General features: G+C 44.5%; 1 protein-coding gene across 3 annotated transcripts; it reads left to right on the top strand.

The window, feature by feature from the left end:
* Positions 1-56,621: 56,621 nt before the first annotated feature.
* On the top strand, positions 56,622-62,116 carry LOC130393704 (uncharacterized). Of its 3 annotated transcripts, none has more exons than XM_056604419.1 (3): positions 56,622-57,694; positions 60,787-60,993; positions 61,142-62,116. In XM_056604419.1, the coding sequence occupies exons 2-3, from the start codon at positions 60,789-60,791 to the stop codon at positions 62,113-62,115; spliced, it is 1,179 nt and encodes a 392-aa protein (XP_056460394.1). In that variant the 5' UTR covers positions 56,622-57,694; positions 60,787-60,788; the 3' UTR covers position 62,116. The 3 variants fall into 3 exon arrangements, 2 of the variants coding, with proteins under 2 accessions (XP_056460394.1, XP_056460393.1); XM_056604418.1 differs by having other exon boundaries at positions 59,549-60,993; XR_008897125.1 differs by having other exon boundaries at positions 56,622-60,993.
* The last annotated feature ends 9,973 nt before the right edge of the window (positions 62,117-72,089 follow it).

The raw sequence follows: 72,089 nt of genomic DNA, 5'->3' as shown, positions 1-72,089 counted from the left end.
TAACAAATCATTTTTAGTTAATGATTTTATTACCACTTCTAAACTGGATTTTATGTTTTTAACTGAAACATGGCTGGAACAAATTAACAGTGCAACCGTTCTGATAGAGACAGCTCCTCCCAACTATAACTTTTTTGATGCATGTAGATCTGGAAAAAGAGGTGGAGGGGTTGCTGCTATATTTAAAAATGTGTTTCAGGGGAAACAGATGTTATTTGGTGATTTTCCATCGTTTGAATACCTTAGTGCTGTATTGAAATGCTCCCCCAGAGTTCTCCTATTAATTATTTACAGGCCACCCTCATTTTTTCGATGACTTCACAGAATTATTGTCTAGCATCTCCACAGAATTTGACTGTCTAGTTATAACTGGTGATTTCAATTTTCATACTGATGATTTGAATGACAATTGTGCAAAAAACCTTTTTGCGATTTTGGACACATTTGAACTGTCTCAACATGTGAAAGAGGCTACTCATTGTAAGGGGCACACTCTAGACCTGGTTATCACAAAGGGCCTCAATGTTTCGGATCTCTCTGTGACTGATCCTTCCTTGTCAGACAAATGCAGACAAAATCAAACACTGTCAAAAAACGGTATATCAATGAAGATTCTAATGTACTTTTTAAAAAGGCCATCTCCTTGCTACCACCTCTAAACCCATGTTCTCCTGATGATCTTGTAGAAAACTTTAATTTGAAAATTTTGAAAGTCATAGATGTCATTGCACCTTATAAGGTTAAAACGATTTCTGGAAAGCAAAAGGCACCCTGGAGAAAAGCTGCTTCTGTAACAGCACAGAAAAAGGAATGCAGAAAGGTTGAACGCATCTGGTGTAAAACAAAACTTCATATTCACCATGATATCTATAAAGAGAGCCTCCGTGCCTACAATTTAGACTTAAAAAATGCTAGAGAAACATTTTTCTCCAATATCATTAAAACCAACACTAATAAGGCAAAACCCCTATTTGCAACTGTTGACAGACTGACCAACCCCCCAACAGAAATTCCACCTGATCTCCATTCCACGCAGAAATGCAATGAGTTTGCAGCTTTTTATATTGATAAAATTGAAGGTATCAGACGCGCCATCAATATCTCCACTTCAAACAAAAATGTTGGACTACCACCCTGTTCAGGCAAAAATTACGTGGCAAGGATGGCATGCTTTAATGTTATAGACTCTCAAAATCTTGTGGAAACTGTGACACAACTAAAGCCATCCACCTGTTGCCTTGATACTATACCTACCAACCTCTTTAAGAATGTTTTCAACTGCCTAGCAGTAGACATATTGCAGATAGTTAACAACTCTCTCCAGTCAGGCAATTTCCCAAAAGCTTTGAAAACTGCAGTTATTAAACCCCTTTTAAAAAAGCGGAGCCTAGATGCCTCTATTATTAACAACTACAGACCAATATCGAATCTACCCTTCATAAGTAAAATCATTGAGAAAGTTGTCCTCCAGCAACTAAATCACTTCCTGGCATCAACTGGTTGCTATGACACCTTCCAATCAGGATTTCGACCCCTGCACAGCACTGAGACCGCCCTTATTAAAGTTGTAAACGACATCCGTCTTAACACAGACTCTGGCAAAACCTCAATACTAATGCTACTTGACCTCAGTGCTGCATTCGACACTGTAGACCATACATTACTTCTGGAAAGGTTAGAAAACTGGGTGGGGCTTTCAGGCACTGTCTTAAATTGGTTCAGATCCTACCTACAAAATAGGAACTACTTTGTTTCCATCGGCGACTTTGTATCAGAATCAACCAACGTGATGTGTGGAGTCCCACAAGGTTCGATCTTAGGACCCTCTTTATTCAACATCTACATGCTCCCACTAGAGCAAATCATGCATAATAACAATATTGACCATCATTGCTATGCTGATGACACGCAAATCTATGTATCGCTATCACCAAATGACTATCGGCCCATAGATCTGCTGTGCCAGTGCATTGAGCAAGTGAAAGACTGGATGTGCCGAAATTTCCTTCAGCTAAATGAGGATAAAACAGAGATGATTGTATTTGGTGCTAAAACAGAAAGGCTTAAAGTAACCCAACACCTTCACTCTCTGTCCCTGAAAACCTCAATCAAAGCCAGAAACCTAGGGGTTATCATGGATTCTGATTTACATTTCGAAAGTCACATCAAATCAGTTACAAAATCTGCATATTATCACCTTAAAAATGTAGCAAGACAAGGCTCATGTCCACAGAAGACTTACAAAAACTTGTACATGCCTTTATCACTAGTAAGCTTGATTACTGCAATGGTCTCCTTACAGGTCTCCCAAAACAAACTCTAAGGAAGCTTCAGCTTGTTCAGAATGCTGCTGCTAGAGTTTTAACAAAGACCAAAAAATTTGAACATATTACACCAATTCTTAAATCGTTACATTGGCTTCCTGTAGGTCAGAGAATTGATTTTAAAATCATGTTGCTAACCTATAGATCCCTACATGGTTTAGGCCCAAAATATATAACTGATATGCTTCCACTACATAAGCCTTCTAGAACACTAAGATCTTCTGAGACCAATCTGTTAATTATCCCCAGAGTAAACACGAAACATGGGAAAGCAGGATTTAGTTTCTATGCAACAAATAGCTGGAATAAACTCCCTGAGGATTTAAGACTTGCCCCAACTCTGAGCACCTTCAAAACAAGATTGAAGACTTTTATGTTTGCTTTAGCTTTCTGCTAAATCTTAAATACTTTACCTTTATTTTACTAAAATGCCTTTTTAACTTTCCCTTTATTTTCTATTTTTACCAGAAAAATACATGATCTGATACCAGAGAGAAAGGTTGCTGGGCTAGAGTCCTAGAAGCTTGGTTAGAGTCCTAGAATATTGTCCTTTAGGTCGGGTTGTAGTCCCGACTTGGGTTCCAGAGAGACTGTTGATCTGATCTTAAATAACTTTCAATTTAATTTTCTCACTTTCTTAAATACATTGCACTTTCAATTTTACTTACTAAAAATACTTTAACTTTCTATTTTACTCATTTCTTTGCATATGTTTTCTTTTACTTATCTATTATTTTATTTTATTGTATAACAATGTTTATATGTGAAGCACTTTGAGTCTGCCTTGTGTATGAAAAGTGCTATATAAATAAAGTTGCCTTTCCTTGCCTTGCCTAGATGCTAAATAACATGTCATTTGTCACAAATTTCTATCGGGAAGCAAATCAATAGCTGCTCATTATTGATTAAGGCTGCCAATTTCAACAGCTAATTACTACAATTAAACATGTTCGAATATGCTCATGTGTGGCACCGTTGCAATCGCCTGGAAGCGTAGATGTTGAAGGACACCTTGGTCGCCCTCTTACGCCACCGGGAAGATATTTATATACTTCTGATTGACTAATGAATTGATTCAGCTATTCCCTCAGAAGTCTGGGGTCAAAAGGTCAAAAGGAGCCAGCACCACGCCGCTTATGAGACAACAAAAGTATATGTGTATTTCTCTCATAACTTTTTGTCATTATTAAAGCGAGGCCTGATTCTCAGATATGCAGGTTGGATGGCTACGGTGTAGGTCTGGGAAGAACTTCAGGCCAAAATCTTGCAAGCGAGCTGCTGGGTGAGATGCAAAGAGATGGAGCACTTGCTGAGTCATTTCCTGTATGGCAGAAAATAAAAACATCCAAGCTGCCTTTTAAGGATACCTTGGAATATCTGTCTATTTTTTAACCATCAGACCCTAGTTTACGACAAAAACAACACAATTGACGGCAGCTCCTTTGCCGTGTGGTTTTTAGAACCATGTAAGGATTAGAGGGGGCGGTCGATAGCAACCACCATAGCAACCATGACGGTCAAATGACTGGATGCAGCCCTGTTGAAAAAAATAGAATACCAGTCTTTATTTGCATGGGTTTACATTTCGTTCTGTGTAGCATGGAAAAATCGGAGTAACACTCCCATTCAGAATGCATTGGTTTACATTTCGTTCTTTGGAGCACAGATATTTTAATTTATTTATTTATTTTCAGTTTTTGAGGAGGTGCTTCAAAGATGCTAATTTTTCTGCAATAATCCAAAATCCAATGGAAAAACCCGTTGGCTTTTAGTCAAGGGAAACCAGGGCGACGCTCACTTCCGGGTTGGCCAACATACGTCATCCTTCCACCACGCTATACTGTAAAAACACATGTTCAAGTTGAATGATAATGCATGAATTTATTCTTTATTCTGCCATAGTATTTATTTAAGGGGGGGGGGGGGGCATACAAGTCTTTTGGCCATAGTGGATCCAGATCTGTTCCGGAGCATTTCAGCACCTCGGGCAACAGCGCAGGGTTGCCAGGTCCTGCAAAAAACGTCCTACCCACATACCGTTCAAAATCCACCCAAAATGTCCTAGAAGCAGCCCAAATAAAAAAGATATTCCACCTTGGCCAACGTTTTGAAAGTAATAATAATTGAGGGAATATCTGTTGTTGTTTTAGCAGCGAAGTGTGTGTGTGTGTGTGTGTGTGTGTGCAGGGCTCTAAAGTGCGACCAATTTGGTCGCACGTGCGACCTAATTTCTCAATGGTGCGACTAAAAAAAATCGGAGGTCGCACCGGTGCAACCAGCCGTTCAAAAAGAAAAAAACTCTGCGACTCTGAAAGGCCCATATCATGGTCCAATCCAATCAGAGATAATGAATAGCGGGACCCCCCTCTGATTGGCCGTGGTCCAGATATTCCTGTTTATTCTACTTCATTTAAGAATGCTCGTCAGAATTTTGCGATTTTCACTGGCTACAATATTGCATCTGTCAGTTGTCAAATTTGCTGAACAAAATGTTAAACTTCAATAATTGTTCAGTCAACTTATATCGTGCATTTATTTAAGCTCTCAACAGCATAACCATACAGCTTCGCCACATCGGCGGGAAAACACGGCACACGCAAAGTAGGCTACATCCATGGAATCAGCCGTTGAAAACCAGTCTGCATGAATCGTATGACAACTGGATGGCAGGGGATGCGGACAAGGTATACACCGCAGGGGAGAACATGAGAGCCCCAGCTCGCCGCATAGTAGCCTGGGTGCTTTAAGCATGGAATAAGCTGGATACGGAGTGGATGAAAAACGATGTGTGTGTTTGTGTGTCACTCTGTTCGAGCCTGCATGAGAGTTCAATGTTGTCATTAGCTGTTACGTCTTTCTGACCAATCGCAGTTCAAGGCCGACCTGGGCTGTTCCACTTCGGGAGGGGGCGCTCAGTTACTCCCCTCTAGACAAAACGGAATTGGTTGCGACGTTGACCCGGCGCCGCCTGAAACGTTAACGGGCCACCGGGAATTCTCCCAACTCTCCCGATTACCACTCTGCGTGTTCGTGCGTGCGTGCGTGCGTGCCTGTGTGTGTGTGCAGGCGTTATTAAATTGCCTGGTAAACATATAGGCCTACGGTAATATTCATACTGGTTTAAATAATGCATTTGATAGTAGGCTATTTCCCATCGTTGCTGAGCAAGAGTTTTGTTCGAAAGTTCAGTGATAGAAAACAAATAATAGCCCGGGCTATTGCCAAAGATCAAGAAGGCCAAACTACATGAGTTGGCCATCAGAGGGGCATGTGACTGCAATTGAGGATAGTCCATAAGACCTGGAGCCATGAGATGTTCAGTTTGAAGTTTCAGTTTAAAACACTTGCACTTTTAATTTAGATTTTCTTTTTATTTCATTTATCTTCAGATGTTTTAAGTTTAAATTGCAGCTCAGTGAAGCACTTAAATCACCAAAATGTTTCAGTGAAATTACCTTTCTTGTGCAAATATTCAAATAAAGAACATTAGGTTGACCAGATTCTTAGTTCATCATTTACAAGTCAATATTGCCTACATGGACCTGTAAAACCTGTAAAACTGCAGTGTTGAATGCGATATGGTCGACAATTTGGGTGCACCTAACTTTTGTGCTGGTGCACCTAAGAAAAAAAGTTAGGCGCACCAGTGCAACCAGTGAAAAATGTTAGTTTAGAGCCCTGGTGTGTGTGTGTGTGTGTGTGTGTGTGTGTGTATAACACGCTATTATATACACGCGAAAGCTGTCATATTGTTAGTTATCACAGACAATTTTTAACACTAAATGTTCTGTACGGAGGGACATTAGGGAGAACGCTCCCGGACAGAACCTTAGTTTGGAGGTCGTGCTTAGTGACACGTCAAATACTTCCAATTGAAATACATGGGTTTGAAATTTGTGCTTTTTGACAAGAAAAATTGAAAATACGTGTCCCTGACGTTTCTATAGATTAAATAACGTGACAGTGTCACGTATTTTCGTGAGACCGGGTTTTTCATATAGCTGCATCTTACAACCTGTTTTCACATTTAAGCATAATTGGCTCAATTTTGTTTGTTTTCCACCCTGTAGATCCGGTATATCACAGCCATCCCTCAGTGCCCTAATGCCCAGCGTTTTGAACGGCATCATACATATGGGCAGTCGATACATAAGGTTTCTCTACACAGTGGAAGAACAGGCCGAGATTAAAAGGCAATTTGCAGCAATGTCCGATTTCCCAAACGTAATCGGCGCAATTGACTGCACACATATTGCGATACGGGCTCCATCTGAACATGAGTTCGCTTACGTCAACCGACGTGCACACTATTAATGTTCAAGTTATATGTGATGCCCACATGAACTTGACAAACATAGTGGCACGTTGGCCTGGTGCAACACATGATTCCTTTATTCTGACGCACAGTAGTGTAGGGAACAGACTACAGGCAGGCGCGGGGCGGGATGGCTGGCTTCTAGGTAATTTTTTTTAAAGAGGAATGTAACATTGTGGTTCTTGAAATAACTAATGATTTTCTGCATTGCAGGGGACAGTGGATACCCCCTGAGACGCTGGCTCCTCACCCCGGTTGAACGCGCAAAGCGCAGAGGAACAACGATACAATGAGGTCCATGGCCGTGCTCGTTCAGTGGTGGAGCGCGCCATCGGCCTCCTGAAGTGCCGGTGGCGCGCTCTGGATGCGTCGGGGGGGAGGCTTTTACACTAGCCTGCCAAAGTGTGCCACATTATAAGGGCTTGCGGCGTGCTGCACAATTTGTCCCAGAGGAACGGCATCCCTCTCCCCCCCGACCTCCCTCCCCCCGAGCTTGACCCGGAGGCCCAGCCCCCTCCGAGGCAAGTATCTTTTAATATTGTGGCAATTTCGGTGATAACATTTCGAATCTGCCTCATCTCCTCAGTCAAGTTGTTGACTGCATCTATCATTTCCCTCTGTAGCTGCAGAACTGCGTCTGCGAGCACCCGACCAGCGGACTGACGCTTGGTGCTGGGGGTGGCGGCAGCCGGATGACCTGCGGCCGAGGGCCCCTCGCCGGCATCATCGTCCTCCTCCCCACCGACCGCTGACTCTGGAGGACGCACAAGCAAAATAGCTTGCACTAGGTCGATGATCGATAATAAATCTATAAAAAACAGAAATCAGCTTTACCTTGTTCTTCTGTGTTGCCTGTCTTCCCTTTCGGACACGATCTCACTCATGCTTGCGGTGCCAATTATGGATGCAACTTTCGTGTCAATTGGTGTTAGGTCAGGAGTACTGGGTGCCCCTCCAGTTGCAGTCACGCTCTGGCGGTATGAGGACAGCCTCTGCTTTGCACCCACCTGTAATTAACGATCTTCACTATACGATCAGTAACATTTGAGCAATTAATTATAAACTGTGTGCTGTGCGCGAGGAAATAAAAATGTGCCTTTATGTCAGACCACTTCTTTTTCAATTCTGGTACTGTGCGCTCCGTGCCACTGACAGAGTTCACTGCCGCAGCAACATGTTGCCACTCACTCTGCTTTTTAATGTTGCTGATCCCAGTCCCGTGACCGCCAAACAAAATGTATTTGTCTCCACTTCAACCTCCGTGAAGTTTCGTTTTTTGGCTTTTCTCTGTCCTGCCATTGTTTCCAACAAGACATCATACCTGCATCTGAGTCTGTTTTATATGCAGATCGCATTCATGAGGTCATTTGCATTGACCATTTATGGTTAAAAAGGGGCATATAGAGGGCGGAATGTGAAGCTGATTCAGCTGCGCACAATTGTAGTCACTATGTGATTTATAAAGCAAAGATTGCGTACAGGTGTGCGTATGCAGTGTTTTATAAATCCAAATATTTTTTGCCGCACGCAAAACTTGGCTTCTGGCCGTACGCACACTTTTAGTAACGATCCCACGCACAGTTTTATAAATGAGACCCCTGGCCTTTCTGAAGTAAATAGAGCAAGGGTATTACAAAGATGAGGAAAACAGCTGGACAGCTCCTCTGCCTTTCAGGATGCAAAGACGTTTGCCCAACTACAAAGCCAAGGCGTTGGACCATTTCAGGACGCTCCTTCAAAAAGTAAACTGGAGATGAAGGAAGATTTATTCTCAATTATGGAAATATATTCCAAAATGGCAATTCAGAGGTGGCTATAAAACAGGAAGAAGAGGGCTGATCCCTGCCTATCTTTTGAGTGTACCACCCAAAGAAACCTACCAAGATCAGGGTCGTTATTGATTCAAGCACCCAACATGATGGAGTATCCTTGAACAATGTCCTTTTAAAGGGCCCTGATCTAAACAGAAGCCTTTACGGATGGCTTATCAAACAGATGTTTCACTACTTTGTCGTCAGACCAGATCACAGAAATGTCCTGTGATTGTTTCCCCTGGTACAAAGGCAATGACTACAACAAGGGTGTCATGGAATATAGGTTGAGGGTACATGTCTTTAGCAAGAGCCAGTCCCCAGCTGTTGCCATTTATGGCCTCAGAATAGCAGCACCATCGGAGGAAAATTACTTTGGCTAAGATGCTAGAAGATGCGTGTAGAGAGACTTGTACGTTGGTGATGGACTGTAGTCTTTAACTCGTGCTAATGCTGCTCTCAACCAGCTCAAAAGGACTCAAGAGATGGGGGCATGCTTGAACCTCAGGCTGCACAAAATAACCTGTGACTATGGAGATGTCATGGCAGCGTTCCCTACCAAGGATTATGCCGATTACCTGAAATACTTGGATCTGTGAAATGACAAACTTCCCATTCAAAAACAGTCTGTATCACTGGGGATTTGTGTAATACAAGGAAAGGAAATACTCCAGGCCTCACTATTGACTCTCTAGACTGGGACACACCTGTACCCCAGAGAAAGAACATCTATGCAAATTGTGGAGAGACTCTCTCCACACTTTCCAGAACCTGCAGTCTCCACGGTCTTATGCGAGAGAAGGCAATTTTACACTGACAAGCCGGTTCGGTCGTGGCTTGGCACGCCCGGCAATTTCCCTGTCTTGCCTGTGCAAAACCAAGGGGGTAAAAAGCCCCGTCGTCATGGAGCCAGCTTTCTTGGTTCACTAGAGAAGGGTGGGCTAAGCACGGAGAGTAGACCTGTTCAGAATAATTTGCATACTATGAATGTTTTTACTTTTTATGACTCAAGAGACTCACATGCAAGAATGAGTACATATCTGAGTGTAGGCTACAAATGCGATTCACTTTTTTCAAGTGCAAAAACGCCACATATTCTTTATTTTGCTGACCACTTGTTTTTTATCCCGACAAATGTCTTGTAAGGAAAGTTCCTCTGCTTCTTTCTCAACGCAGCAGCATCTCCACCCAAGTCCCGTCCCTAGAAGCACGGAGGCGTCTATTTACATTTACATCAAAATTAAACCGCCAATATGTGTTGGGTCCGGCAGGGTAAATTTGGGTGCGAACCTAGGCCGAATATTACCTCAGTCAGTGTAAATGCGCGGACCATGCCAGGAAAACGGCATGCATAAGATGGGCATATTTGGCAGTGTTAAAACATTTAGTGACACCTTCTACAGCCCTGCACAGATACCTTCACCGTCCTGCATTCTTGTCACAGCCTGAGTGGAAATGCAACGGAGCCTGCCATGAGCTGTGGATTCCATCCAACAATGATCACAACATCCAAATAGACTTCTCACACCAGTGACTACAGACCCAGAGGATCCTGCCCTACTCACCACTGCAGCATTTCTTATCCCTCGCTTGCTCCTCTTGGTAAATCCAAGGATTTGTACAACCACCAACGGAGACAAGTGCAGAGCCTCGCCAACACCTTTTGAGACAGGTGGTGAAACAATACCGGTCTACTATCCTTACACAAAGGAATTGGAAGACAAACTTCACTGAAGAGAGCATTGTGCTCATTAAATCTTTCAAATTAAACTGAATAACCTGTTGGATAGATAAACCTACAGGTAAGTATTTCCAAGGAAATAGGTAGGGCTTGAAAGGTTTGAAAGGTTGACGACAAGTATAAGTATTTATATAAGGTTAATGCCATTTGTCAGTTCTATGTTTATATAATTAAGGAAATAGATAATATAAATAAATAGATGTATTTATTGTGACAAATATTACGTTTTCTGACATTGACATTGTTGTTGTTTTTTCTGCATACCATATCCGTATCCTGGATTAAACAATCAAACAGTAAAATAAGTTGTCCAGACTCTCTGAATCAAGCTTGAATATTTAAGGAAACAGTTCAGCGAACTGCCTGTTAAGCTTTTTAAATGATTACAGCGAGGACAGAACCGATTGACTTTAGTTCAATTTCGAGGTGGGTCTTGCAAGTCACAAAGGCATATAAATTACGATCAGAACACTAAGTCATGCATTGTAGCATATTAGCTCTGAAAAGTTTAGTATATAATAATAATAATAATAATAATTCATTTTATTTGAGGGCGCCTTTCAAAGCACCCAAGGTCACCTTACAGGGCAGTTCAAAAACAGAAAACATAATCAACAATCATAAAAAAACACAAGAACAAGATACATTGAACAATTTACATAAGTGGGGTGAGATGGGTTAGATGGAATATGTCAGTTTAAAAAGGTGTGTTTTGAGACGTGATTTAAAAGTGGAAAGAGTGTCGGAATTACGGATGTCAGGTGGGAGGGTGTTCCAGAGGTGGGGGGCAGATCTGCTGAAGGCTCTGGACCCCATGGTAACCAGGCGTGCGGGAGGCACAGTGAATTGAATGGAAGAGGAGGACCGGAGAGTGCGGGTGGGTGTGTTGGTGCGTAGGAGTTCACAGATGTATGGAGGGGCGAGTTTGTGGAGGGCCTTGAAGGTGAGGAGCAGAATCTTGAAGTGGATGCGGGTTTTGACCGGGAGCCAGTGAAGCTGCTGAAGAACAGGGGTGATGTGATTAATGGAGGGGGTTCTGGTGATGATGTGGGCGGCAGAGTTTTGGACCAGTTGGAGTTTGCGGATGGACTTGAGGGGGAGACCGAAGAGGAGGGAGTTACAATAATCGATGCGGGAAGTGACCAGGGTGTGAACAAGGATGGCTGTGCTATGGGGTGTGAGGGATGGGCGGAGGCGGTTGATATTGCGTAGATGGTAGTAGGCAGACCTGGTGATGTTATTGATGTGTGCTTGAAATGATAGTGTGCTGTCGAGGATGACACCCAGACTCTTAACCTGAGGGGAGGGGGAGACTGAGGTGTTGTCGATAGTGATGGAAAAGCTGTCAGGTTTTGTGAGGGTTGATTTGGTGTCGATGAGGAGGACTTCTGTTTTATTGCTGTTGAGTTTGAGAAAGTTGCAGGTGAACCAGGATTTTATTTCTTGTAGGCAATCGGAGAGGGAGGTGGGAGGAAGGGTAGAAGTGGGCTTGGTGGATATGTAGAGCTGGGTGTCATCCGCATAGCAGTGAAAATGAATGTTAAATTTACGGAAAATATGGCCAAGTGGAAGTAGATAAATGATGAACAGGAGGGGGCCTAGAACAGAACCCTGGGGAACACCGGTAGTGACTGGAAGTGACTGGGATTTGAAAGTTTTGAGTTGGATGAACTGAGTACGGCCGGAGAGATATGATTTAAACCATTGCAGGGGTGTGTCAGTGATACCAATGGAGGCCAGTCTGTCAAGGAGGATGTTGTGTGAAATGGTGTCGAAGGCCGCACTCAGATCAAGGAGGATGAGAATAGTGAGGTGTCCGGAGTCTGCTGCCATGAGAAGGTCATTGGTGATTTTAACCAGGGCTGTCTCTGTGCTGTGGAGGGGGCGGAAACCAGATTGAAATTGTTCGTAAAGATTATTGAAGGATAAGTGAGCTTGAACCTGAGATGCTATTGTTTTTTCCAGAATTTTTGATATGAAAGGGAGATTTGAGATAGGACGGAAGTTGTTGAGGTTATTGGGGTCAGCACCAGGTGTCTTGAGTATGGGGGTTATTGCAGCTGTTTTGAAGGAAGAGGGGACGAGGCCGGAGCTGAGGGAGGAGTGTATGGTGGACGTTATTAGGATGGAAAGAGATGGTAGGCAGCCTTTAACTAAAACAGTAGGGATAGGGTCCAGCTGGCAGGTGGATGGTTTGGATTTCCGGATGAGGTCAGAGATTTCCTCAGCGGAGGGAAGTGTGAAGCTTGAGAGTAGACGGGAGACAGGGGCTGAGAAAGTGGAAAAATACGGAATGTGGGTGATGTTAGGGGTCAGTTGCTGGTGAATCTTTTCTATTTTGGTGGTGAAGAATGACATTAAGGAGTTGCAATAATCAGTTGAGTATAGATGGGGAGCAATGGAGTCCGGTGGTTGTAAAAGTTTGTTGACAGTGGAGAACAGGCCCGTGTATTTCCGTCACCTGAACTGATCAAATTGGCGTAGTGGGTAGATTTGGCTGTAGAAAGAGATATTTCTTTATGTATAACAAGTCCAGTTTTCTTGCAGAGGCGTTCCAGTTGACGGCCTTTCGCCTTGAGTTTGCGTAGTTCAGTGGTATACCATGGGGCAGAGTGAGTGAAGGAAACAGAGCGGGATTTAAGGGGAGCCAGGGTGTTAAGGAGATCTTGAAGACTGTTGTTGTAAAGTGAAACCAGATCGTCGGTGGAGGACAGACTGTCAGTGCTGGGGAGGGAGTTGATACCAGTAGAGAGTGTATTTAAATTAATGTTCTTAATGTTGCGGAATGATATAACACGAGGCAGGTTTGTAATGGAAAGTGTAAGGTTGACAGTAAAAGATATAAACATGTGGTCGGAAATGGGGAGTTCAGCAGCAGTACAGGCAAGAGGAGTGACACCAGAACAACAGACCAAGTCCAGAACATGTCCTTTGGAATGAGTGGGGAAATGAATATGTTGCTGCAGTCCAAAACTATCCAGGCAGGATGTAAATTCACTTGTGAGGGGATTACTGATTTTGTCCATGTGTATGTTGAAGTCCCCTAGTAGTCTCAGTCTCAGTCTCAGTCAAACAGAGGAAATCAAGCTTACGGTCAGTAAGGAGCTCCTGGACGAGAGGACCCTTGCCTCTGGCAGGTGGAAATGTAGCTGCAGGAACTCAGCGGCTGTGTATTGGAATACTGCCGCTGACGAAGGGTTGAATATGAAGGACAGGGAAGTCCAGCCGAGCACATACCACACAAAATACGTGTCGATCAGCATTGTTGATAATCCACGGGAAGATTTCAGGCAGCGGAGGTGAGGGCAGCCCAACAGCCCGGTGCAACAGGTAATGCTAGTCCAGGCTAAGACACACGCTGTTTAACATAATAAAATCTAGCAGGAGTCAATAGATGCAAAAGATCACTTGCAGTAGCTGAGTCAGTGGGCATCGGTTAAAAAACAAAACAATTAAAACAGTTAAAAACAGTCAAAGGAACCGGAGAGCAGCGGCTGCTTATCGCGCCAGCGTTCACCCCGTTATATATTATGCCCAAGAAAGAAAAGCTGTAGTGTTTTAGTTTTTTTTTTGGTTATAAGGCCCTTATTTTTTAATGGGAGATAAGTTAGTATATAATAATAATGACGGCAATCAACAATTTTTTTTGATTACATAATTGTATGAAATATCAATTAACAATGAATCGTGCAGATGAGTACTCTACTTTGTGCACATGCCGATATTTAATGATATTAATAATTAATATTTGTTTGAGCGACAAGTCAACACTGGCTTTATATTATATGCAAGAACGAAATAATAACTAATTAAGCAGTTGATAACCCAACTCTGCGCGCATAGCATTGTCATACCGACACAACAACACACTATCCTATTGTACAATTGGATTGATTTGTTTAAGACGCATTTAATATATTTGGGTTGTTTCAGACAGGCAGAACACACACAATTATATCCATGATGATGAATTCGGTTTGACGTTCAATATTCTCAGTTTTAGCTTCCTAATCACAGCAGCTCATTGAGGGATGATTTATTGCAGATTAGTCTAGTTTACACCCTGGACAATGTTTCACACATATTTTCCCAGAGTGCCACACGATGTCCTTGATATTGTGAAAAAACTGTGTTGAATATTAATATGAATGATGTCGTGGCAATTTCTGTATCAGATATTGCGTCTAAGCAGATGAGATATTTAGATGCAAAAAGCACACAATACTGTTGACAATTAGTGGTTATATATATTTGTATTAAAAGTACGAACAAAGATACATCACAACATGCATCAACAAACAACATAACAGGCATACATTACAATAATCTGAGGCCCCAGATGGGAGCTTCTCTTTGCGTGTTACTTCATACTCACGGTACGCTGGGGAGAAGTCCACTGAGTCTTCCAATCAATGAGTTCTTATTCGTTTGGGTTTATTAGGGGGTGGTCCCCCAATACCAAAAGCCTTTGTGTACCAGATGGTTATCTTTACAACTGCAGCTGTGGGGAATGCCATTGGAGGGGGTAGCGGCCGTGTCATCTAAACCCCTGGTTTGGTTGACGCTAGCCAGGGGGTCGAGAAAACAGGCCCACACATCAAAGGATTGCATGGAGGGTGATTTACATGACAAGAAACATAGGAAAGGGCAGGCAATAAAAATGCATCACTCTACCCTTGACGGTTTACACTTTAAATGACCCGCATGGAGTAGAACGTAGGCCCTATCTTAAATTACACAGAATAGCAACAAAACTTAAATTCATATAGACCAAAACAATACAACATGTAGATTTTCCATCACAATGATCTAATAGTGTGAAATATTAAAGACTAATCTGAGAGAAATCGTATTTACCAACAATCGTTTGTCTTGCAAGCAAATATCGGGCGCTGCAGTAACCATTGTCTTCTTCAAATTGGTTGCAATATACAGCCCTATCTCACTCTATCTTTCTGACTGGGATGTTGACTGTCAGCTGTGGATATAAAGTGCATCAATGTCAAAGCTCTCACTCCCGCACAGCCTGCTGCATAATTTAATAATGAATAAGGTATAATTCTAGATGATGATAATAATAGAGAGAAAAAATCTAAGGCTAAATTACCTGTTCTGTCAAAACATTTCTTTAACTCATCAAGAATGCGTTGCACCTAACACACCAAGTGTAAGATATAAGTACATAAATTACAAACCAAGAAATAAAGGACGAACGAAAGAAGGAAGGAAGAAAACAAACAGGTGGGCAGGTATAGTGAAGGTGGGGTTAAAAACAGACAGAGAGAGAGGTGGTGAGAGGGGGAGGAAGAGGAGAGGTGATGTTTGGATGGTAGGCAGCATACTGAGATTTGCAGAGAGAGACGGCAGATATTCACAGCTGTCAGAACATGACAGGTGCCTCACAGCTGAGCGGCATGCCCAAACAGTGGGGGGCCTCCAATACGCCTACTCCACTGAAAGATACAATATAAACCTGTTCAGCTGGTATCATGAAACATTGTGTGGAAGATAAGGAGAAATTACTTCTGCACATCCACAACCTAATTTAAAGTAGTTACGTTTTATTACCATATGTTTTCCTTAAAAAGGAGCAAGCAAAAGCTAATTCGAGTTATCTTTTTGTTTGCTACTATTAATAACCCTAATTACCATTTTTCTGATTTTTTTTCATGGAACAGAGGGTGTGGCCTTTGAAAGAGAACCAAACCCCTGTTTCCAACTTTAAAAACTGGGATGCGGAAGGATCATTACCTAACACAGAAGTCTTTCTTTGGTATGGGAGGAAACCGAAGCACCCGGCGGAAACCCACGTGAACATACAGACTCAACACAAACATACCAACCCCCCCCCCCCCAACAATGATCTTCTTGAACCAAGGTCCTTCACGTGTGAGGCAACAGTTCTAACCGCTGTGCCACCGTGTCAATGTAATACAAACCAATGTGCGCCTGGTGTGGAGGTTGGGTTCTCCTTCAAAAGATGCTGCTGGCGTCTTCCTATTATTGCTGAAACCCCCATGAAAAAAACAATTGACAAATAATAGATGCCTGGCATCATTAACAAATGATGCTGTTGCTTTGATGCACGGCAAGCTTCCCTTGCGAGTTGCGAGTCATTCCCCTTTGTGTTCACTCCTAAAATCTGGGTTTCAGCAGTAGCTTTGTTGCTAACCATCGAAATAGGTGGGTTTTATTATGGGATTTATATAACAACAAATAATAAAATAAAGAGTAACGGCTGCCTGGTCTGTTAAAGAATCTTTTAAGCCATGTTGTTCATACTAAATGCAATGTCGGTACTTAATGGGATGTCCGCGTTCAGGTGTGAGTACCAAATGTGTTCGGCTGCCATATCGGCTCGGGGGTCCTAGATGCGCAATAATGACGCACTTCCTGTAAACGATGTCATTAAATGCGCATGGGCGTCACTCAGTAGCAGCGATATGTAAATGTATTCATTGCTAAGAAGTAAGTAGTTATTTAGCTGTTGATAAACAGCTTTTTCAATGATTTTGCTTAAAAATGGTACGTTAGATATGGGCTTATAATTGTTCATGAGTGATGTATCTATATTGTTATTTTCTTAGAAGTGACTTGATGACTGTTGATGACTGTTGTTTTTAACAAGCATTGATTTCATGCATTGAATTGATATGCAAATGTATAAAATAAATCCAAGTCATACAGATGCTTAAAATAATACCTTAAATGGTATTGGTATTAAAATGTATTTACTCAGTCCTTCAAAAGCCTTAAAAATGCCAATACATTGGGATTGGGATTTTGTCAGACATTTTTTTCTCATGTTGTTATTTATAAATCCCCAAATAATTTAAGCAGAAGCATCTATCAGTCAAAAATGCATCTCACATTTACTCTTAAGGCTTGATTCCACCGGACGCGTTACGGCAACGTTACGGCAGCGGCACGTCTTGGCCGCGGTCACCGCAGCAGATAGGTTCCACTCTAATCAATGAGACCATTTCCACAGGGCACGGCTGCGGAACGTCTCAGCAACGTCCAAGGAGCGGCTCGTCGTGCCGCAGCGCTATCATTCCGTAGCCATTCTATTTTTGCCCCAAGCCGTTGCTGAACCGCGTCAATTTCAACAGAGCAGATCGATCAGGGCAGGAAGTGAAAAAGTAAAAGCCATGGAGCATTCCGGTAAATTTTCAAAATAAAACACAATAAATAAAACACCAACATTATTACGTCATGACCGGTGGCACCAGGTCAGCAGTCAATCAATCAAAGGGTCTCAAATCATCCTTTTTATAAGAACAATGTCAGAAAGGACAAAGCCTGGCATTTAATTGCAGTAGTTTTGGGAGTGGAAGGTGAGTACATTAGGTTTAGGATTATCGCGGGATCTCGTGATCTCGCGGGAATACGGCTGGCTCGCTAGGCAGCTTTGCGCTGCCGTAACGCGCCCGGTGGAAATGCAAGCAGGGCAAAAGGCCGATTTATGCTCAGTTACGTAAGCGTAAGCGCAAGCGCAAGAGGCCCTTGCGCACCCCTTGCGCGACTTCTCACGTCTTGCGTGCGTCGGGCGATTTTTCTAGACTTGCGTCATTTTTTACGTAAGCTTTTACGCGAGCCGCGCAGCCTGCAAGGCTGTGATTGGTCTGCTGGTCTGGTTACTACTTCCTGTCTGGACATGATGTCGTTTTAACAACACATTATGTCGTTTTAAAATGTAGAGAGATATGCACATTTATACAACCCTAATGATCAACAACTTCATCACCCCTGTTCCTCTGTCTGTTGCCATCATTCACTGTGTATGGGGAGAACACGATCTGGCACATAAACAAACCAACGACTCCCACAGACAAAGACGTCATTCTCGAGGTCGTCTTCAACGAAAAACTTTACTCCACATATTACTCCACCTACTGTTCTGGCGGTAAATTGCTTGGCAACACGCGCAACACGCGCAACCTAAAAGGGAGCATGAATTGCTTTGAGTACATTTTGCGCAACAACGTAACACCAACGCTGAAGCATGCAGCCGCCTAAAGACGCGGCCAAGACGTGCCGCAGCTGTAACGCAGCCGTAAAGGCCTCCACACACCGGCGCGGCGCGTATATTACGCGCGTCAAAAGCACGCCCCTAGCACCAACAGGAGGCGGCGCAACGGCCGCGCTGCAGTATAAAATCAGGAAGTCACCTGTCAATCAACCGCAGCAAAGAGACGAAACGCAATGGGTGAGTAGCCTATTGTAGCCTAGTTTATTTATTTTCCATCTTTTTGGCTGAATAATTTGAAAAATGTATAATCTGCGAAGTGAAAGTATGTTTTCAAGCATCAGATCAACTTAGTTTGTAGGGCACTTTATCGTCATTTCTTATTTATTTTATATTTTGCCATTATTCATCTGCTGCATCAACAAGCTCAATAACTGCAGGACCTTCTATTAAGCCTTTTTAGTATATAGTGTAGTCACCTTTTAAGGCCAATTGTTATTGTGTGTATTTATTGTATTGAGCTCCTGGATGGCTTTATTGATCCCCATTGGGACCAATACAGTATCTATCTATCTATCCATCCATCTATATAGCCTTAACATAGCCACACATTTACATGTATGCAGCCAGTAGTTATCCATTTTAATTGAGCAAGCTCTTTTACATTTTATTGAGTTTTTTTTATTTCAACAGAATAAATAACTGTTGCCAGACAGAGGGGGGCTGCCCTTCTTCTCCTGCGCTGTAGGCGGGCAAGGAGAAGACGAAGGGTTTGGGTGCACCCCATCAATGAACAGAGACAAGAACAGGGGGTATGCCACAATCTGGTCCAGGAGCTCCGTGCAGATCCTGAGAGGCACGCCAATATTTCAATTCGCCACTAAGTGTGCAATGGCAGAACCATATGGTGCAGCCTATATGGTGACCTATAATCTAGTTATTATCCCTCTCTGGTATACTCTTTTGCATATATATATATATATATAATTTTTTTTTATCCCTCTGGATAAATACAGTGATGTTATTGCTGTGCTGGAATCAGTAGCCAGTGTATTTTATTTGAGTGCTCGAGACACTTAATGTTATTTTTCCTTAAATCCAGAGAGACAGTTAATACATGATCTGATACCAGAGAGACAGTTAATACATGATCTGATACCAGAGAGACAGTTAATACATGACAATGCACTTTTGAGCTTTGCCTGTGTTTTCTTTTACTTTGTGGTGACCCACAATTACTGTGTGAGACATTCACATTCAAGGGACTGTACCTTTAAGATAAACAGTTCCGGTTTACGTCAGTTTCGATTTGAACTCATGTGCGAGTATCACTCGTTTGTTTTGAAGTGGAGAGTAAAGCTGACTCGACCCATCTCCGTCTCTTGTCTCATCATTTACATACTCCACAATTGGTGACCCCCGACGCGAGTTGGATACGACTGTAAAATGTTTCACATCGACGGTGATAACAACGCGCCCGCCGCGGCGCCGGCCGCCGCTGGCGGTGCGGCTATCGACGCGGCGAACGTCGGCGCTATCTATGCTGCCACCGTCAAGTTACCGGACTTCTGGCAGAACAACCCACGGTCGTGGTTCCAGCATATCGAGGCCCAGTTCCAGCTGAGAGGAATAACACAGGACGTGACTAGGTATTTCCACGTGGTAGCAGCCTTAGATGCCTCGACGACGGCCAGGTGTATGGCGCGGTTGGAGGCTCCTCCAGCTGTCGGCAAGTACGACGCGCTCAAGGCGTTCCTCGTGAACCTCTTTGAACTGTCGGAGCTGGAGAAGGCGGACCGCCTGCTTTCCCTGAACGGCCTGGGCGACGGCAAGCCGTCCGAGTTGATGGAGAGGATGCTGGCTGTGCTGGGCTCGGCGGATCCCTCCTTCCTTTTCGCCCACATCTTCCTGCGGCAGCTTCCAGCACCCGTGCGCACCGCACTGGCCAGCTCACCCCTCTTTGCCTCCAAGGACTACCGGGCGGTGGCTGTAGAGGCCGACAGGATTTTCCTCGCCAACAGGCAGCAGTTTGTTCATGCGCTGTTGCCCCCCCAGCACACATCGGCCCCGTTTCCGCCGCAGGGATACGACCCGGACACCGCAGCCGCTGTGACCGCCCGCCGACAGCATGACGACGGGTGTTGTTACTACCACGCCAGGTTCGGGGCCAAAGCCAAGCAGTGTCGCCAGCCTTGCAGTTTTGGGGCCCCGGGAAAAGCCCGGGCCAGCGCTCATTAACAGCTGTGAGCGCTGGTCGGGACTGCAGGCTGTTGTTCGTCACTGACACCTTGTCCGGCCGGCGGCTGCTGGTTGATTCTGGGGCTCAGCGCAGCATCCTGCCGGCGACGCCTGTGGACACTATGGCTGGCGGCCATGGCCCCCCGATGGACGCCGCCAACGGCACCCCCATTCGTACCTACGGCACGAGGTATGTGGATGTGTGTTTCGGCGGCCGGCGTTTTGGTTGGGATTTCGTCATGGCTGCCGTGTCTACGCCACTCCTGGGGGCGGATTTCCTCTGCGCATACAGGCTGCTGGTGGATGTTACGAACTGCCGCCTGATCGACGCCCTCTCCTTTGCTTCGTTCCCCTGCACGCTGGGGGGGGTGGGGGGGCTTTGTCTTGCGAACACGTTTGCCACCGGGGACCTGTATCAACGCCTGCTGGCTGAGTTTCCTGACATCACCACGCCAACGTTTTCATCGGCTGTGGCTAAGCATGGTGTGGAGCACTACATCACCACGGTTGGCCCCCCGGTCTATGCACGGGCCCGCCGCCTGGACTCCGCCAAGCTCGCGATCGCCAGGGAGGAGTTTGCCACCATGGAGCGCCTCGGCATCGTACGCCGTTCTAAAAGTCCGTGGGCCTCCCCCCTGCACATGGTGACCAAGGCTGATGGCGGTTGGCGTCCGTGTGGTGATTTCCGTCGCTTGAATAACGCCACCACCCCCGACCGGTACCCGGTACCGCACATTCAGGATTTCACCGCCCACCTGGCTGGCGCCGCCGTCTTTTCTAAGGTGGACCTGGTGCGCGGTTACCATCAGGTGCCCGTCCGCCCGCAGGATGTCCCCAAGACGGCGGTCATCACGCCCTTTGGACTTTTTGAATTCCTGAGAATGCCTTTCGGCCTCAAGGGTGCAGCGCAGACGTTCCAGCGCCTCATGGATTCTGTGCTGCGGGACATGCCGTTCCTGTTCGTCTATCTGGATGACATCCTTGTTGCCAGTGCGTCCGCGGACGACCACCTGACGCATCTACGGCAGCTGTTCGGTCGGCTCAGTGAGCATGGTCTCATTGTCAACCCGGCCAAGTGCGAGTTTGGCCGGTCATCGATTACCTTCCTCGGCCACCACGTCACTCCGCAGGGGGCGGTTCCCCTCCCGGCCAAGGTGGACGCCATCGCCAGTTTCCCACGTCCGCGCACTGTGAAGTCCCTGCAGGAGTTCCTGGGCATGGTGAACTTCTATAACCGTTTCCTTCCCCATGCGGCCCAGCTCATGCGACCCTTGTACAACGCCTTGCGGGGCAGGAAGCCTGCAGACGTGTTGGATTGGTCCACGGAAATGACGGCTGCTTTCGATGCTGCCAAAACCGCGTTGGCCAACGCTGCTCTGCTGGCGCACCCGTCTCCGACCGCCCCTGTTGCTCTTACTACGGACGCCTCTGATTACGCCGTGGGGGCCGTGTGTGAGCAGTGGGTGGGCGGAGCCTGGCAACCGCTGGCCTTTTTCAGCAGGAAGCTCCGCGACAACGAGAGGAAATACAGCGCTTTCGACAGGGAGCTCCTGGCTCTTTTCCTCGCCACCCGTCATTTCCGCTTCCTGCTGGAGGGCCGTCGGTTCACGGCTTTTGTTGACCACAAGCCGCTGACGTTCGCCATGGCGAAATCTTCGGAGCCATGGTCTGGTCGACAGCAGCGTCAGCTCTCCGCCATCTCGGAGTACACCACCGACGTTCAGCATGTGGCCGGCAAAGACAATTTTGTAGCCGACTGCCTCTCTCGGGTGGTTGTTGGTTCCGTCCACTTGGGCCTCGACTACGCAGCTATGGCTGGGGATCAGGCTATTGACTCTGAGGTGCAGGCCTACAGGACAGCCCCCACGGCACTCCTTATGGAGGATGTGGTGTTTGGCACGGCCAACACCGCGCTCCTCTGCGACGTCTCTACTGGCCAACCGCGCCCCATGGTGCCTGCTGGCTGGAGGCGTAAGGTGTTCGACACGATCCACAGCCTTTCCCACCCTGGGGTGAAGGCCTCTGCCAAGCTCGTGGGGGCCAAGTTCGTCTGGCCGGGCCTGCGGAAGGACGTCAGGGCCTGGGCTGCTGTCTGTGTGGCGTGCCAGCGTGCGAAGGTGACTCGGCATACCAAAGCCCCCTTGGCACTCTTCAAAGTGCCGGAGAGGCGTTTCGACCACGTGAATGTGGACCTGGTGGGCCCGCTTTCACCCTCCCGTGGTTACACCTACCTCCTCACCATGGTGGACCGGACCACCAGGTGGCCAGAAGTGGTTCCCCTTTCCTCCACTACAGCAGCTGAGGTGGCCCGGGCGTTCGTTATGGCTTGGGTGGCCCGTTTCGGCACACCGTCAGACATTTCCTCAGACCGGGGGCCGCAGTTCACGTCGGAGCTTTGGACTGCGGTCGCCGGGGTCCTGGGGGTGAAGGTCCACCGCACCACAGCCTATAACCCCCAGAGCAACGGGCTTTGCGAGCGGTTTCATCGGGACATGAAGGCCGCGCTCAGGGCCAGCCTTACGGGCGGCGACTGGGCTGACCGCCTCCCGTGGGTTATGCTGGGCCTTCGCTCCGCCCCCAAGGACGATCTTCAGGCCTCGTCGGCAGAGCTGGTGTACGGCCAGCCCCTGCGCGTCCCTGGGGAGTTTCTTCCGGACGCCACGGCCCCCTGGTCGGCTGCCTCCCATCGTGCTGCGTCCCGGGACATTGCGGACGCTTTCATTCCCGTTCCGACGTCTCGCCATGGCCTCCCCCGGTCCTACGTTCCCAGGGATTTACCGTCGGCCAAGTACGTCTTCATCCGCCACGATGGCCACCGTACCCCGCTGCGGCCCCCCTACGATGGGCCCTTCCGCGTCTTGGAGGGTGGGCCTAAGAACTTTGTCGTGGATATGGGGGGCAGGCCTGAGCGGGTGGCTATAGACCGGCTCAAGCCTGCTCATGTGGATGTTGGCGAACCGCTCCAGCTGGCTCAGCCCCCGCGGCGGGGGCGCCCGCCTGCGGCAGCCTCGACCCCTGATCCTGCGGCGGCCTCGACACCTGCTCCTGCCTCTTGCCCTTCTCCTGTTAGGCGCAGCCGTTCTGGCCGCCTGGTCCGCCCCCCTAGGCGTTGATTTTTCTAGGGACTGTTTTGTACTAGTGTATTCTGTTTAACGCTAGTGGGTGTCCGATGTTCTCTGTGTGTTACCTGTTCGGTCTGGACCTGTTGGTTTGGGTGAATTCTGGGGGGGCCTGTGTGGTGACCCACAATTACTGTGTGAGACATTCACATTCAAGGGACTGTACCTTTAAGATAAACAGTTCCGGTTTACGTCAGTTTCGATTTGAACTCATGTGCGAGTATCACTCGTTTGTTTTGAAGTGGAGAGTAAAGCTGACTCGACCCATCTCCGTCTCTTGTCTCATCATTTACATACTCCACAACTTATCTATTTTATTGTATGAGAATGTGTCTATGTGAAGCACTTTGAGTCTGCTTCATGTAGGAAAGTGCTATATGAATGAAGTTGCCTTGCCTTAAATAAAAATATATATATTAAAGTAATCTGGTTTCTACCTACATGGTGTGATTATATGTGACTTGATTTTGTCTATTTCCCATTATTGTTAATGGTTTGGGTACTTAGTCCACCATTGTTGATTTCTCATCTGAAGATCCAATCTCCAGAGCTATGGCTCGCCAGGCAATTACCTTTTTGGAGTTGTCTTTGTAATGACGGGAACTTTGGTCATACAATTCGACATATTTTTCCACCTCGACGACCAGTCTCTCATCGTCCATTCTCGTAATTGTTTCTCACAAACGAAAGAGGGCGACATCCAGTGGTGAGGGGTAGATATGGAGGTGCCTACGGGACCCGGGATGTACAAACCAGCTTTTACAAAGCGCTTTTTCAGGGGCGGCTACGCTCGGGAATAGAACATTGGCTCGAAGAGTAGTTGGGCGGCGCGGCGCGAAACGCTGCCACGCAGCTAGTCGGCGCCGGTGTGGGCTAGTACACCCGGAATAATGGGGGCGGAGTTTTTGACGCGCCGCTGCGGCGCCGGTGTGTGGAGGCCTTAACGCGTCCGGTGGAATCCCCGGGTTAGTCAGTATTGCATATTCTCGAAGAAAGTTGTCCAATCCCGGGTTGCTTTGAACTCACTTCATTTAAAGTCGTCGGCATGTTTCGGCATGGTAAGTGAAGCTATACGGAGGGAATTCTAGGAATCGTGTAGAACACGTGTGAGAGATAATAACTCTGGCTACTATGGGCCACGGGCAGAGGCCCGTGACCCTTCGCGGGTGTCGCTGAAAATCTCTCCTCTTCTGTTCTGTTCTGTTCTATCTCTTCTCTCTCGATCCCCACCTCGTGTCCTCAGGTAGACCGTCAAGTGGGCGTGGCCTAGTGGGCGTGGCCGGGGTGCCGTACTGGCTTCGGCTTCTTCGTATATATAAAAGCGCTGCTAACTGTGGCTGGAGCAGCCTCCAATAAGGTCTTGCTCCCCTTGTGGCTATGTATAGTATTTACGGCTTATATGTTTGGTCCTGTCTCATTGGGTCTATATGTGGGTAGCTTAGATTCTTAAAATACGTAACATCAGTTAGTTCAGTATGGCATTTAATGTGGTTTTAGAAATTACGAGTCTATGACTAGACCAAGATTTCTGTCTTGGTGTGTGCTTTCTAACATAACAGCTGTGCACTGACTTTTAATTGTTCATCCCTTGCACCAAAGACCATTACATCAGTTTTTTCATTGTTCAATTGAAGATAATTTGCCACATCCAGTGATTGAAGTAGTTATTTAGCTGTTGATAAACAGCTTTTTTGTAATGATTTTGCTTAAAAATGGTAAATTAGATATGGCTTGATGACTGTTGTTTTCAGAGCCTGTGGGAATCACCTGTGCGAAATCACCACTGCAGGCCACATGAATAAAAAAATGTATAATAATATAGAAATATTTCAGTGTGTGTGCTCGTGTGTGTATCCAAACACATACACTGCAATTCACATACACACATACAGCTCAATGTAAATCCATGAAAACATCATGTTTTAATCCCACGGCCAATTGAGGATATATTCATGAATGTGGTAACACATTATATACATTCTTATAGGCCTACCTTAAAATTGTTACTATTTTACAGATTTTTGTTAAATTATAGAGCAAAGATACCCCTAGTGGAAACGAGGAAAATGTTACATTTTTTTATTGTTATTAGTTGTATAGGCAAGGATACAATTTATTGAACATCTGGAAAATCATAAAAAAAAATCTATTTTCAAGGAATAGGATGAATATCTAATATGAACACATTCATGAATTCTTCCTCAATTCACCATGGGATCTACACATGCCGTTTTTTTATGGATTTACATTTAGCTGTTCTTCAGTTGTATCAATTGTCTTATTTATTCTGTTTTGTATGAGCAAATAAAATTTCATCATAAGACTGTCCAAGTTCTTCATTTTCAGTTAATAGAAACTAGAAAATACTGTCTTAATATCTAACTTTAACAACGCCAATCCTTACTTTAACATATGTGAAAATAAAAATATGGATTCATCAGTGCTTTTAGACGTGTTTCCAATGGCTTTGTGAGAGAACGGGCTCCGTTCAATGAAATAAAAACCAAAACTGATTGAGCACCGTTTATAAACAACCCTTCCGGGTTTTGTCCGTTGGCTTGGGTCGATAATTCAAGTGTCGATACGTCATCTGTAAGCGCAGGACCCCAAGCCGATCTGGCAGCCGAACACATTTGGTACTCACACAGGCACATCGGAAAGGAAAGAAACAATGCAGGGTTTTCTTTCCTTCGGTTGTCAGATACATTTATTATTCACTGTATTACTTACTTCATGTATTTGTCTTTAGAGGGTTTTTTCTATGTAAGGAAAAAGGGGGTTGTTTGCATATATTTGTAATTGACTTTCTCCCTCAGCTCAAATGAACCTGTGTCTTCGATTCATTTGCTCCAGAACAAGACGGAGAACCCGGGGCTACAGGGGATTGGCCGCTAACTGTCTGCTGCGCCATTTAGACTCTCCTCTCCCGAGCAACTGGGTCTTTCGCTGGAGCGCCTCATCCATAATCTACTTTGTATCCCGCAATAAGCCTGAAAGGGAGCCAGTCTCGAAGGGGTTGCAAGGCTTATTTATTTATATATATATATTATTTTTGGCCTGATGCCTCCAGTCGTAACGCCTCGTGTTAGAGTTACAGAGCCCAGGCTTTTGGATTGGCGAAGGAGGGGGTGGACCATTATCTGAAAGTGGTGGCGAGCAGAGGGGGCGACTTCCAGGCTGGGAAGCGCTGGTGTCTAATGGAATTGAGCAGTGACTGGGGGGCCCCTGTGGGAGATTAAGCCTTAGCCTCTCCATAATGAGCAGCTTAATGGCATGATTACAGCTGCGCCTAATGACTCCAAAACGGGCCGCCCAGCCGTCCATCGGTTGCGTTGGACACCTTCTGCTCCCCCTCGTTAGGTCACACCTTTTAATTACCAAACAATTTATGAGTGGTGGCTGGGCACGTGAAGCAAACACCCATCGCTTTCCCTTTCCTTGCCCGTTCCCCATCGCTTTAGCCACATGGCTTTGAGTCTGACCACTGACCTATGAAAAATGTACACAGCCAGCCCATTACATTCCCATTGCGAGGGCGAAACCTTGTTGTATGCTAAATGGCTCAGGCTGTTCCCGGCGCAACGCTTAACTGCCTCATCATTAGATGGGATGGCCAATATATCCAAGCAGTACTTGGTATCAGGCGATGGTTGTCCATCACCAACAATTCAGCGTGCGCTAGCTTTAAGGGACAATGGTGGGCCAGGGTAGGAACTAACCAAATTTTTTCATGCAAATCTGGATCTGTGAGCATAAAATCCTTGCCAATAATATGAAAACCATTGCTTACATCATCATTTACTCTTGCAATTTTTATATTATGTATAATATCTTTGCAGGAATAATGCTCTTTGGAGGGGCTACTTGGACACAATTCTCTTGAATTACTGTATAAGTGCAACAACACAACGCAACCTATTTCTGCAGCTACAAGCTGTATTTCTTTCCTAAATTGTATGTAATCATTGCTCGCCTATAAAGTTAGATTACAAGGTTCATGAACACAAAAGACACAAGGAAATATATATTTCGTGACACATATACATTTTCAACATTTCAAACCTCTCAAAGGATTCACAGTCTTCAACTCTTCTATGATTCCATTTCAAAACCATGAAACCAATTTGACATGGCCATGGTGCAAGCACATTCGGTGCTTTGTTTCATTTCACACATTGCATGTAAAAAAATGAATAAATCGATGTGTGATTGGAGTTTCAGTTGACGGAAGGGCATACAAGTCCCAAACCACCCCCTCTGGGACTTGAAGTAGACGAAACATTGTGTTTCAGTCCTCGCTGACATTTTCGATTTTGTGCAACGTCGTGAATGGTAGATCCCAACAAGATAAAAATAAGTATTCAGATTGAGCGGGGGGCGGGTGAAATTGAGCCCATATTTTTATTCCAGCTGGCTGCAACCCGACACTGTCTAACACGATCAGATGTTTTGTCAAGCAACCATGCAATTACCATTAACCTCTGACCGCGACGGGGTTTGAATGCAGCAGCCTGGCAATTACTTGATTCTGATTGACTGACATAGTAAATACAAATATTGTGCTCCTTGTCTCAGTCTGTTAGAGAAAAAGGCTGCAACTTAACATCTATTATTTAATTACTTGGTTTTGAGAAATATGATATTGGATAATTATATTTACACACCTTTGGGATACTGGCAGCTTTTTATCCAAGAAATCTGTGTTTTATATTTGTTGCATTGAGATGCTGTTACTCACATCAAAACATAGCATCTGCGTGTTTAGGCTGTAATTAAAGTGGTCTCCAACGACGGCGACTAACATCTGGGCTTTTTTATTTTCCCTCCATGAAATTTTCAATGCTATCCATCTGAAGATGGAAGGGATTAAACAGATCTATTAGCAAGCAAGAAGGTAATACTGATTAAAATGAAGGCACTGCACCAAAGTCTTTAATTAAATAGAGAATATTCATCAGTTGAAATGTGGCATCAAGGAGTCCATGAAGGTGTTGGCCATTTCTCTGGGTCACATGTTATTTGCAGATTTGAGTAACTATTCTTTTGACTGCTTTTTTACTGTTTGATTAAATACAATGAACAATAGCTGTCTCTTCAATCTGAAATTATTCTTTATTTTTTTATTTGTGTTGTATCCTCAATTTAATTTGAAGAGTCATTACTTTTCAATTCTCTCCCTTTAAACTCTTTTCTACATGGTGTTTTATGTATGGAGCTTGTTTTTCTAGTGCACAACCTAAGCTATTGCAGCATTGTTGGGGACATGTATGCCATTTGTAGTTCCGGACAGTTCCTATTGAGCTGTACAGCGGCGTTATCTGAAATGTCTGAATTGTTCGAAATGTCCCAAATATTACCCAAGATTGCAAAATCAGAGGCAGTGCCAGGTTGATTCATAAATTCAGCCTTCCATTCCTTCAAAGGTTGGTGAAATTGTGGCCTGAATTAGGATTGGCTGTCATTGTAATTAAAATTAACAAAAGAAAAAATAAATGACAATTGGTATTGAACAAAACTATTTCTGCAGCCAGAATCCTTGAAATGCATTGTTGAATCCTAGTGGAGGAAATTCAGAGAAGTGGGGCAGGAAGCTTAAGCAATGGCAAACAAACTTAATAAGAATTGTGCCTTGTCGAGCGTCCCCTACCACCCCAATGGTGAAAATAATCAATCGTTCTTACAAACTCAGTATTTTGGATTTGACTCAAAATTGAAATTATTATTCATACTGTTTTGAAGTGCCGGTAATGCAAAAAACTATTGCATGCCGACAGATATTGCACGGTGGTGTTTGGCTAAATATGTGTGCTAAACTCTGTTTAGCAAATTGCAGAGATCTACAAAGTAACAGCACAGCATGAAGCTGACATTTATTTTATTTTTCATTAAAAGCTGTTTTTGCCTCTACCAAACTTCCAAGATGCCTCTGATCTAAAACATTTTCCAAATCTCTGTTCCTTTATTTGTGAGTTTCTTAAGGCTTTCAAATTGTGTTCACACTGATGCATCACAACCACTTGGACTGTCTGCATCATCTCTGCCTGGTGAGAGATAATCTCCAAATATGTGATATTGCAGTCGGCACAGAGTTTGTTATTCTCTTTGTTCAGTCTTTTTGAAATTCTCTCTCTCTCTCTCTCTCTCTCTCTCTCTCTCTCTCTCTCTCTCTCTCTCTCTCTCTCTCTCTCTCTCTCTCTCTCTCTCTCAGGGCTGCAGCACTCGCATTGGGTTGTCATGCCTTTTGATCCATCATCTATTTTTAAAACCGTCTCTTTTCTGACTCTTCCTCTTTCTTTAGATATGGGGGCAGGAGGGAGGAAAAACAAATGTCTTCAACAACCGCCTGTCGGATGAACCGCAGAAACGTCAAAGGAAAACTGAGGCTAGCCATCTTGGGAAGGTGACAAAAAGAATACATTCAGCATCATGACATATTTTTAAAAATGGCTATCCCACGTCCGCCAAATTGCTCAAAGATACAGTGTCCCAGTCCTCACTGTGGCTGGTCTAACAATTTTCCATTAAGATCTATGTGTTAGTAAATTATAGCGATGGGGTCCCTATCACAACAGGCCAGTGTTGGAATACAATGTAGGATTCTGGTTTGGAAAGAGTACGGACTCTTTCTTTGGAGACATGTTTGTGCCTGTACCCTGTATGACTCCCTGACAGTGATGCATTCTGATTGAACTAGCCATAATGTTCGTAACCTCAATGTGTCTTTTTCTTCTGTGACCAGGTCATCACAGCACAACCACATTATCTCAATTATTATAAAAAGAAAATGGTGAACAAAGCAATAACGTAGACTAATGGGTTGCTGTGGAACTGGAAGCAATTGCTGTCCATTTTCATTTGATTTCATTTGATTTACACTGCCGAGACGCAAAAAACTCTGTTCAGAAATTCTCACGTCGCGTACGCGTTTACGTCACATACATGCGCCAGTACAGGGAAATAAACAAACATGTTGGATTTTTTCCATGCGTCGGACCGTCAACCTGCTCTGGCAGCTCTAATAAACTTACAGGAGTCTTTCCACGAAATGTAAAGGATATGTACAGCTAGTATTACTGAACAGAGAAGGAACCTGTAACCAAAAGTGAAGACGCGACGCCACTTTTGTGTCTTCTGTTCAGACGGTCATCATGTCAACATAGGGTACGTTTACACGATGACGGTCTGAACAGAAGACGTGTGGCGTTGCGTATTCACGTTTTATTCCGCGTTTAGACGAGCGTTTTCGGGAGGAAATCTGCGTGCATACGGTGACGCAAAAGTGTGTGGAATTCGATTGGGTATGCATGCCAGGCGGCTAGGTGGTGCTGTGATACACTATCACACAACACCGCCATGTCTGAGCGCATGCGTAGAATCTTCCTTCTTCTCTTATCCGTGCCGCAAAAACCAAAAAGATCCTTCTCTGTTCAGTAATTCTATCTGTACATATCCTGTATATTTTGTGGAAAGACTCCTGTACGCTTGTTAAAGCTGCCAGAGCAGCTTGAAGGTCCGACGCATGGAAATAATCTGACATGTTTGTTCATTTCCTTGTACTGGCCAATGTATGTGACGTAAACGCGTATGCAACGTGAGCAGATCTGAGCAGTGTTTTGCGTCTTGGCAGTGTAGACGGAAATGCTACGGCAGAGCGTATTCAACTTTTCCACTCTGGAGGGTGGTTTCAGATTTATGCGTTTTCATGCCCCAAAAACGCTGTCACCGTCTAAACGAAAGGCACTTCAGATAAAATATTTTGTCGTTTTTACCCGCAAGTCTTGTTTTTGATCTGTTGTGATATTGTGTTTTTCACTAATGGCATTGCGTAACTGTTCCACCAATCCGGTTCCCTTTGTTATGTTTAAATTATCCATGGGTTAGAGTCAGTGTAGCACTTTGGCAAAATAGAGACTACTTCCAACGAGTCTATAGGTATGGCATGTGTTTGGAGAAAAATGCAGCTAATTATAATTTATCTACTCTGCAGTTCTGTAAGGAAAATGGTGTGTACTCAGGCAGTGTGTAGAATCTTTTAACGCCTCTCATCCGCAAGAGCACAGCCTCTCCATCTCCTTCTCTCTCTTTTCTCCTTTGGGTAGCGCCGTCTCATCCATCTTTCCACTCTGCCATCTGTAATGAGCTAAGCAGCCGAGTGTAAGCAGCTTCATAGATAATGAGGCCCGATTCCCCTAGTGCGCGCCCAACAGAGCCCCGCGACTTTAATTCCGCGCCATAGCTACTGTCTGGAAATGGAAGCCAACAGGAAATGAAAACAAGTGGGGGATAGATAGAGGGGAGGGGAAGGGGTGTTGGGAGAGAGAATGAGGCCTCTTGTCTTATTCAACACAGATCACATTGCATCCGAAAAATTAGATTCAGAAAATGACATGATTCAGGGAAAACTTACCACTGTTTTTCCCAAACGCCTAAAGAAAGACTTTTATCCAAAGAGGCAGTATTGTGTGCACATAAATACAAACAAACGTGTTTGAATGGCTGCAGATTAGAGGCTGCTGGTTGGTTGCGTAGGCCTCTATGCTTGTTTTTTCTTCTTGGAGGATATCTCCTTAATAGCCTCATTATTCAACACCACGGCCTGGCTTGAGCACCCAGCAGGCCAACGTAATGAGGCCATGACTATATACTGGAATATCATTTCACCATGCTACTGGCTTCATGTATTTACTTATTCATGCTTTGGATTCTATTGTGATTATTCAGTGCTATTATAAATTATGTATTTGTTCTGAATCAATATTAAACAGCTTTTAAGGACAAATCTGCTTGACTGAGGGTTGTGCTGTTAATTAATAAGGGTAAGGAGAAGGCAGCATTAAAAAAAAATCTCTCTCTCTCTCTCTCTCCCTTGCTCTCTCCTATTATTTATGTGCTCATTGCTTACACCGAAATCTGTAATGCTTCTTCAGGTTCTTCCTTTGTTCCTGTGGTTGTCGTTGTTTTCTGTTCTATTTCGTTACCGTGAAGCTCATCAAGTGAGCTCATCGGGGGGGAAAGTCTCATAGAGCAGCGAGTCTGCCTTTCCAGATCTCATCTCTGAGAGCGCAGTACTGGGAGAAACATTTAGTTATTCTGTTTGCAGCAAAAAGGAATCTCTCTCTCTCTCTCTCTCTCTCTCTCTCTCTCTCTCTCTCTCTCTCTCTCTCTCTCTCTCTCTCTCTCTCTCTCTCTCTCTCTCTGTGTGTGTAATGCGTGGTACATAATTCATGCTCTGACTGCATTCGCTAGAGAGGTGATGAGCAGAGACTCGTTAGGACTGTGACATTATGGGATGTATTTCCCTCTGACTGATTTGACTGGCCACATTAATGAGAGGTTTATGGAGAGAAGCGCTCACAATAGAACATGGCTGTCTTTGTTTCATGTGTTGGATTTATTGTGGTGGGGGGGTGGGGGTGAGACTATCACTGTCTCACCTTCACCCTCTCTTGTCCGTCTGTCCTTTCATCTCGGACCCTGTCTACCTCTACAGCCTACTATAATCACGCAACCCGGTATCACGCGATTTCGTGCTCATGCGCAAAAAACGTTATTAATCTATTGAATCGTGTCCCAGATTACGATTGTCCGACTTTTTTAGTGCTACACAGAACGAAATGTAAACCAATGCATTCTGAATGGGAGCGTTCTCCAACAATTGACGTGCTCCACAAAACGAAACGAGAGAGAGAAAGGGATAGTAGGCTACAGTGCACCCTCTAGTTATATATCTGTATATATTATTATCTAGTTATATATATGTCAACATTTCTGATTTGTAAGCAGACCTCCTCAAAAACGACGTTAATTGTCGGAGAACGCTCCCATTCAGAATGCATTGGTTTACATTTCGTTCTGTGCAGCACTAAAAAAGTCGGACAATCGTGATCTGGGACACGATGCGCACAGATTAACGTTTGTGCGCATGAGCACGAAATCGCGTGATACCGGGTTGAATCACCACGGTGTAATCACAGCACGCAAAATTATATCAGTATTGCACCCCCCAACACTTGCCGCACTTTTTCCAAAGGACTAGGGACACTCTTTTGATTTCACATCACCCCCCCCCCCCCCGCAAGACAATCACACATAAACTTAAACACTTTCACACTGACACATCAGACACGTACCGTTCGACCCTCCTGTCTATAAGTGTCACCCATTTACATACCCTGGCTCCGGCGTACGTCGCCATTAGCGTGCGAGCGTGTCAGTGTGAGGAGCGCGGGGGCCCTAGCTGTCGCTGACACTCCAATGGCGTCAATAAAAAAACAGAAAAAAAAACTGGGAAACGCCATCTGCCACCTGTTTGTGCTGCTGTTGTTATGGCAATGTGACAGATAACATGGCTGTCAAGTACCCGGATCTCTTCTGAAACAGACGTAGATCAGCTCAAAGACCAACCCCCCCCCCCCCACACCATCTATTCTCGGCTGACGCAGAAATAAAACAGGAAACTAATTTCAGTAAATCCTGATCAGGCTCTCAGGCTAGGGATGGTGTGCGTGTGTGTGTGTATTTTTGTTTGTGTGTGTGTGTGTGTTTGTGAGTGTTTTTGTGCGCGCATGCACCCTGGGTTGACAAAAAATAAAATAATGCTGCTGACTACTAATGGGTGTTTTGAAGAATTTGTTGGTCTTTTTTCGTGTTTTGAGAGACTCAAGGTTATAATCACGGATATGTGTTAAAAAATGCATGAATGTTACATGACTGTGTTAGTGTTACACATACACATACTCCCACCGGATGTCCCATGTGTCTCGCGGTGGGAGTCCATGCTTCACGGGCCCCCCGTCATCTCTTGATAGACAACTCCATTCCTCCGTCCGTCCGTCCCTCCCTCTCTCCTTCCTTCACTCTGTAGCTACCTTCATGCCTCCCTCCTTCCCTCCCTCTTGCTGTGCAGACCAGCATTTCAACCTTGCTGTATTGATCCGTAAAGGAAGGAGACAAAAGGGTGTGTGGATGCTGTGCTGGGGGTGGGGTGGGCGGACTTTAATGTGGATATCACAATCAAGAAGGTGGCAGAGATGGGAGCATTCCCTCGCTGTCACTAAGCTATCAAATTTGAGCATAACCGCGATGACCCCCACAAAAGATGCCATTGATCTGCTGTTGTGTTATCACATCCCCCCCCCCCCCCCCCCCCGGGCGATATAATTTCCTTCATCAATACTACAAAATGTGTTGAGTAGAGCACAGACCTCTACCAAGGAATCAGCTCTATTGAAAGGGGCCTGGCTTGGAGGGAGTCAATTGGTTGAGTCTGACACCCCACAAAGGCCCCCGTAAGAGACTTTGAAGAACAGGAGGTTTGCAGGAATGGGGGAGGTCACCAAGCAATCATCATGAACCCTTAACAAACCAGGATCATTCAGGATGTTTTTGTGTTCTACCGCAAATCAATGAGAAGTTATACAACATTTTGTGATCGTCAGGTTAAAAGTCACGCTCCCTTCTGGCAGATCGGCGTGAAAAGTAAAAAAAAGTCAGTGCTTAATTGAGGTGATATCACAAGGCTTTACAAATGATAAGCTGTGGCATTTGTTTGTTAGATGGAAATATTTGTACCGAGGAACTCGGGTGTCAGCTGGTGGATTTCATAATTGAAAAGGATTTAATAAGGTAGAGGGACCAACCCTGTCTCGTCAAAATTACGTTCCCAGAGAACTATTCGGCATTCTCAATTACGTTTGTCATAAAACATATTTTGTCCGCGATTACGTTTTATTGAACGTATTGCAAATCAGCCTATTTTTTGCCATTTATTAACCTCTAGGATTATGTTTGGTTGAAACGTATCCCAGATAGGTTAAATGTCAACGTATAGCACATTATTGTCATTAAGGCATATCTTCCTTTCAGGGAACGTTTCATTTAACGTATTTTGTCTGAAAAACGTATCTTGGCCTTGAATACGTTTTATTGAACATATCGCAAATACGTTCGTTGTCAACCTATTTTTTGCCATTAATTTACCTCTAGGATTATCTTTGGTTGAAACGTATCCCAAATATGTTAAATGTCAACGTATAGCACATTATTGTCATTAAGGCATATTTCCCTTTCGGGAAACGTTTCATTTAACGTTATTTTGTCCCTGATTACGTCTTATTGAACATATTGCAAATAGGTTCGTTCTCAACATTATTTCAACGTTATTTATTTAAGCTACCTCTTGGATTACATAGGCGACATTTAATTGAAACGTATCCTTAATAGGCTACGTTAAATTTCGATCACACATTATTGTCAGCATATAGGCATAGGCCTACCTCTCGGGGAAGCGTACGTTTGATTGTAATGTTAATAGTCCAACGTTATATCAACATGCCACAAGAGGAGAAATTAGCTGCTGACGGGGTAACTGTAGGAGCGGGGGTTGCTTTGTTGATTTCTTTATCTAGGGCTATAGCTGTGGTCAAAGCGGGAAGTGTGCGTTGTCTGGGCGGCTGCCTGAACTGAGCTGCAGGAAATTATGTTCACATGTTTCTTCATTCATTCATGAAGGCTATACCGGTGAACGGTGACGTCAGACTCACGCCCACCTACAAACCAATCAATGTCCAGTATCAGCCTGTCCTCTCGGAAAATACGACCACGTAGGTGGTTTGTTCCGCCACAGATTACGACCCATTGGAATTTATCCAAAACGAGCGAACGAGGCCCTCTACATGTGCGGGCAACCCTTTCTCATCAAAATTACGTTCCCAGAGATCTATTCGGCATTCTCAATTACGTTTGTCTAAAAAACGTATTTTGTCCGTGATTACGTTTTATTGAACATATTGTAATGACCTCGCCGGTGACATAACGATGTCGAGTCATTAGTAATTGAAGGAACTTTTAATGGACCAAAACCAGGTCACTGAAACCCGTAACCAACGGCAGAAATCCCACCCAAAACAAACCCCGGTTACCCCGGCAACCCCCAACAGGTCTCACTCACGTGCAGGCCTCCACCCTCGTGTTCTTCCAAGGCCCTCCCCCAGCTGACCTAATGATTCGCCCCCACACTGATTGACAAGAAGAACATTACAATACATGCACACAGAACAACTGGCATAACGGACAACGAAATACAATGCAACACATAACACACAAACTATTTAACTGTCCCAGGGTCGCTACAATATCGTCAATACGAATTCGTTCTCAGCCTATTTTTGCCATTTATTTACCGTGTTACTATGGCAGAATAAAGAATAAATTCATGCATTATCATTCAACTTGAACATGTGTTTTTACAGTATAGAGTGGTGGAGAGGGATGACGTATGTTGGCAAACCCGGAAGTGAGCGTCGCCCTCGGTTCCCTTGACAAAAAGCCAATGGGTTTTCCATTGGATTTTGGATTATTGCAGAAAAATCCTCAACTCCTCAAAAACGGAAAATAAATAAATAAATAAAAATAACCGTGCTCCAAAGAAGGAAGTGTAAACCAATGCATTCTGAATGGGAGTGTTTCTCCGATTTCTCCATGCTACACAACAAAATGTAAACCCATGCAAATAAAGACTTAATAATTTAAATATCATTAATCTACCAACTGAGTGTGTGGGGAGGTATTCTATTTTTTTCAACGGGGCTGAATCCAGTCACTTGACCGTCATGGTTGCTATGGTGGTTGCTATCGACCGCCCCCTCTAATACTCGTGGCTCTAAAAACCACGCGGCAAAGGAGCTGCCGTCAATTGGGTTGTTTTTGTCGTAAACTAGGGTCCGATGGTTGAAAAATAGACAGATATTCCAAGGTATCCAAGGCAGCTTGGATGTGTTTATTTTCTGCAGTTTAGACTTCTCCTATAACTAATTTTTGAAAGCAAAACACCAAGCTCATTGATTTAACGAGGGAGGGTTATTTGAAACAATTTATTCAATAAATATTTGTGAGAGGTCATTCCTTCTCCTGATTTTACTTCCTATTTATGTCTAGGGTAAACCCCTACTGTCCACAAGCATCCCCCCCCCTCCCCATATGGATTTGGAGAATTGTTGCCACGTCCCAGTGGTGGAGGTATCATATATATATGAAAGAGGGCATTCAATTATAGCCTACTACAATGATCAATTAGGAGGCCGAAGCCCTAAAGGAAGTGATGCAATAGGTGACTGAGTCGACAACATTTAAGTAAGCTGTATAGGGTCTCTTATATATCAAAGGGGGTCTCAAAGGACGCATACACTTCAACCTGTGGCTCCAGCACTACAGGAAATGACTCAGCAAGTGCTCCATCTCGTTGCAACTCACCCAGCGGCTCGCTTGCAAGATTATGGCCTGAAGTTCTTCCCAGACCTACACCCTAGCCATCCAACATGCATATCTGAGAATCAGGCCTCTCTTTAATAATGACAAAAAGTTATGAGAGAAATAGACATTCACTTTTTGTTATCTCATAAGCGGCGTGGTGCCGGCTCCTTTTGACCTTTTGACCCCTGACTTCAAAAACGTGGCCACAGGCCAGCTGTGTCTACACAGCTTTAGCCACAAATGTACACCTCCATCTCACAAAAAATGGGGACTAGAAACTAACCTCTGTCTTATGTACATTTACTGTACTGTTGGAGGTCACGCCCCTTTGCCGACCTTTTCGAGATAGCTAGGGATGCTAAAATGTTTACACACATTTCCCGGGGCCCTGTGAACGACATATCCGAGATTTGGTGTTCTAGCCCTTAGAGAAAAAAAGTTTTCCAAAATGGAGTGTCATTTGGACAAAGCCCCTCAGAAGTGTAGCCTGCAAGACCTAATGGTTCAGAATGTGGTGGAAAAACAGTTTTTGAGATAGGAAGGTCCTACTGCCCTGAAATTTGAATACCTTATTCTAGGGCCTAACTGGGACCTCCACACCGAAACTTGGCCCGGTCGGAGCCTGCCCTCGGGGTCCGACCGGGCCAAGTTTCGGGCAGGAAGGGCCCCCCCTTCCTGCCCTCGGGGTCCGACCGGGCCAAGTTTCGGTGCGGAGGTCCCAGTTAGACCCTAGAATAAGGTATTCAAATTTCAGGGCGGTAGGACCTTCCTATCACAAAAACAGTTTTTCCACCACATTCTGAACCATTAGATCTTGCAGGCTACACTTCTGAGGGGCTTTGTCCAAATGACATTCCATTTGGGAAAAAAAAAATTCTCTAAGGGCTAGAACTCCAAATCTTGGATATGTCGTTCATAGGGCCCAGGGAAATGTGTGTAAACATTTTAGCATCCCTAGCTATCTCGAAAAGGTCGGCAAAGGGGCGTGACCTCCAACAGTACAGTAAATGTACATAAGACAGAGGTTAGTTTCTAGTCCCCATTTTTTGTGGGATCGAGGTGTACATTTGTGGCTAAAGCTGTGTAGACACAGCTGGCCTGTGGCCACGTTTTTGAAGTCGGGGGTCAAAAGGTCAAAAGGAGCCGGCACCACGCCGCTTATGAGATAACAAAAAGTTAATGTCTGTTTCTCTCATAACTTTTTGTCATTATTAAAGAGAGGCCTGATTCTCAGACATGCATGTTGGATGGCTAGGGTGTAGGTCTGGGAAGAACTTCAGGCCAAAATCTAGCAAGCGAGCCGCTGGGTGAGTTGCAACGAGATGGAGCACTTGCTGAGTCATTTCCTGTAGTGCTGGAGCCACAGGTTGAAGTGTATGCGTCCTTTGAGACCCCCTTTGATATATAAGAGACCCTATACAGCTTACTTAAATGTTGTCGACTCAGTCACCTATTGCATCACTTCCTTTAGGGCTTCGGCCTCCTAATTGATCATTGTAGTAGGCTATAATTGAATGCCCTCTTTCATATATATATGATACCTCCACCACTGGGACGTGGCAACAATTCTCCAAATCCATATGGGGAGGGGGGGGATGCTTGTGGACAGTAGGGGTTTATCCTAGACATAAATAGGAAGTAAAATCAGGAGAAGGAATGACCTCTCACAAATATTTATTGAATAAATTGTTTCAAATAACCCTCCCTCGTTAAATCAATGAGCTTGGTGTTTTGCTTTCAAAAATTAGTTATAGGAGAAGTCTAAACTGCAGAAAATAAACACATCCAAGCTGCCTTGGATACCTTGGAATATCTGTCTATTTTTCAACCATCGGACCCTAGTTTACGACAAAAACAACCCAATTGACGGCAGCTCCTTTGCGCGTGGTTTTTAGAGCCACGAGTATTAGAGGGGGCGGTCGATAGCAACCACCATAGCAACCATGACGGTCAAGTGACTGGATTCAGCCCCGTTGAAAAAAATAGAATACCTCCCTACACACTCAGTAGTAGATTAATGGTATTTAAATTATTATGACCATGAAGTCTTTATTTGCATGGGTTTACATTTCGTTGTGTAGCATGGAGAAATCGGAGAAACACTCCCATTCAGAATGCATTGGTTTACACTTCCTTCTTTGGAGCACGGTTATTTTTATTTATTTATTTATTCTCCGTTTTTGAGGAGTTGAGGATTTTTTTGCAATAATCCAAAATCCAATGGAAAACCCGTTGGCTTTTTGTCAAGGGAACCTAGGGCGACGTTCACTTCCGGGTTTGCCAACATACGTCATCCCTCTCCACCACTCTATACTGTAAAAACACATGTTCAAGTTGAATGATAATGCATGAATTTATTCTTTATTCTGCCATAGTAACACGGTAAATAAATGGCAAAAATAGGCTGAGAACGAATTCGTATTGACGATATTGTAGCGACCCTGGGACAGTTAAATAGTTTGTGTGTTATGTGTTGCATTGTATTTCATTGTCCGTTATGCCAGTTGTTCTGTGTGCATGTATTGTAATGTTCTTCTTGTCAATCAGTGTGGGGGCGAATCATTAGGTCAGCTGGGGGAGGGCCTTGGAAGAACACGAGGGTGGGGGCCTGCACGTGAGTGAGACCGTGTTGGGGGTTGCCGGGGTAACCGGGGTTTGTTTTGGGTGGGATTTCTGCCGTTGGTTACGGGTTTCAGTGACCTGGTTTTGGTCCATTAAAAGTTCCTTCAATTACTAATGACTCGACATCGTTATGTCACCGGCGAGGTCATTACAATATGTTCAATAAAACGTAATCACAGACAAAATACGTTTTTTAGACAAACGTAATTGAGAATGCCGAATAGTTCTCTGGGAACGTAATTTTGATGAGAAAGGGTTGCCCGCACATGTAGAGGGCCTCGTTCGCTCGTTTTGGATAAATTCCAATGGGTCGTAATCTGTGGCGGAACAAACCACCTACGTGGTCGTATTTTCCGAGAGGACAGGCTGATACTGGACATTGATTGGTTTGTAGGTGGGCGTGAGTCTGACGTCACCGTTCACCGGTATAGCCTTCATGAATGAATGAAGAAACATGTGAACATAATTTCCTGCAGCTCAGTTCAGGCAGCCGCCCAGACAACGCACACTTCCCGCTTTGACCACAGCTATAGCCCTAGATAAAGAAATCAACAAAGCAACCCCCGCTCCTACAGTTACCCCGTCAGCAGCTAATTTCTCCTCTTGTGACATGTTGATATAACGTTGGACTATTAACATTACAATCAAACGTACGCTTCCCCGAGAGGTAGGCCTATGCCTATATGCTGACAATAATGTGTGATCGAAATTTAACGTAGCCTATTAAGGATACGTTTCAATTAAATGTCGCCTATGTAATCCAAGAGGTAGCTTAAATAAATAACGTTGAAATAATGTTGAGAACGAACCTATTTGCAATATGTTCAATAAGACGTAATCAGGGACAAAATAACGTTAAATGAAACGTTTCCCGAAAGGGAAATATGCCTTAATGACAATAATGTGCTATACGTTGACAATTAACATATTTGGGATACGTTTCAACCAAACATAATCCTAGAGGTAAATTAATGGCAAAAAATAGGTTGACAACGAACGTATTTGCGATATGTTCAATAAAACGTATTCACGGCCAAGATACATTTTTCAGACAAAATACGTTAAATGAAACGTTCCCTGAAAGGAAGATATGCCTTAATGACAATAATGTGCTATACGTTGACATTTAACCTATCTGGGATACGTTTCAACCAAACATAATCCTAGAGGTTAATAAATGGCAAAAAATAGGCTGAGGACGAACGTATTTGCAATACGTTCAATAAAACGTAATCGCGGACAAAATACGTTTTATGACAAACGTAATTGAGAATGCCGAATAGTTCTCTGGGAACGTAATTTTGACGAGACAGGGTTGCAACGACAAACCACTTGCCGGCTCAATTTTAAACAGGAAAATCCAAGGTGCGTGTCAAGGGACACATTTTTTCACCTGGATCAGTATAAAAAACCTTCCTTGCAAGGGCGTAGATTTGCATGGGGACCAGGGGTCGTGTCCCCACCAATGTCAAATGAGGACTGAAATGTCCCAAACAATATTCAAGTTGAAATGGAAAAAAAAGCACCTCATGCGGTGCACAAAGGGTTAAATTCCCACTTCGGTACCGCCTCCCAACATTCTTCTTGCTTTTTACACTGCCCAGCCGGTTTGGTCGGGGCTTCTCGCAAGGAAAATTCCTCTGCGTCTTTCTCGTATGACGCATCATCTCTCCCCGTCTCCGTTTAATGCGCCTGCATTACCTTCTCTCCCATGATGGTTAGCAGCTCACGGTTTTCACTGTCTTATCTGGTTATCACTGGTTATCACTTGCTTGCTACATCCTATATAATCCAGATAACCCAACAGACACACGCAACCACGCATGCACAACCAGGTCACTATTCAGCGCATGAATTTGGGGAAAATAGTGAAATGGCAATTATAAAAACAACAATCTCTCGCTTGTCTCTGTCTCGACAATGCAGCAACACCTCTAGGCAAGCCCCTCACATACCTACAGGAGCAGGTATGTGAAATGCTTCTTCGCTTAGGCTGCAAGGTTCGTAATTCAACTTTCTTCATCGTTATTACAATTGTATCCCCGTCATTCAAAAGAAGGAGGTGTCATCTATTTACCCCCACCCCCCCCCACACACATATTCCTAGGCTAGCCTTCTTCAATTTTCTCCAGATGTTTTTAGGTGTTAGCTAAAGCAAAACGCTTCCATTAGTGTGTTTCAGCGTAATATGTTAAAATTGGGGACTCCACAGTGAGGTGAATCCTTATAACAAATGCATCGGGGAAATCTCTGAAGGGGGGGAAATCGCTGTATCTGTGTCACAGTTCTCTGGAAATTGTGACAGATGGAAGCAATTTCTTTAGGTTTCTGAGAAACCATTTTTTACTCCTTGGATGGAGGAAATACAATTACTGCCTCCAGTACACAGCCAATTCCTGGTAATGTGGAAATATTGCGTGAGACACACTCCATTTCAATCTCCCACATGCAAGCGTATCTGTGTGACAATACACACAATATGTTGTACCTTGTTTCAACACATGTGGAGTTATCCATATTAGGATGTTGTTGCCTCCGAAAAGACAGATGTGTCTGTTAATGCTCTTGAATTTCATGCATAGGCCATGCATGTTCTGGATCATAGGCAAAGCAACTAAACCATATGGAAACACAACCAACTCCACATAGAATTATCGAAACAAGGTCTAATACATTATGCTATTTTAGGGCACAGATATATCACACAAAGCAAATGATACATAGGGGCCACATGAAAATTCCCAATTATACCTCTGCTTTTCAAGCCGGATGTGGACAATGTTTGCTTCCTTCTCCTTTTAAACCTACACCAGCCATCTGCCTACATATTTGACATGCAGTACTTTGTTTGAACAACTTATGCGTGACTCATGCTCCAGGTCAATTGCCTCTTTGGACCCAACTCTATAGTATTAACCTGAAAACATCCAAGTATTCTCTTAAGGGAAGCGTAAGGTTTCTGAGTTTCTTTTGTTCATGCATTTTTTTTATCATTTATGTGCCATCCCTCTTTAATATTCAAAGGGTCCTTACCGGTAGCTGTACTGTGGGTCAAGACACTCCAGGTTGGAGTGTACATCATTATCTATTGATGCATGCCTGGCCTGACTGAAAACTGCCTCTCACTGCGGCTTCCTAATCTGTGCTGCCCAACATAGTTTGGGTGTCGCCCGGGACAGAGCACCCAAACACCTATTAAAGACTTTCACAGCTGCACCCAAATCTTCAGTGGCTCTTATTTGGACAGTTACAGATGACCATGTATTCAGAGGCCGATGCAGATGATGAATGTACAGCCAGAACGTACTGTTTTAGGTCTCTCTCCCTCTCTCTTTCCAGATCTCTGAGAGTGCAGTGTGGGGAGTAACATTTACTCATTCTGTTTTTTTTCTCTCTCTCTCTCTCTCTCTCTCTCTCTCTCTCTCTCTCTGATTGTAATCCTATCTAGGCCAGCAGAAGACACTGGAGATTTGGCTCCCTCATCTTGGTATGCATGGGTAAACATGAAGACAAGGCGGGTAGTGGTACAAGAAGCAGGTTCCCCCCTGCAAACCTTTTAGAATGACTGCATCCCTGCACACCACAAAACCCTTACACCATATTTTGTTTCTTTGACAAAGTTACAGTTTGTCAATTTAATCCTGCAGTGCTGCAGCATGCAGAAAAAAAATATTTTTCTCTTGTCCAAATGGAAAGGACTGTTCCCAGGGCCTTACGTTCCAAGGGCCCTACGTTCCCAGGGTCCTAGGTTGTGATTACCGGTCAGCGGTGCCCCCATTTGGCTGTACTTGGGATTCCAACAGAAGATAGGTCATTTTTATGTTAATGCATTTTTTATCAGTTTGCAGATTGTCTGAACACAGTAATTCCACTTTATGGTTATTTAGTGTTCTTTCAACCAAAGATATCAAAGGTTAATGTTCTTGCTGGATATAACTCCAATAAATTAGAACTGTTGATGTCAGACTTATTTCCAAGTTAATTATAAAAGTTGTCATTCCTGCCATTCGTTCACGTGAGTTCAATCGCAGTAGTTTGCGTCTTCTCATGCTCACACTAGAGCTTAGATCGGGCCGAAAAATCAAACCCGACCCTATCCGAGCCCGTGCTCATTCGAGCCCGGCCCGGCCCGGTACATTAACTGTAATGATGAGCCCGCGACCGATTTAAACCCGACCATTTCTTAATATGTGGGCGGTTATAGCTGACGCTGTCAACAACAATTTTGAGTTGCTTGAAGTGAATCACAGAAATTGGTTAACAATTATCCAGATGAACAATGCAACAAGGACAACACCTGTAGCCTAAATGTGTGTTTATTCGTAATTGGATCGTAGCGTACATCCAAATGAAGAGACTTACAATGATGATAAACACAGAAAATAACCACGATGATAAACACAAAAAATCAACTATTTTGGGTGGCCTAAGTTGGCCTATTACTCTAATACAGTAGGACTACAGAAAGTTTCAGAATATTTGTAAGTAAAATAAATAAGTAGCCTATATTTAAATATGTCTATGGGCTATAAAACACAGTGCAAACGTGATTAATGTCCATATTTTCACTACGACGTAGGCCTACAACATAGCCAAGCTACAAAATTAACACGAAATAACAATAAATTAGCAAAGTATAAAATAGAACAATTTGACAAAACAATAGGCCTACTCATATTTAAAATAGGCATAGAGTAGCCTTGCGCAAAAAAACTCGAGTATCGAAGAATCAAGATTGGGGCGGGCTAGGCATCAGTGGTTAAGCCAACACACTCAAGACAAAAAAAATAATATAGAGAATTAACAAAGTAATTATTGGATTAAATAAAAACGGGGCTTATTAAACTGAGCATGTCCACCCCAGGTTTACGTCCTGCCTGTTGATTGTAGCCTCCTGCCTGTATGAGGATAGATGAAGGGAAATTAATTAGGCCAAATATGCTGCCTGCTATAACGTAACAAATAATAGTAGCATACATTCATTATAAAGATATAGCTTACTTACAAGGTTCTACATGCTGTTATGTAAGAACAGGATCGCGTCGACAGTGGCAGGTTTTCGAGCCGTCCTTCTCTGCTCAATGGTCCGTCCGGCTGCGCTGAAGACGCGCTCACTGCTGCTGCTGCTCGCTGGAATGCAGAGGACGGACCGTGCCAGCCTGGCTAGTTTTGGGTATACCAACCCATTGAGCTTCCACCACTTCAATAGGTCCCTGTCGTCCTCCATGACATGCCTTTGAGAATTATATTTGGCAACTTCATCGTCATCTTGATCAATGTCGTCATCTTGATTCTCCCACTCGGCAAAGACAGCGTCTCTCCTGGGCCTGGCTACTGGTGGTGTGAGGCCAGTGCTCTCAGCTGCTGCAGCACCTGCAGCACCATCCTCCAGAGGCAAGAGTAGGGTGCGAGCATAGACGTGTACTTCGGATATTTCCGCGACAGACATCATCCTCAACTTGCTGAACTTTGGCCACAGAAAAAGAGCAACTTTGTGCAGCATGTCCACTTAGATTTTTTGTCGTATGAATTCAGCATGTCTCTGGCGCACAAAGGCTTGCTGAGGAGAGTCGATGGGAGAGGGCTCGCAGTGATTCTTCAGCCTCTCAACCCAGAGGCAGACCAGGTTGATAGTTGGGTATTTGTCGCCTTCCAGCTCTCTCTGGGCATTATAAAAAGGCTCCAAAAAGTTGACCAGAAAGTCCAATAAGTCTGGAGCGATGTTTTTGATGCGCTGAAGCTCACCGCGCGTCTCCAGCTTCTCCCATAGTTCGTGGTAGATGTCCTGCACTGATTTCAGTGTGAGATAAACGGTGCTGAATCGCGTGTCTCCCATCTGTAGCACTGTCTTCGATAATTGCGCAACAAGGCCAGATTGTTTGAGATGTTTCACGAGTGCTTTCGCAGCAGATATTGTCTCTCCTATGTCTGACGCATTGTCGGCCAGTGCGTCGGACTGCAGGCCATGGCGAAAGATAGTATTGATCAAGTGATCGAGACAAGAAAGCCTCCTATATATTTCCAGGGCTTTGATGATGTTGCTACCTTCATCTGTTACCCACACTATTCGATTGAGGGAGCTAGGGTCGAGGCCAAATTTGTTCACCAGCAGGCGGCTTATTTCACGTCTGATGTTTTTCCCTGTTTTCGCATCCTCAATGGGAAACATTGCTGTGGTAAGAGTTTTACCAACTAATGCAAAGTCGTCGGTGACGTAATGACACGTTATTGCGATGTAGCTTATTTTTTTGTAGTCATCGGTCCACATGTCTGTGCTCATTCCCACGTCTCCATTCTTCAGAGCATCTTTGAGCGTCTGTACAAGAACTTCCCTCTTCTCCTCTGCCTTTACTATACAAGCCTTGGAAACAGTGCTGTGGTGAGGAAGGATGGACTGCGCTGATACACGACCATATGTAGCGCCAATGTTGACTAGTTCTTGAGCTAGCTCCTGGAAGCCCTGGCCACTTACAATGTAAAACGGCCTTATGTCCTTACAACAAAACCCAACGCATTTCTCTGTGAGGGCTTGCTTCGCTCTCATCATGGGTATGGTTGGAGAAGTAACAAAAGATGACATTGAAGGCTGATTATCATCCTTTCTTGCATGGCAAACCTGCTTCATGTGTCTGTTCATGGAAGAAGTACCCGTTTTTTCGCTATCATAAGTGAACAGCATGCCACACTTGCTGCACTCCACAAAGCCGACACAAACATTGTCACTACCCACGACTTGTTTAAAATATGTCCATACCTCCGACTTTCCTTCAAACTTGCTCACTTTTAATTCTCCAGTTTTTATTTTTTTCTTTACTTCTTCAGGCTCAATGTTGCACGCCAGCCAATTCAGCACAGCAGGGCAGGCTCGGTGTTACGCTTGCCAGTGGAGGAAAACTGCGCATGACACGTTGCCTTTTGCAATTTCGTAGTCTGACTTCTGCAACTTTGTATACATTAAGAATATTATCTACCTATATAGAATATTTCGTCTGATTAATAGACAATTTTGCCCGTACCAATTAAGCTAATAGTGATTAAAAAAAAAAAAAAGAAGCTTGATCACGCCCGGTCCGATCCGACCCGAGGATAGTGGCGGGAAATATTGGACCGACCCGGCCCGCGGGTCTGGTCGGTTCAGTTCGGGCTCGGGTGCGGGCAGAAAATCTAAACTCTAGCTCACACAAGGTGTATCTTGTGGTGGATGTACTTTTTCTGCTCTGACTTAGCCCCCCACTTGGGAGGTCTTTTGTTTTCTTCTGCACATAACTTTGGCATTGCAGTGCCATTCAGGGCTATGAAAAGGCTTTTTCATTTTAATCACCTCACACGCTTGTTTGTCACACAACCAGAGAGGAATAAAGTTGCAATAAAGCATATTGAACACTATGTCTGCAAAAAAGATTAGAGGATTTACGTAAGCTTTTTATAAGCAACGATATAACAATGTTTTTTAGTAAGTAATTCTAGCAAAGCTTTTTGGCAAGTTTGGTTTGAAATCTTTTATTTTTGGTCTCATAAATGTATCCATGTTTTCAAAATGATATGATGACCATGTATATCATGTTACAATTTTAGATTTAAATTTATGTAAATGTACATTCATTTGTAAAGCACATTTAAAAAAAACAAAAAACAGTTGACCAAAGTGTTCACAAAAAAACAACAAAAACATGTAACAATCATACATTTGTGACGACGATAATAACAGTAACAATAGTAATAACAATGATAATGGCTAGACGTTGCCACAATGCAATGAATCAATGTGCCATCAGGATCAAAAGACTAAAAGATGAGGTAAAAGAAAGGTTATACTGAATTAAAGGCAATAGAGTAGAGATGAGTTTTAAGATTTGATTTAAAAATAGCTACAGAGGGGGACAATTTAACGTGCAGTGGCAAGCTATTCCATAGTTTAGGGGCAACAGCAGCAAATGCCCTATGTCCTCTACATTTGTGTTTAGGTTTGGGAGCAGCCAGTAAGTGCAGGTCAGAGGATCTGTAGGACAGCTAGCAAAGGAGGGCAAACAAGATGCTAAGTAGCATCATCAGTATGAACAAAGGCACTGATTTGGTTCCCTGCTGTGACCCACATTTCCCTTTAGTGGGTATATTCAGATATGAGACAAATAACAAGGAAAAGTTTTGTTTTGAAGGTTTGTTTTGTTTTGTTTTACATGGTATGCAATATCTTTTCATTTTTGCTTTTAAAAAATCAAATTTATTTTTCTAGTTTTTGCCAGTTCAAAACGAGCTCATTAATGCTTCATGTCTTAGTCTGACTAATGTGGTGTCATGCGTTTCACATCAAACACTGAATAATAGCATGAGTCACATGCTTACATACTATACTGGTAATGGGTTGCAGCGGTTTTGTTCACGTTGCTGTATGTCAGAGAAGGATATTAACTCCCAAATTAGTTTAAACCCATCTGCAGGGAGTCGACAGATTAACACTGTGTGGATGGATGTGTGTGTCTCTGTGCTTCCTTCTTTCCACCTTCTTGTGACTGCTTGACTGCTAATCAATATCTCCCCCGCCAGCACTTAAACCATTAATATCACTCTTGGTGTCGGTGTGGCAAAAATTGAGGCGAGGTGTAAGAGTTGCATACTTTCTGGTTTAACGGCTGGGTCGGGGTAACACATGCGCAAGGTGTCATATATTGAAATGATATCACAGAGCTGTTGCTGCATATCTCGTTAACCTGAGGCCATGTTAATACCATTATTCCTTTGCTGGTACTTCCTTCTTCATTCCGTCGCATAATTGTGTGTACGGCACTCTTCGTTCGTAATGTAAGAAAGACTAGGCTACATTGAACCTCTCGATAAGAAATGGCTAGATGAAATGTGCAGCCAGAACCGGCCCCTATAGTCTCCATACATTGTGTATATGTGACTATGTGAGCACTCACAAATTACGTAATGTGTGTGAAGTGAGAATTTGTGTGTGCGCGTTGGTTAGGGAGTGAGAGCAACGAGTCTGTGTTTAAGGCCCCGTCCACACGAAGCCGAAATGGGCGAAAACGATCCGGTTTCGTTTGATGCGGTTCAGGAATATCTCCGTAGAGACAGAGTCATTGCGCAACCACATTGAGCTGTAGAAAAGCTGTAGTACTAAATATTCAAGGCGCTGGTTCTCCACAGAAAAAATTGGAGCACATCAAGCCTGCGCACATCCAGCCTGCGCGCTGTATACAAACATTCAGTCACGAGGAGATTCAACCTTTTAAAATGAGCAAAAATACTTTTTAATGTACAGTTAGTAATTACATTGATCAAGGGGCTTTATTTAAAGCTACAAAAATAATACAAATAAAATAATCAATAAAAAATTCAACGCAACTCTGACGTCCCCCAGCTGGTGGGGGGCTAATGACATCATCGTTTGTGTTTCAGGCGTCCACACGACTCCTAACACTAAACCGCGTAGGTCCTGATAGATTTGAAACAACCTCCGAGGGTTCAGAAATGTGCGGTTTTGGACACCGGATTCGCCGACTCCGTCTCGATGGTCGGCCGAAACGCACAAGACTTATGCGGTTTCACCCAAAAATCGGGTCCGTGTGGACGGGGCCTAAATGAGTGTGTGTGTGTGTGTGTGTGTGTGTGTGTGTGTGTGTGTGTGTGCAGTGTTTCCCCCACGTTCACACAGCAGTGGCGCTGTCACGTTAAAATTGTACCGGGGGCGAAAATTGTACCGGCCTACGTCATCGTTTGTTTACATCCTGACAACCTGCCCGGCAACAGACGACGCGATGCAGAAAACATGTTTCCAAACGACGAAATAACATAATACAGATAGCGGATCGCTATCTGTATTATGATAGATAGTGATAACACTTGTTTTTACTTTATATTTGTATTGTATTTAATTGTTTAATCGAAACAATAAAAAAAATTGCCCGCGAAACGGGCGATCGCGTCAAATGACAAATGTTTTGCCCGCGAAACGGGCGATCGCGTCAAATGACGTAGGAGGGTTCTTGAAACATAATACAGATAACGGATCGCTAGAAAACACTTGTTTTTACTTTATATTTGTATTGTATTGAATTGTTTAATCGAATTTAGCTAGTAAACTGAGTGTTTTAAGCAGGTTTCATAGTCTAGAATGTTCAAGAACCTTCCTACGTGATTTGACGCGTCATTTGACACGATCGCCCGTTTCGCGGGCAATTTTCTTTATTGTTTCGATTAAACAATTAAATACAATACAAATATAAAGTAAAAACAAGTGTTATCGCTATCTATCATAATTCAGATAGCGATCCGCTATCTGTATTATGTTATTTCGTCGTTTGGAAACATGTTTTCTGCATCGCGTCGTCTGTTGCAGGGCAGGTTGTCAGGTTGTCAGGATGTAAACAAACGATGACGTAGGCCGGTACAATTTTCGCCCCCGGTACAATTTTAACGTGACAGCGCCCCGCCGCTGCTGAATTTTCTCCGCCGCTGCAATAAAAATCCTTCTCCTATTTATTTTATTTATTTTTTTACGTAGCTCCTTTTAGAAAATGTACAGCGCGTAACGTCAATTACGCAGCACGCGGCACATCGTCACGTAACCAACATCTAAATACACAGCGAGTGTGGCAGTTGTTGGCAGTAGGCTACCCTACACGGTTGCAAAGTTACATTGATTCTAGCAGTAGCGAGTGAAGCGGAAGAACGATGAAAGAAGGAAAGAGAGAGAGAGAGAGAGAGAGAGAGAGAGAGAGAGAGAGAGAGAGAGAGAGAGAGAGAGAAAGTGAGAGAAGTGAGAGAAGTAAGTTGCTAAAATGTGTCGCTACATGACCACCAGTGTTAAAAACCCTCTTAGCCCAATCATTTTATTGTATCTATAAACCGCAACCTCCGTGCCGTTTTTCCTCTAGTATTGTGTGTGTGCGTGTGTCTGTGTGTGTGTAGGCCTATGTGTGTGTGTGCGTGTTGTCGCTCTTTTTGGGATCACTCATAGCCTTTACAGGAGCTTATATCCAGTCAGGAATTTATAGCCTACACTGTAAAAAAAGTCAGTAGAAATCACGGTCAAAAACGGTCAAATAGCAGCAATCAAAGGCCGTAAAATCTAAAATAGTATATCACCGTTGAAGAAATACACTCCTCGATGTCAGAGTTCGGATTTAATGACAAAGATGAAGAAGTCCTGCAGCAATCACACGCAATAACAATGTAAGCTACAAACGTAATAACAGTAATTCCTACATTCACATAAATGCATACACACATAAGCATCTCAAGTATCAAACAATAACAATTGTATTAATCAGGAAAGACTCACATGAATCATGCCAGCAGCTCAACATGCTATGCAACGGGAACGTCTGCAATGCTAACGAACACAACAAGGTAGACCGCCAACTCAGCCGGTCAGCGGTCTGCAATACAACACTATCCCCTAGTGGCCGGAGGTAAACTCTGCATCCCCCCCAGTCCGGAAAGCTATGAACGGGAATAGGTTAACGGACTCAGTCCTGTATCCAACGGCCCGTCTCGGGCTCGTAGCGGCTGGGTGGCCTCCTCACGCGGCACGGCTGTCCAAGATGGGGCGACTGCGACGCCGTAAGCGATGCATCTGGGTTGACGCCCGTAGGAACGGGGGCCTCCTGGGCCTCGAGACCAGAGGATGCCTCACCAGGGGGCTCCGGCGGGGAGGTGTCCAAAGCCGCGTCACGGGGTCCGTCTGCTGCCTGAGGAACGACACCCCGGGGCATCACTAGCCCAGGGTGGACAGGCAGGGGCTGGCGGCCCAAGGTCGCGGGCGGCGTCAACAGGGCAGCTGGCTGCTGCCGGGCGTAGGGGGTGGCTGGAGTGTAGCTGCGAAGGAATCGCCGGTTGCGCAAAGTCAGGCGCCCCGACCCGTCAACCCTAACCCGATACTGATCGTGACCCAGTGACTCCACCACGACCCCTGACCGATCCCACTTGTGTGGACTCGGGCCCTGCTGATTCTTGAGGAATACTGTCTCACCAAGTACCAATGGGCGGAGCGGTCTCGAGTGAGCCCTCAAAGACTCAGTGGTGCGGGACATCCGGGTCCGAAGGGCGTCCTCCTTCGCGGCCCATGCCTGGCGCCAGAGCGGTCGGATATGAGGGTTCGCAAACTTCTCTAGCCTGTTGACGAAAGAAAAAGAGTCTCGAAGGGGACGACCAAATATAATCTGCGCCGGTGAGAGGTTGCAGTCGGGGTCAGGTGTGTTGCGCAACTGCAACATGGCACGCAAAAAACGATCATGATCAAGACCGCCAGTTGGGCCAGTGTTGGACACCAGAAGACGCTTAGCAGTCTTCACCGCAACTTCCGCCCTCCCATTCGACTGTGGAAAACCAACCGAGGACACGCGATGTCTGACGTGCCATAATCGGAGGAAGTCCTCTGTATGGCTAGCCTTGAACTCTGGACCACCATCGCTCGAAAGTTCCTCCGGCACGCCAAAGGTGGCAAAGAACGTGCGTAGGTGGCGAACCAAGCCAGCCGAGCCTCCCAGATCAGTGCCCGCTGTGGAGCAGAGGACCTCCACCCAGCCCGAGAGTCGATCACCGACAACCAGGTAGTGGCGGCCTCCATAATCAAAGAAGTCAGCAAACACCGCCTCAAACGGGGTGGATGGCGGTGAGGATGGTAGGGGGGGTGTGGATGCCTGTGACGGAGCATTGCAGTTACAGTCTGTACATCCATACCTGGTGGCTCGGATGTCCCTCGACATCCCGGGCCAGAAGACTATGGCCCGGGCGTGCTGCTCCATCGCGGAAGCTCCTTGGTGGGCGGCATGGAGGTGCCGAAGGACTCCTTCACGGAGGGACGGTGGAACCACGACACGGTCGTGATATAGGAGGACGCCATCCTGCGCGTAGATTGACTCACAGACTGGTGACAGACTCGCTAGGGCAGGGTCATTAACATCAACCCTACCCTCATGCTCGATCAGGGACAGAAGGTGGCCGAGGCACGCATCAGCTGCCGTCTCTCGTGCGAGAAGGGACCATGAGATGGCTCCTAGTTCTTGTGCATCGTCGCGGATGGAAGCCATAAGTGCGGATTCTACAGTGTCAGGTACGCTAGGCGATCCCAATGAGAGGCCGTTCGCAGAGCCCGAGAGGGAAGGATGCCTCGAAGTCGCATCAGCAGCATGGTTGCTCTTGCCATGTAGGTACACAATGTCAAAGCGCCATGGGAGGGTACGCTGCTTGAGTCTGAACAGGCGTGAGTTTGTTATCTCATCTAGTGTGCGGTCACCGAAGATCTTCACAAGGGGCTTGTGGTCGGTGACCACGACGAGGTTGTCACATCCTTGCGTGAAGTATCGCGTCTGCTCCAGGCCCCAGGCCACGGCCAAGGCCTCTCCTTTGATGGCCGCATAGCGTTGCTCCGCCGAGGATAGGAACCGCGAACCGGCGAGGGTGATCCTCCATCCTCCGGGGCAACAGTCAGGTATGCCCGAAGCGCAGCTACAATGTTGTTGGAGCAGGAAGTAGCCAATGCCACGCCTGGACCAGTCAGGGCGGAGGCAGGTGCGCCTCCGCATGTCGTAGATCTCCACGCCCTCACGGATGGCCCCAATTATTGCCTGTTTGGATGTTTGGAAGGCTTCCTCCAATTCAGGGGACCATGAGAATTTGCAGCGTGGGCTGAGGAACGGCTTGAATAGTGCCATAGTGTCGCGCAACTGGGCGTAGTTCGCCACCTGGTTGACCAGGCCAAACCAGCTTCTGATATCCGTCGTGGAGTCCGGGGTGGGGAAGTCCCGGATGGCGTCCAAGTACTTCGGAAGCGGCTCTATGGTGGCTTCTGACACCCTGAACCCAGCAAAGTCTACGCACCTCTCCGCAAATTGAAACTTATCTGGGTTCAACACAATGCCCGACCGGCCGACACGTGTCAGGAAGTCGATGGTCCTCCACCAGTGATGCTCCAGGTCAGTGTCATAGTGGATAGTGTCATCCACACAACGTTCCTTGCGCTCGAAGTCCGAGAGGATGGCGTCAAAACGACGGTTGTAGCCATCCCCAGATGACAGGAAACCTTGCGGCGCCCTGATGTAGCGCCAGCGGCCGAAGGGCGTGATAAAGGTGGTCAGACGACGGTCCGACACACGCAGGGGCACACTATGGTAGCCGTTCCAGGCATCCGTGACGGTTTTCCAGGTGTCCCCCGGGATGCGACGTGCAAGGTGGAATGGGGATTCAGTGGCGAAGGTTTCACGTTGGCAGAACTTGTTAAGAGGTGAAAGGTCCACGGTCCTGCGGGGGGAGCCGTCGTGCTTCCTTGTGACTACCATACGATGGCACCATGTCACTGGCTCACCGTATGGCACACGTTCAATGACTCCAAGGGCTTCGTCCCGAAGGAGGTCGTCGTAGACTTTCTGCTGCCAGTGCAAAGGCACATTAGCCGCGGTGTGGCATGCCTTCGGCGTGGCTGCTGGGTCCACGTGCATTTCGATAGGGGGCCCCTCCATGCAAGGCAAAACCTGATGAGGGCAAGTGTTGAATGTGGATGAGGCGTATCTCTCTAGTAGCCAATCTTTCATCCGACCATTGGTCTCCGGTGAGCAGGGGAACGGTAACGCCTGAGGCCGTGGTGGAGGGGCTGTACGCTTGGGGCATGAGCACTGAGCGTCCTGGGGATTACCCTGGTCTGTGCAGCCACTGTCGGCAGACCTCGTAGCATTCACAAACAAGGGCTTGATTGGTATGTCACGTGCGCCAGGGCCATGCTCGTCTCTGGGTCCTCCACTGTTACCTGATGGGAAGTCCGCAGGGAAGAGGCCGAGGTTAAGCAGTGACTCGTAGGAGAGGTACATCGCTCGAACTGAGCTGCTCACGTATACCATCGAGCGGAAGGACGTAACACCACTGTCGCTGGGGGCTGTCGAGAGCCTAGCGAAGAATGCTCCCTCAATGGCTATGGGGGAGCGGTTGGCAGCTGACAGGCTAAGATTAACAGGACGCAGGTCATCACGCGAGAATCCGCAGGCGAGGAACTCCTCAAGAGACCACAGATCAGATTGTGCGCCAGTGTCTGCGATCGCGGATATGCTCACCTCATTGTCCGAGCCTCGGTGGTTGATGCTGCCCCGCGGCCCGACTGACCTGTCGACCGAGATGGTGATTAAGACTCGGGGGTGGTCTCTTAGCTTGGCCCGCCTCCATTCCCCCCTGGAGAAAATGTGGTGCCCGAGCCTGATGGGTGTGGGACCACCGATAGTGCTGTGTGTCATCCGAGTGCGGCGACGGCCCCCGCAGCGTCGGCCAGGGCGTGCTTTGAGTTGAACCGATGAAATCTGGGAGATCGGCACCGATTCCATGGCAGCCTGCTGACCGTCGTTTGATGGCTGTTGACGCCTCTTCTGTCGGCGGGCCCTATAGCAACCGACACAAATCTGGTGAGGCTTGGTATTCCAACCCCGAGGTCCCTCCGTGAAGACCTTAAAGGTGCTTTTACAGCCCAGGCACGAGGCTTGCCTAGCCCTGTCTGTTGGGGCTGGGGTCGGGACGGGGCCCGTCTGTTGATCTCTCCGTAGGCGCTGGAATGACGACATGGCTGATAGAGTGGACGACGGGAGAGCATTGCGGGCCATCTCCTTGTTTTCAACGACTGCAATTACATCGTTCACTGGTTTTGTCAGAATGTCAGGTATCCCCAGTGTCTCGCGGCGTATGTCTGAGTCGTAAATCCCGTTGATCAGAACATCACGGATGATGTGGTCGGTATAGTCCACATCCTTGCCACAGTCGCATACCGCAACGTAGGCGCATGTCTCCGCCTTCCCTCGCACCCTGGCGGTGAAGGCACGGAATGCTTCATCACGCTCCTGGTGCAACTGAAGCAGCTCGGTGCGCAGGACACATGTGGCAACCGGAATGACGGCTAGTGAACGCATGGCAGCGATCAGATCCACCAGGGGTCCGGAGGTGATGTTGGGATTGGCCTTCAACATGCTATCTCCAAGTTCAGGCCCAGCGCACTGAAATAACTGGAAAGGGGCGTGGGCAGCCCCGACGCCTGAACCGGTGCGAAAGACGTCCCAGCGACGGATGAAAACGTTCCATTCCTCTATCGTCACGCCAACATCGACCTTAGGCCGATCAAGTTTCGGACCATGCGTAGTCGGGATCTGGGCCGGCGGGTTTCGATGGACAAGTCTGTGATTCGTCAACAGCGCAATGGCGAGTGCTTCAGACACATCTCCGGTCTCGAAAGCGCAGCCAGGAACAGTACATCCAACGACAACCATGACTTCTTCATGAAGAAATACACTCCTCGATGTCAGAGTTCGGATTTAATGACAAAGATGAAGAAGTCCTGCAGCAATCACACGCAATAACAATGTAAGCTACAAACGTAATAACAACAGTAATTCCTACATTCACATAAATGCATACACACATAAGCATCTCAAGTATCAAACAATAACAATTGTATTAATCAGGAAAGACTCACATGAATCATGCCAGCAGCTCAACATGCTATGCAACGGGAACGTCTGCAATGCTAACGAACACAACAAGGTAGACCGCCAACTCAGCCGGTCAGCGGTCTGCAATACAACACTATCCCCTAGTGGCCGGAGGTAAACTCTGCAACCGTAGTAAATACATTGAGTAACCGTAAATCAAGAAACAATACATAACTTGAATTCTTACAGTCGTAATATGTAGATAACACAGTATATTTCCTGAAAATTTAAAAAAGGGTAAAATTCATGGAAAATTCCCGTAAAGTGACAAAAGAGTAATTATCGTAAAATTAACGGCATTATTCTGCCTAAACTAAAGATTTTTCTGATGTTTACATTTTAATTTACAGTATAGAACTGAGAAACATTCAGCAAAATCATACCTTCATTTCTACGGGAAGAATATGTTAAAAAATATGGTCCTCCAGAGGTAGGCCCTAAATTCAATTTATATAAGGAAAACCATTTTAATGATTTTAAAAGCATCTGAAAACATCTGATGGATTTTAATAGCTTTTCAATACTGCTATATTTAAAAGCATCTCAAATTATGGGAATGGTTTTAAAACGAATTATATCGAAACTGATATAAATAATATGATGTAGAAGTTTTATTTCCCCTCGACGGTTGACATTAACGCGCCGAGTTTTAAATAGGCCAATCAGCGCACTGTATCTGACTCCTGGCTGTACTCCGAGCATCTCCGGAGCTGGTTAACTTCGTTTCGGACTTCACCCGTTCAAATCGACGGTCTTCATCGGAGTGAAGTTTAATTTCATCAGCGACTTTTTATGACTTTGCCTCAGCCAGAAGTTGGAGCTGTTTTTCAGTTACCTCGGTATGTAAATCAAGGCGTTAGTTGAATTGTGTTTATTCAGCTTATCAAGAGGGTTGCATTACAGACAGTTAACATTGTGTTAATGTCCCCATAGCTGTACCTTTAGCTACATTAGACTTTCAGAACAGCCTGGAAACGCATGTAATATATGTGCAGACGTGTTAAGGAGACATTAGTTTGACTGCTTTTGAAAAATGCCGTGTGGGTTTATCCGCCTGGCGGGATAAAGCAGGATCCGTCTATGTGCTGGAGCCTGCGGTTATCTTGCGTGTGGGTTTATCCGCCTGGCGGGATAAAGCAGGATCCGTCTATGTGCGTGGTTATCTTGCGGTGTGAGTTTACCCACCTGGCGGGCTAAAGCAGTATCCGTCTATGTGCTGAAGCTTATTGTGGATATGACGGCGTATTTGTCCATCGAAGATGTATTCTTGTAACATATGTGGAGAAAACGTTCAGTCTTTAAAAGCATATGTTTTGCATTGCAAACTGCACCGCAATGAACCCCGACATATTTTTAAATGTGTTGGAGCAAGTTGTAAGCAGGTGTTTTCAGGCTATACAGCTCTAAAGTCGCACTTCTATCGCCACCACAACAGTACATCAACCGTTGCTCAGAATGTGACCGTAACGCCATTAAAATGCACCGTCTCACTTTGTGAACGCCAGTGTGAGGGAACTAAACTGTTGGTTGCTCACTTAAAGGAGCACATAGCAGAAGGCCGTCATGTCGCTTGCCCAGTGAGAGGATGCAAAAGTGTGTTCACTGGAAAAACGTCTTTTACCTCTCACATGTCCAGAAAGCACAGACATTGGGCAGAAAATGTGATTTGTGCATCAATCCAAGATACACACTGTGAGACTCCCACTACAACTGCTACCATACAGGAACCTGCCAGTGTGTTAGATGCTGATGACACTGTAGGGGATGGGTCTAATTTCTGTGACCTGTATCTGAGAAATATATGTATGTTTTACATGAAACTTCAGGGACAGCATCTTCTTCCAGTGTCTACCATTCAAAACATTGTTGAAGAAATACAGAATATACATGAGTTGGGACAGACATATACTTTGAATCGTCTAAACTTGCTTCTAAAAGATATGTCAGTTTCAGATGAAGACATTGTAAAAATTAGTGACACAATCAAACAATCTGACCTGTTTACAGCTTGCCACACAGGGCCAATGAGAACTGCTTACTCAAGAACCCAGTGCTTTAAAGACGTGTTCAAATATGTGGAGCCCAAAAAAATCTTGTTGGGCAGAGATGAGAACAGGATAGAGAGGTGTGCCTATTATATTCCTGTGCTTAAGACTTTAAAGGCTATGCAGGAGTCCAGTTTTTGGCAGGGCCTCATGTCAGTGGATCATAATAATGTTTCCAAAACAGATGTTCTCTCTGACTGTTGTGATGGTAAGGTGTTTATGTCAAACACATTTTTTCAGGAAATCCCAAGTTGTCTCAAGCTGGTTTTGTACCAGGATGCATTCGAAGTTGTGAACCCATTGGGATCTGCAAAAAAGAAGCACAAGGTTTTAGCTGTGTACTTCTCTCTTCTCAACATGCCCCCCCATGTACGATCAAATGTTGACCACATGCTGCTGGTTTTATTGTGTAGAGAGAAGGATTTTAAGGAATTTGGCCAGGCCAAGGTTTTTTCTGAACTCCTTACTGATCTGAAAGAACTGGAGGAAAATGGGATAACAATGGGAGATGAACTTGTAGTAAAGGGAGCTCTCTACTGCATTGCTGGAGACAACCTGGGCTCTCACGCCATTGGTGGTTTCACAGAAAATTTCAGTTCATCTCAGTACTTCTGCAGATATTGTTTGATTTCTCGAACTGAACTTCAGGGTGCTGATCCTAACATCTGTGGACTGGAGCGGACTCCAGAAACGTACAGCTCTGCCATTGAACAGCTGGAGACAGAGGATTCTCCACAAGTACAAGGGATAAAGTTTAGGTCACTATTTAATACTCTACAAAACTTTGATGTTTGTTCACCTGGCCTGCCCCCCTGTCTCGGTCATGACATCTTTGAGGGTGTCCTCTCATACGATGTTGCTCTTTACCTCAAGTATTCAATCAAAAAAAAGAAATGGTTCACCTACACAATTTTGAACAGGCGAATCAAGCAGTTAAAATACAAAGCAACAGATGCTTCCTCCAAACCTTGTGAGGTCAGTCCTCACACACTGAAACTGAGTGGACATGCTGTCCAAAATTGGAACTTCTTGAGACTGTTGCCTCTGATAATTGGAGACACAGTGCAGGACCCCGAAGATAATGTGTGGCAGTTACTTTTGCAGCTTAAGGACATTGTTGACCTGATTTGTGCTCAGCAAATTTCCAAGGCTCAGGTTGCCTATCTAGATGTTCTCATCCAAGAATATTTGGAAACCAGGAAGGCACTATTTCCAGAAATCAACTTGAGACCTAAACACCATTTTTTGCGGCATTATCCAGGACTGATCCTGAAATTTGGCCCACTCATGAGGGTATGGGCTATGCGTTTTGAGAGCAAACATAGTTACTTCAAAAGATGTACAAGGCATCTGAAGAATTTCAAAAATCTGTGTTTGACTCTTTCAGAGAGGCATCAAATGTTTCAGGCCTTTCTTTCCGCTGGGTCAGTGAGTCCTCCAGCCTTGCAAATAAAAGATGGGTCACCATTTTACTCAGAGCTTTACAGTGAGCAAGTTAAAGGCACAATTCTCCATTTTGGCTTCACTGAAAGAAATACAAAAAATCCTGGTGATGTGCAGTATAATGGGATAATTTACAGAAAGGGCCAATTTGTTGTCACTAAGAATGATGATTCAGTGGAGTTTGGTGAAATCATCCTCATTCTTGTGAAAGATGATTTTGCACTTCATTTTCTGATGAGAGTGTATGATGGGGAATTTCTTTCACACTACCACATGTACTGTGTAAAAAACACTGGAAGATTAGAATGCAGACTTGTTAGTGAACTAATTGACATGTGGCCTTTATCATATTACATAAACAATGGATACCATATTGTCCCATTGAAGCACAGTCTCTTGTCACACTGAATCAGCAGGCCAGATTATTTTGTCTGTCTTTACAGATATGGCTGAATCACTTCAGATAAGCAATGCCATAGCAGCAGTGCTTCCAGATCTTCCTGATCAAGTTGTCAAGTCAGTAGAAGATGCTTTGAAGACACTTGGTGCAGTAACAACAGATGATTTGAAGTACATTGCAGAGGGAGACTTGCTGCCAGTATTAAAGCCCATACAAGCCAGAAGACTGGTTGCTGCCTGGGCCCAAAAGGGTGAGTGTAAAACATTGACACCACTACACAGCACACTTCTCTTACAGGACTGCACAAGTAATGTAATAGTTTAATAATTTCTTTAAGAATAGAAAAACATTAAAGGTTTAATGATTTCTCTTTTGTCTCTTTTGTTGTACTTTTACAGACTCATTCACTCCAACTCCAGCCCCGGCATGTTCCCCTCCAGTGTCTCTCCAATCCTCTCTGTCCTCAGTCACTCCCTCACCAACATCATCCACAGCTACATCATCACCCTCAGGAAGTTATCGACCTGCGCCAAACTGGATAGACAATTTTCAGATACCATGGCAGAAGCTCTCTGAAGAGATATTACAGAGTTTGGAAAGAGAGAAAAGACCAAGTCCAAAACTACGACGAGAAATGATAAGGATTGTGGTCTCTGAGATGATCAAGATTTGTAAGAATCCAACCAAACACAACACCACAGAGATAGTAAAAAGGATGGTGGCCAGGTATCCAAAGTCTCTTAAAGATGTGATTGATGGTGATGTTATTGGACTTGGATATCATTCCCTGGCAAAGCAACTCCAGTCAAGAGTTGAAAATGTCAAACGACCTGACACACCAAAGATACAGAAACGCAAAGCAGCATCAGATGATGACACAGATGAAATATCTGCTGAACAAAGAGCCAGTGTTCAAGACACCTATGGCTGTGTCAACTGGATGCCGAAACATCTGCCACTCCCTGAGACTGTGGAGAGTCAGCTAGAAAAAAAAGAAAAAATGAAGACATTTGAAGATATGAACTACAATTCAGATGTTGTGAAAGACTTAATCAAGTCCACATATTTCACGCAGCGTAAAGAGATCAATAATGGTGCTAGTATCCAGAAATTAAGCCAGGATTGGCCATTTTTGTTTAAGGAAGTTGGTATGGCAGCACACTTCCAGGAACTGACTGGCGTGAGTTTGATTGTGTCCTTCCTTGCCAATGTGGACAAAAAGGGGGCACGTCTCTTAAACTTCTTCAAACGTGTTGATGCACATAAACACAAACAAGTTCTGGATGCTCTTCTTAACCCATTTAAGCCGGGAAAGCATTGCCGCTGTTCTACCTTTAAAGCCGGGGGCGCTGTTGCGTCATTCTACCTTTAAGGACGGGAAAGCGTTTTCGTAGTTTTTCTGTATAAGGGGGGTTTTTGCCCAAAGTGTCGGCCTCTGGGCCAATGAAATGCATCAATATAGACACATATAGGTGTCAACTTGTTCCTCGTGAGTTTAGTTCAGAAATTTCTTCAAGCAAGTATGGCGGAATTTGAGACTGAAGACTTTTCTGACGGTAGCGATTTCGAGGAGTTTCTCGGCTTCGAAGATGTTGATGAGGCCGAGTACTTTGATGACGAATACGAACCGATTGACCGGGAATTATGGTTAAGGCACATGTTCGTGAATGACGACGAGGAAGAAGAAGTATGGAATGGGGCTATGGGAATGGGGCTGCTTGTGTTGCCGGTGCGAAGAGATTACTGGCGACAGAGTAAGAATCTCTTTCGGACGCAATTCGCCAGAAATATGTCCCGGGACAGATTTGCGGCCAGCTGGAGGCAAGGACAATAGTAATACTTATTGATTGGGATGATGCTGTAATAAGTAATTACTACAGTTTATATGTAAGAGATGTATTACTGTCCCGGAGATGCGTAAAGCACCCGGGTGCGTAAAACCAGATAAGCTTCTCTGGAATGTCACTTATACTTATCAATAGTAATACTTATTGATTGTGATGATGCTGTAATAAGAAATTACGACAGTTTATATGTAAGAGATGTATTACTGTCCCGGAGATGCGTAAAGCACCCGTAAAACCAGATAAAATTCTCTGGAATGTCACCAGTGGCGTAACAAGGCAACGACGGGCCCGTATGCAGGATGTTCAAGGCTCTTCCAAAGAATAGAGCTTCTTTGGAATTTCACACCTAACTGCGATCTCCAGAACAATAAGGCCTAGGCTACTATACATTCCCAAATGATAGCCTGTATCTTTTAATTACGCTACTTCTTAGGATGGAATGCAATTGTATTTGTATTATGCATAATACTTTTATTCAGTAGTCATCACATACAAGTGCATGTAATTTAAAACGCAGACTGTTTACAGTTTTAGTCCCAGTTTGTTCCCCTTCCAATGTTTGTTATTATATACTTTATTACTTTCTTATATACTTATTTCACTTTATTATACTTTATTTTTTTTACTGTTTTGTGCTGTTCCTGCACTTTTACATATTTTTTTACTTTTTTATTTACTTTTCTACCTGTATGTAAATATTGTAGGCGTTAACACAATTGCTGAATTTCTAGAAAAACTTCAGGTTTTGGGGGCTTTTCTGAAATCGCCTATAGGTTTTACAGGCATTTTTTCCAGGCGCTTTAGGCCTAAATGGGTTAAGCTTGAAACTGAAAGAGGCCAGTCCACTGGTTGCTCAGAAGAGGTCATACAGATGGTGCTTCTTTTAATGGCTCATTTTGATGAGAAGGAACAGCATCTGTTCCATTACGTTGAGAAGACAAGCCTTGCTGAGGAGGTTCAGATGGAGAATGTGCCACCAACACCCTGCCTTATTGTGTGTGGTAAGTAAACTGAACCAAACCTGCAAGATCGGTGTACTAACACCCACTTGTACTTGTACTTGGCTTGTTTATTTTCATGTTAGCTTTTAGCCCACTTTGAGACACTGGCTAATTTGAATTTATGGCTGTTATTGAAGCCCTTGTCATTATCATTTAAGTACATTTTTTATTCATGTTTATTCTTAGGGTCCTCCTGCTTTGCCTCTGAGACATTTATGTTGAGCATCGACAGAAAGGTTGTCAATGACCACATCACTTCCTTCACATCTGCCATCTGCCTGATGTTTGGCAGTTACTACTGCCTGAACATACACTACCCGGTGGATCTACGGTCTACACTGGAGTTCCTCCAACGGTAACATTTCTTTCTTTGGTAACACTTTACAATAAGGTACGCAAAAACATGTGTAGTTACTGAGGAACGAATGATGAACGACCAGGGCCCTAACTGGGGCCCTAACGGGGCCCTAGCAGGCCCCTAAGTGACAGTTACTCAGTAACTACTGGGGAGTTACTGGTAAACAGACTCGGGGACTACTCTATTCGTTACTGAGTCTGGGTGTGTGTTTGGATCAGGCATTTGGGCTGTTATGTACTTGCTGATAAAGTCGTTACTGTGAATGATGAACAACCAGGGCCCTAACTGAGGCCCTAACAGGGCCCTAAGTGACAGTTACTCAGTAACTACTGAGGAATTACTGGTAAACAGACTGGGGGACTAATGTATTCGTTACTGAGTAACTGTCACTTAGGGCCCTGTTAGGGTTCCAGTTAGGGCCCTGGTTGTTCATCATTCGATACTCAGTAACAAATACAGTAGTCCCCTAGTCTGTTTACCAGTAATTCCTCAGTAGTTACTGAGTAACTGTCACTTAGGGCCCTGTTAGGGCCCTGGTTGTTCATCATTCGTTACTCACTAACGAATACATTAGTCCCCCAGTCTGTTTACCAGTAACTTAGGGTCCTGTTAGGGCCCCGTTAGGGCCCCAGTTAGGGCCCTGGTCGTTCATCATTCATTACTCATTTGTTCCTCAATAACTACACAAGTTTTTGCGTACCTTATTGTAAAGTGTTACCCTTTCTTTTTATTTAACATTAGAAAATGCAAGGCATAAGATATCCCACCTGAGATGTTTTCTCTCTCTCTTTCTTAAAGGTGTTTCTTTTCAATAAATCCTGAGAACGGCACCAAAGTCGAGTGGAACAAGAAGAGAAAAGTGTTCTCAGTCAATCCCAGAGTCCTCACTCTGATCTCAGACCTGGCTGACCATGAGTGGACCTTCCAGTGAAGTTGAGGGACAATATGATAAAAGGTACACTCGATGTTATACACACTGCAGATATAGTGTTGTGTTTTTGTTGAAAGGTTTACAAGAAAAATTGTCTGGTACACTTTGTACATGTTCAGCGTTACTGCACTGGTTTTGTACTTTCACTTAAGTGTAAAGGTATCTTGTTACATTGTGTAAGTAAAGTGTGTTCCGCTTACTACACTGGTTTTCAAATTGGAACAGTTTATTATGATACATTTAATTAACCTCACTGTTTTGTTCCAATTGGGCTTGCTGTAGATGAGGTATGTGGATTTAACATAGCGCTTTCAATTGAACGCCCCATAGTACTTGGTACATAGTACTTACGCTGGCCAACCATCAGTAAATGGAATTGATTACAATGTTAAACTCTTTTTTTTTCTATGCTCTTTTTCCTTCTTAGATAGTTACAATTTTGATTCTCTTTTTTGAGCCATGCTTGCTTATACATATAATCCAAATGTTCCAAATTTCAATTGCATGAGAAATCAGTCAAATAAGATCAGTAAATCTATAAAAAAGAACACACCATAGAAACAGATGGCCGATAGCAATAATCCACAACGCGTATCATTACTACAAATTGCTTTTGTGCTGCTCTCCCGAGAGCATGGGCTCTCCTTCATGACCCACCCATCATTCATATATATTTTGTTATATGATCAACTTAAAATACTTGATGTTTACAACAAATTTCAAATAAAGAGTATATATTTGAAAAGTTTAAGGTGGATATTTTTTCTGGCTGTTTTGGTACATATAGTAATTTGACAATATTAATTCATGCTCTGTGTATTAACTTTACAGAATAGAATGTGGCACAGAATACACTATTGTCTGGCAAGTTCTGCATCCTCTGCCAACAATCGAACTGCTAATTTGTCTGAATATTTTAAGTATATTTACAAAATATCTAAAAATAAATATCTGATATTTTTAAAAATATAATATATATAATATAATATATATATTTTTTTACCAAATTTTTTCCCGGAATTTCAGTTTTTTTTATTGTTAAAAAAACAAGCAAATTCTTCAACCGTAAAAACAACAGTATCAATATATTTTTTACCATAAAAGAAGAAAAAGTTTTACTGTAATTTAACAGTAGAGTTCTGGCAACCACAGCTGCCGGTATTTGACTGTAAACAATTACAACTTTTCATGTACATTTTCAGGTAAAACAATGTTTTTTTTAAATGTAAAAACTTTATTTTTTACGGTAAAATATTGAGTTAAGCACTTTTTTTAACTGTAAAATAAAACATCTTTTCATGTACATTTTCAGGTAAAAAAATGTTTTTCTAAAATATAAAAACTTTAATTTTTATGGTAAAATATTGAATTAAGCACTTTTTTAAACTGTAAAATAAAACAACTTTTCATGTACATTTTCAGGTAAAAAAATGTTTTTTTTTATGTAAAAACTCAATATTTTAACTACGCTAAAATATTGAATTAAGCAAATTTTTTAACTATAAAATCAACAGTATCAATACATTTTTTTACCGTATATGACAAAAATGTTTTACCGTAATTTAACGGTACAGTTTCGGCAACCACAGCTGCCGGTATTTTACCGTAAAAACAGCATATTTTTTTTTACAGTGTAGGTATTTTCGGGAACTTTGAAAAATGAATTCATACTGTTAGATCCGATGTTGTTCTTTATTGCCATATAAAATCCGTTTTCATCGCGTATTTTAGTTAGGGATTTATGCTAATCGCCTGTAAGCATGTGGTCATTAGCATAAATGCAGGGAAAAAACCTAAGGACTTCTTAAAAGATCATGAATAGTTTCTATTATGTATGACTTATATTTATTTTATAATTTTCTCATCACTTTTTGACTCCCAAGACTAAGAAGAAGTGTTTTAAGCAATAACAAGCTTATCATCGCTCTCTTGTCCTCTTCCCCTGACTCTCACTGTCTCACAAAGGAGCTGAGCTCACCTGAGGTCTATTTGTAGTGCTAAGGCTCACACTGATTGGTATTCAATTAGCTTTATTTTTTATGTGTGTGAGTCTGTGTTCTTTTCAAATTTTAGTTAGGTTTATAATTTAAAAAGATGTGTTTGGCCCATTGTTGCAGGAGATTTCATTTTTGAACAAAGTGTTTTATGTAAAAAATAGTTATGCTTTGGGCATAGCAACCATGTTTAGTGTTTAAGCATTAGGCAAAAATCTGTAAATAAATTGTGCAAATTATATTTGCGTTGTGGCATTTTTTGTTTAAATATTACTATGCAAAGAATATAAAAATCTGTAAATGAAGACACAAAAGGCAAAGTTACAACACCAATAATCCCATCTACAGTATTACACAGGACTGTTTGAATAGGATTTAAGTGCATATTCTCCTCTCAAAGTGCACCAGATTCATGCATTCCAATGTAAAGGGTACAAAAAAAATTCGGTCGGGGGGGCATGCCCCCGGACCCCCCTAGAGGGATCGGGGACCACACCACCGCTGCTGAAAAAAATCCTGCGGGAAACACTGGTGTGTGTGTGTGTGTGTGTGTGTGTGTGTGTGTGTGTGTGTGCGCGCTCCCGAATGCTGATACAATCAAATCCAGCTTCTGTAGTTTTTCTCCGTCGGCGATATTTATAGAATGAATGCAAGTAAACAACAGAGGGAGACGGACGTCCTCCAGCTCTGATTAACCTTTACGTTATGATGCCTCTGCCCTATAAACAATAGAAGCACACAGGCATGCACACTCATATTCCTTCTGTTATAGACTTATTGATATAAATGTGTGTAGTAGACGTAGAGGGCTATAAATCAGCGAGAGATGATCGCCCAGGCAGGAGAGCTCGGTGCATAGCTCGGAGGCTCATCGGGGATGGCTGATTGTGGTTCCAGACAGCCAACGTCTTGATCCCCCTCACATTGTGTGAGGGCACCTGGCGCCGCCTCACTTGAATATGCTCAGATTCCGCTAAATGAGCCTTTTTCCCCCCTTCTACAGCAATACAAAGAGGGGCCTGCCCATTGCAGGCAATTTCCCCGGGAATGCAGCTTAGTATTATTACCAGACAACCGTCCCTGAGCCCGGGCCAACGGGATGGTTATCGGCTCCAGCAGCTTCTTGTTTTGAGTATTATTCATTCTGATTATTTTGCAGAAGACTTTGGATTAAAATAGGGCTTTTATTGTCAGCTGGGGAGGGGGAAGCAGTGAATTTACCACATCCAGCCATCTCTCTCTCTCTGGCTCTTTCTCTACTTCTCCTTTTCGTCCCTCGATCTCTCATCAATGAGAGCCGTGCACATGTCGGGTTGAAATCAGAGCATCAACGTCCCGCTGCCCAAAAAAAAGGCACCAGATTTGTTAGACTGTGCTGCACCGCGCCACTGATTGCAAGCCCATCTGTTTGGCAGCTCGGCCCCCACTATTCAAGCTAATCAACATGACTGGCGGCGCTGCACAGCCAGGAGGGGGCGATCTGCAAGGCCTCAGACCGGGATGGAGGAACAGATGTGAAGCCTTAGCTTGGATGACAAGGGGATAGAAAGGAACAAGGAGGCTGCTTACACCAAAAATGTTGTGTCGAATAGAGTCAAAGAAAAGCTGTGTAAAAGTTACAAAGATGGTAGTTACAGACGGGGGTGTGCGGCGTAATTAGGTTTTGCTGGCTGTTTGTTTAGATGACGATCGTTAGATTTGGCACAATTGCATCTGTTTGAAGGCAAATTCATTTGACCCCGTTAAAATGCACATGGCTCTACTGAAGCATATTCACAGTTTGTGCAGGTTCATAAATTGGCATCTTATAGTAACTACATGCTACAAAACGTAGACTGTCTTCGCACAGATATTGCACGTTTAGTGGCATTGGTGTTATTGGGTTGTGGTACAACTTGAAATTTAATGACTTGGAAAAAGAGTAATTTTATATTCATTATGGGGAATGATGAAATGTGCTTTTTTTTAAAAAAAACTATCCCTGACAAAGTATCCCACTGTGATAATACACTTTAAGAAGGATTTATCAGGTTTCAAAATTACACTGTCTACACTGGATAATACAAACAGTTGCTCATTTATTTAACTGATGACGAACAGTGCAGAACAACATGGAGCATTTAGCTCATCTCAAAAAAGTAGGTATTAAGAATAGGCTGAGCCATTGAAATGTTGGCGAAACAATGAAAAGAGAAAATAAACGTTCTTGTAACGACAGAGTTTGAGTTTTTTTCAAATATTTCTCATCTCGACGGCGCACATTATACCATTGTTCCTCCTCTTATCTGTCAGGTCTTCTGTCAAATTGTAATCCTTGTATCTGTCCAAGGACAGCCGAATGGCTTTCTCCCAAAGGCTTTGATGTCATTCCTGCCCTTTAGAGAAGTGTGTGTGTGTGTGGGGGGGGGGGGGGGGACTTCCGGAAGCAGACTGAGGCGGGGAGGAACATAAAACATGATTGTGAGTACGATTGATGCATTAGAGCCCAGCCCTATATCTTTTCATCAACCCCACCCTCGCCTTTTATTTTTATGTTTCACTCAACCTCCTGCTATAGGTGTGCTTGAACGACCTCCACCTGAAGATGGACACAAACACACACACACACACACACACACACACACAGCAGTCCCTCTCTATCTCAAGAGACGGCATGGCCACCCTGTACTATGTAAAGAGTTTTCATCTGAGCAGGGGTATGCAGAGGCATGGCCTACCAGCAACACATATGATTAAGAGCAAGGAAGAGAACGGAGAAGAAGGGGTTGAATTAGTGTTCCATTAGTGAGAATTCATTCCATGGCTGTGTAATGGGCTTGAGGGGGACCAGAGGCTGGAGGTTTTAGGAGGACTAGAGTCTGGGGGTTGCAGGAGAACTAGAGTCTGGAGGTCGTAGGGGATCTAGATTATGGAGGTTGTAGGGGGAATAGTCTGGAGGTTGGAAGGGACTATAGCAGAGATAATTGGAACCAAGAGTCTAAACTTGTAGGGGGACTAGAGTCTGGAGGTTATAAGGGACTAGAGCAGAGGCTATAAGGGACTAGAGCAGGTCTTGTAGGGGGACTAGAGCAGAGGTTATAAGGGACTAGAGCAGGTGTTGTAGGGGGACTAGGGCAGAGATTATAAGGGACTAGAGCAGAGGTTATAAGGGACTAGAGAAAATGTTGTAGGGGGACTAGAGCAAAGGTTATAATGGACTAGAGCAGATGTTGTAGGGGGACAAGAGCAGAAGTTATAAGGGACTAGAGCAGAGGTTATAGGGGACTAGAGCAGAGGCTTAGGGTACTAGAGCAGAGGCTATAAGGGACTAGAGCAGAAATTTTTTCAAAGCAAACCCTTTCATGTTAGATATGAATCATGGCAGCCCGCCAAACATTGAATTGCACCAACGTCTAAATAATATCATTTACTTTCATCTAGTTTCCCCCGAAAATCTAATCATTTATCGAATTTGGCTATTTAATGAAAATCTGGTTAAAAATTCTCCCCAGAGCTGTAAACCCCAGTCAGTAAATGCAGTCAGGTGCACAACCATTCACGATAAATGTCTATTCAATGACTTCTTTGAGTACCTTGTTTTAATTAGATAGGCCTATAGAATAATTACCATGGCTGTATGGACGAGCTAGCGCTTCTGCTGAAGGATTGATCTCTAAAGCTGCGCACACACTGGCTGGCGGCGCTCAGCTCATCCTGCTCTAGTCGCTCCAGAGGGGCATCATTGAAATGTCAATAATTTCAGTCTGTTTCACAGTAAAGGCACCACGTTGTCTTTACTTAAAGGGAAACTTCACCCATTTCCATTAAGCTTTGTATCGTTAGAAACCCACTCATATTTTTGAATGGTCGTGCATCATTCCCTTATTTTCTGGAGAGACTGGAGAGATCTGTATCGATCTCCAACACTTCCTGTTTAAGATGACACAATATGACGATTTTTGCGTAGAAGTAAATAGGACGTGTAAGAGGGGAGGATTCTCGCAAGACTACAACCACTAGTCCCACCCCTCTATAGGGGGTGGGACCCACTGACGCTACAGACCTATTAGAGCAGTGCCATTGGGTGGGACTTCACCAGCAGAAACTAACAACCACAGCGTCTGAAGCTAAGCTAAGAGAGGCTGTTGATAAAACTGAAGTACAATGGCGGAGGGTACTGGATCTGACATAGAAGATGGCACCATGCAAAAGTTCACCATTTCGAAAGAAATACAAACGAGGACTACCGTATTTTCCGCACTATAAGGCGCACCGGATTATAAGGCGCACCTTCAATGAATGGCCTATTTTAGAACTGTTTTCATGTATAGGGCGCACCGGATTATAAGGCGCATAGAATAGAAGATACTGCAGTCAAACGTTCGACTGGGGTTGCGTTATGCATCGACTAGATGGAGCTGTGCTAAAGGGAATGTCAGCAAAACAGTCTGATAAAGTCAAACTTTATTAAGCCTTCCGACAACTCTGTTCACTCCCATGGTAACGATGTTCAAACGTTAATGTGCATATTAAAAATATCTCCCAGCCTTGTTCAGTTGTAAACACGTAAAAGAAACACAGTCTGATACCTGCATAACTCAACATTGTTCAGTTACGTATAACACGTAAAGCTCACTTCTTCAGTTCATTCCCCGTCCACGAATCCCGCAAATTCTTCTTCAGTGCTGCCGCCCGGGTGGAGGCGGAGAGTGGGAGACGTGTCTCCGGAATTTCTCTGCCTCCTCGGAGGCGGCCTGCATGTCATCCATCATAGATGACAGACGGGGCCCGAAGAGAACGTCCGGGCTGATGGGGCACTCCAGTAACTGCCGCCTCATCGGCTCAGGGATGCCCGGGGTCTGCTGCAGCCACAGGTTCCTCTGTGTGAGGTGCTGCCATGCCGCCGTCCGGGCCGCTGCCACGCGCCGGTGGAGCAGAGGCAGAGGATGACACCGGCGGTTTTCACCACGTCGACTGCCTGTAGGCCAGACGATGAGGGTCAACCGCCATGGTGGAGATGTTATGCGCCAGCAGGGCGATGTTATTCATAACAGCCTCTTGCTGCATCATACACGATGCGCTCTGTCTGTAAGCTTGGCCGTCAGCTGGTCTTTGGGAGTGGGGCAGCGGTCGATGAGCCCCGGCTTCACTCCAAAGACAGCACACAGAGCGGGATCCAGCGGCGGTACCGCCCTGTAACCCCGGTCTGTCAAACCCTCCGTCTTCGTGACCTGGA

This window comes from Gadus chalcogrammus, chromosome 12, assembly GCF_026213295.1.
Source record: "Gadus chalcogrammus isolate NIFS_2021 chromosome 12, NIFS_Gcha_1.0, whole genome shotgun sequence".
NCBI lineage: Eukaryota > Metazoa > Chordata > Actinopteri > Gadiformes > Gadidae > Gadus > Gadus chalcogrammus.
This window is presented reverse-complemented; position numbering and strand designations above follow the sequence as displayed.

What these genes read in the sequence shown, in the direction of transcription:
- LOC130393704 (XM_056604419.1), top strand. Translation starts at nt 60,789, where the DNA reads ATGGCTGAATCACTTCAGATAAGCAATGCCATAGCAGCAGTGCTTCCA. An exon ending in TGCTGCCTGGGCCCAAAAGG is followed by an intron (nt 60,994 to 61,141) that starts GTGAGTGTAAAA and finishes GTACTTTTACAG; the next exon opens with ACTCATTCACTCCAACTCCA.